Genomic DNA, 72,089 nt, shown 5'->3' on the forward strand with positions numbered 1-72,089 from the left:
TCTAGAATAGGTCCGTCAAAAATTCGAGGACAGCTAGCATGCGACATGATTGACATCACTAACCTTCAAAACGCAAACATTCCTCCGCATTTCAGCTTTATTTGACAGATTATTTTTACTTCCAGTGACTATTTTGAAGTCTGATGCTCTACATGTCACATGGTTATAAATGTAAGGCTTTTTTGACAAGACTTATTCGCCTGCAATTATCAGTGATGAAAAGAAAACGCCGATGCTCTCCCCAAACTTCAGTATCATGCCGAAATTTAGCTGGAAGACTTCAGTTTAACGCTTACCTAAATTTTTACAATCTTGCGCCACTCGGGCAGAAAACCTGGGCTCGTGGGAAAGAGCAAGTAATCCTTGTAGTTTATGAGCAACAACTCGCGGACCTCAAATAAAATTAAAGGGTTAACCTATGTTTATAGACACAATTCATACGAACGGTGATTAGAAAATATAATTGGGTACATTAAATGCCATAGGTCAGTAGATGTAACAACATTTTTTGGACTGGGTCAGTTTCTCAAAACACGCCATTCACACTACTTAGAACATTCAAAGTGAGAGCTCAGCAGGAAAATATCTACGGGACTCTCGTTTGTCTATTTAGTTGCAAATGGGTCTTCAGAAACAAATTAAAACAGGAGTAAACTAAATTAACTATAAGATGCACTAGTTGATTTGATAGCATGATAACTATATAAGATCTGTTTACATAATGAGGATTCATTATAGGAATCAGCCTATGTCAAAGCCTGCTCATTTAGTTCTCTATGTTGTTGAAACTGAGAATTCATTTCAGTTAAGAGTAAGTACCGTTACGCTATTCCTGTCTGGGGAATCACTAAGATCACCTACGCACGTTTTCAGATGTACATGTATACAACACTCCTCAAAGACACAACTTCATGAACGAGAATCAAGTGGTTACGTGCAATGCGGATGGCTGCGAGGCCCTGCTCCAACAATGAAAGTGCATTTTGAACGAGAGAACATGGCTTCTTTGCTTAACAATCGCCTATGTCGATTTTACAGTCTACGAATTCTTTTACTGGCATCGTATCATGGCCAATGGTTTTTTTCACCGCCTGTCTGAGCACATCGAACACTGTAGAAAATTCGAACACCGTAAACCTATTCAGAACTACATGAACTTAAACAGGTCCCACCTGTTTTTAAACTGGTAAACCCATTTACCAGTTCTTAAGCTATGAACTTTGTATACTTCAAGTGAGTGTGCTGTTCTTTAAGAACTAAGCTGGCCGTGCAATAACAAACAGAACAAGCTTCAGTGTATGTTTCATACTTTTGGTAGCTTAATAATAGTAAAATAAATAATAATAATATTAAAAGGATAACGCTGTAATTATGAAAATGATTTCACATTTATTTGAGATGATGCAAACAATTATGAAATTAAAACAATCAGTGGACAATTCATTTACCTCATTTAATAGACGATGCAGCGCAATAAATGAAAGTCTTACTGGCCGCATTCTCTACTTTATTTTTTTTGCATGCGGAAACCTCTTAAAAGCGATTTAATTATAAATATATGATAGTTACTTTCCGTTTGTTTTCTTCGTAATTCGCGCTTGTATAAACATTTCCGTGTAATTTTATGGCGGCTTCACGTTCTCATAGTTCGCCATAACTGATTCCGTTTGATGGAGTATGCAATTTCTGTGAAGCTAAAGTAGAGACTGATAACAGCATTACGCTATCTGGGATTGACGCCGCATTTCGAAGAGTTTCAACGTTAGTGCGCGGGATGGTATTGAGTGGTTGAACTTTGGGAACACATAGAAAGCGTGCAACGGCGGCCGTCACATTCGACGTAATGTATTATATTAATTGATATCTAGAAATCGGCGCTACAGTCATCTATCGGTGTTATGATCGTTGATATTATAACACTACAAACCAAAAAAGAATTGCAAAGACGAGACTTGCTATGAATATAATGACGTTGGCGCCTCGTCTCCTTAAACCATACGGCAGCAGAGGCCCGACCGCAGGATCAAGCATCTCATCGAAAGCTAAAAGCATACCCAAGCCGCATGCGCTAAAACCAGAAGTACGTAATGTCATATCCAGAGTTTTGTTGAAGTAATCTCCTGCTGAGGTTTTGTTTAAGTCAATGCTTTGGGTCTCGGCTCCTTCTGGCTCATTCCTTTCTACTGGCATTGGTGATGGCTGTATGACGCTTTCATGACTTTGAGCCTCATTTTGAATGACAAGTGGTTCTTCCTTAGAGGGTGAAACAGCGGGGTATTTTTGCTTTTCTTCTAAATCAGTCAAAATGCCAGCTCCGATGTTCGCTGAAATCTCTTGAACACTCTGGAAAGTATCATATTTCTGTTACTCATAATGCAGTGGTATTTCTTCCAATGACAATAAAACAAAGTGATTGGGCTTAGATAAAAACAGGAAATCCTTTAATAAAAGGATCTATTAGAACATTCGAATAACCTTAATATAAAGAGTTTTTACCAATGGCTGTCCCCAATCAAAATAATATCGCAAAGGGGTATTGCAATCACGTATATCAAGAACAATTATAGTTTTCCTATACCATGTCCTCCTCGAAGGATGTTATATTTTGAATGCAGGCGTCCTTGGAAGATAAACGTGCCCGGAATACATCTTCGTAACCGTCACCGAAAGTCATCAGAGGGGGCGAATCACTTCGAAACTCCGGAAGAGCCGGGAAATCCTTATGCGGATACTTCGTCGCGCGGGGTAATTCAAATGCCTAGAAATGGCGTTACAGAGAAAGAGGGGCCAAAATCAGACAGTAGCCATCGTTAGCAAAAACCAAAAACTTTGCATTGTATTATCACACCACATGAATAACGCAGGAATAACAACTATAATATAATAAGCAGAGAAAGCCAGAAATAGAGAGAGATGGGGGGGGAGGGAGAGAAAGAGAGAGAACATAATGGCAAACGATCAGGACAGAATTTGTAACGGAAAACGTACCAACAGGTTTTTTTCTTGTATAGCTCTGAATACAAAAAAGGATTATAAGCACTAGAAATCTTTCCGTTGTAATATATATAATGCTCAGAGATATATTTCAATCAATGGAGCAAGACGACGGGAAAAAAAGTGTAAATAAATATGTTTTGAATAAATATGAGACGACAAAAACAAGTGTTGAAAGGCGCGCAGTAGTCAACTGGCTAAAGACGCGAGGCTCGCTGCCAGGCTACTGCTAGTGTGTGATACAATATATATTGAGAAATAAAGTGGGGTATTATTATTATTTTAATCCAACTGAAAATACATAAAACTACAAATGTAAAACGAGCTGTACTATTCTTGATATGCAGAACTTATATAACGGTACATCGCACACTACAAACTTTTGTCTAAACTATAGATAGATAGCACTGACTATTAAGAGTATTTTGTAACGTACCGCGGGTTCCATCTCAGTTTGACTACGCTTGCGTGAAAGAAGATCCTTATCCTTTAGCTCGGCGATTATTCTAGCTTCCTTATCGTTATCGTGTTCAGAATTCTCCACTTCATTAAGGCGAGCTTGCTCCTCGATATCGGAGGCCATCGTTGCGTCTATTCGCAATTAAAATCGAAAAGAAGGTTCATATTACATAAGAAGTACTTACAGACTGGCGTGCGGACCCCATTTTCAAAATAGTCTATTGTAAATTATCTAATGGAAGACAGCTAAATTTAACAAACTTCGTTAAGTTTCACGAGCAGTCTTCCCAACATGTTTGCTTCTATACGCTACTGTTACATGGATATTCTAGTTACATAATCCCTGGACATCCAGGCGGATTGCTTTAATTAAAGACTTACTGCACAAGCATAAACAATCACAAATGCTAGAAATAAGCTAAATACAACAAAAACAACAAAGTACATGAAGGCAATGCCTCCTGTCAAAAAAACTAGGAAACAATTTGCTCCACTGCTTAGATCGGGCTTTTGGATAGAACACCCAACGGTTCCAATGAAATACAGGCGCACACTAGGACATTATAATATTCAATCAGATTTCAATCCTCCCATTGACCGCATTTCGGAACGTTTGAGAACTTACCCAAATAAACTACCCGATATGACCTCGTTTAGTTGAAACGTCAAAAGATGATCGACGGACTTCAAAACAGATACTTTCGATAACAGCTAACTTTCAAGTGATGAAAAAAATACAACTAACAACGGCGCCACAGCTGATTTCGTTACTTCGCGGGGAAAGATTTACACGAAGCGACATTGCCTCGAAAGCGGGCTCCGCACCGCCATCTAGATCCGAATCCAATACCAAAAAAGGGAAGGGTAAGTGGGCAAGAGCGCGCCTAGTATAAATGGGTTGAATAAAGTAGTTGAATAAATAGGGCACAAAGGAGAAATGAACGACGACAATACATAATGTTTCACGAGCATACATAAGAAGAGTTATAGTTGCTAGTTACTAATGCGATCAAGTAGCTGGCGTCACTCGATGAAAACAATTATACGCTGAATCTAAACGGATCTAGTTATTCAGCGTTTCCGGTTCTTTTCTTCCGCATTTTGTTATACTTCCACTGACTCTTATTTTAGTTTTACTAATCACTCTTCAGAAAGTCTTTCACAACAGTTTAACTAGAAAACTTAATTTCCATTCTTGTTTTCGCCAACGTTCTGTTTTAAATCGACCCCTTAATTAAGGGTTAAAATTTATGGATTAATCGAACAGTCGGTTAACAAAGACAGTCATACTTAGCAGCATGCTAAGATCTTCAGCACACAGTCCTGCGGTAGGTTACTGAGTGGTACGGAATTGTACCACACGTGTATATATTGGTTTTGTTTTACACAAGTTCTATCTGCAGGCAAAAATTGAATCTAAGTCGACATGTTGTCTTTTGGTGCCACACTCGTGTCCTCACAGTAATTTTTTTTTAATTTTAAGCAATAGATTAGTAAGTTTCTCTAAGCTTTCATTAAGTTAAGCCAATCCACCACTAACACTTTTTGAATTTGCATAAACAATTATATTTATGTATATAAAAATATTTATATATACATGCTTTGCTTCAAGGCTTTTGATTTTCGGGGCTTCAGTTAATACGAGAAAACGAAATTTATAAATCTTGCATTTGGCTGATGCCTTAGTACATTGCGTGCTTAATACAAATAACTATATACAGAAAAAAGAACAAATACAAGAAATAGATACGTACGTAAAATAGAATGCGACATCAGCGAGGATTTCAGATAACGAAAGTGTTATTCACCTGTCTGACGGAGGTGTGTCACAGTCACTTGAATATAATAAACAAAACGCCTACCATATTCCTGCATTTCGCATCGTCTAGGCTTACAGAACTGTAAGTATTTTTACGATCCTAATGTGAGCAGGAACAATATTTTTCAATGTTAGTTTCAATGTTGACGAAGGGCGAAAGCTATAAGAAAACTGCTAGAAGAAGCAAACAGGCAGTGCAAAATAGTAGTTGCTGCGTGCCAAGGAGTGAAAGACGCTACCGCGTGAAACTGCGGTCATAATGGCGGACAGAACCGACAAGCCCAGAGGAGAACTGACATAGTATTTGACCCACTGTTCCTAACAGGGTATCGAAGCCTCTATACTTGCACAAAGGCACCTTTGCCGATGTGTGCACTGCCACAGCGAAAACGAAGCTGACATTTTAGGACAATTCTGCGCTGAAACTGAGAAAGGGGCGGACTGCTGAATAATGGTACTAAAATTAAAAACCGGCAAAAATGAAAAGCAAATAATAAAAGAAAGCATATGCTTTTTTTATACTGCGAAGGAGCTATTTAAATGTACTAGGATTATTATCATGATGCTAAAAATCGGCTTTAAAATGGCAGTAAAGCATTACATAAATAATTTGAAAATTCAGCTGAAAAAACAATACTTTTAAAGAGCAAAGTACAGTATTAAAGATGACCGCGTAATGTGTGCTGGTGCATCCTCACCACGATATACGGACCTGTAATTAAATGAGCAAGTTGATAGAACCGAATTTCAGTCTGTCAACAAGAAGTTGTCCTTTACACTCACCCTGTTGAAGTTCGCTCAAGTTTATGTTTGATTGTTGACCGGTGGACATCTGCGATCCGTTGTGTTGAATGCACTTTGATACCAAGTCTCCGAGTGGTGGCACCACAACTGGAGATAAAAATCAATGAATAAGTTTTGACGCGTTTTATAGGTTACTATATATATTAGTTTTTCAGAAACGCTCACGCTCAGATACTAGTTCATGTCGTTATTACGCAACATTCGAACCGTTCACTGCTTTTGAACATAATATATTTTACACCGACCTTATTTCTCATTCCTTAATCGCAAGCGCCGTTGTTCAGTCTTGAAATAAATATTTATTTATATATTTAGAATTGATACCGTTAAACATCTCCCAATAACCTAGTAGAAGAACAAAAACGGGCTGTCACGTATGTCTATATATTTGTTAGCTCAATTTGTTCTCCCATTATGCATGCGCCCCACTCGAACTGTAATTAGGTGGAAAATTTGCCATTAAAAAAGTTGCCATTATTTTTGAAAGTAGGCAGCAGGTCTTAGAACAAATTTAAACATAAGCCACAAGGGTGGCGCAGAGTAATTGACTGCGAGGGCAAACTTACAGGTGTTATTGATCTTCAGTTCTAGTGACTCCTCCGAATCAGCGTCGGCTGCATGTGTCTCTATTACACGAAGTGGTTTTATTGGCGACGGTGCTCCTAAAATTTTCATATAGATAATTCATAGAGCATCAAAATCTTGTACGAATGGCATTATCATTCCGCTGTAGGCGCGATAATTTAAATACAATGCAGGCATCAATACAACGTAATTTTATAATTATGCAACTTGAAAAGTAGTACTAGAATAAGAATAAGTTTCAATTGAAAAAAAAGTGAACTTAATCTCTTTCTTGTCCGAATAGCGATACTATCAACGTTAAGTTGAAACCCAACATTAGGTAAGTAGACCTGGCATGTATCCGGAACTAGTTCAGGTATTTTTATTCGAGGTTATGTTTACTATGGGGCCAATAAAGAAACAACACGTCGACTATCAAATAATTTAATTGTTGGGTTATCGGAAAAACAAGTTTACAACAAACATGGTATATAAAAACTCAAATGATGATCGATATCTTAAATTCCCTTTTACTTATTCGCTTGAGAAGATAAATTCAGCGTAAGATAATACATTTGAAGGATTAATTGGTTCAAAACTAATACACAACCGGAAATCACATGTAACAACTAGATAAAAACATGTTTAGAAATTCTTAGCTAGAATGCAATAAAGTTGATACATTATTGGATCTCCATACGTATAGTATAATATTTGATGTTCTGATTGACAGCACGATTGACATGAACAGACTCATGAACACCGCTCTGGAGCATATACAACGGCTGTAAATGTGCTTGGGGTCTATACCTCTATACTGCAGTTGAATTCTCGGTGCTTTGCTGCTACGAAAATGGAAATTGTGATATCTTGGATATCCTACTTATATACGAAGCTTCGTATGCGATGCTACGCCATCACTGACTACTATTTCTTTACAGCTGATGCTTACTAGATAAATATATGTAGTGAAACGTGGGATGATCGATTCCCCATCATAAAGATGCACCTCATTAGATTTCGTACCTCCTCCACTTCTTTGCACTCTGTTCTGTGAACTGGTTTGAATTTACGAAATATTGTGGAAGTGCGACGAAAACGGCGAGAAAGAATTAACTTCCCAAGTGGACCTTATCTATATAAAGTCAATAAATTCGTTGCCTACCAGCTGCTCCGAAATGTTCAACGAAACGATCGACTTTAGACTTGATATGCGAAGGCAAATCCTTTACGATATTTTTCAGGTCCTCTTCGGCGATTTTGATGCTCTGCTGTTGAACATCATCATGGCTGGAGGTGTTTTCGTGTGCGCTATGGGCGGCCACTACTGGATTGTTATCAAGCTTCACCCGAGCTGCATTAGCAGCACGAGTTTCGCCTGCTATTGCTGGCTTATTCTGCGGCTCCTTACAGGTCTCTGTGTATACGTTCTTTTTAATTGTAGCTTCACTGACAGCGTCACCCCGTTCCTCGAGTTGCTTTTCCTTTTGCTCTTGAGTGTTGCATTGTTCCTGTTGTACTTTGTTAGTATCTTTCGAATCAAAAATCTTGTCTCCATCCCCGGCATCTTCCTGATGATCCGGAGATAGCCGCGTCGTTTCGTTGCTGACTAAGACTGTGAACAGAGAAATTGAATAACTTCACTTGGAATACAGTTAACTATTCACAAAAGTTCTACTGAGGAGAGAACTTGTGATTTATGGAAGGTTTGTACTGGGAAGTTTGCATGTTATATTGTTATCAGGGATAATATCGCTAATGTCTACACCTGCATCATACTACTGAAAAAACCGCAAATATATCTATCTAACGATATATATGTGGTTTCTCCTTACAGACTGAGACGAGAAGTCTGTTAAGAACGCAGAAAGGTCGGGGATTAACACATTAAACAAAACTCAAGCTATAACCCTGTAAAGGTTTATGGTTCAGCTGCCATTTTAAGTTAAGATGATGAAAAACAACATTATATCTAACTTGATGGAGCCTTCATTTTACTCGATGAAGCTTTTTTGTCACCATCATGTTTTACTTTTCCGACACATGTGTAGATTGTTTACATTCGTCTTGTATATAAAAGAAGAAGATGCTCTAGACAATGCTTAATTTTTCTATCTATTCAATCTAGTGAATATATTTCACGACGATGTCAACAATGACATGTGAGTACTTCTGGTGTTTTAAAAGAAATCGTTCCTTCTGGTCCTTCACGGGTTCGTTGACCATCGCCGGCATAAAATGAAATATCAAATCAGTAAATGTACTCTTGTACAATCATTTATGAATAAACGACGCCTAAAGAAAATAAAACGGATACTACATATACGGCTAAATATAAAACCTTGCGTGTATAAGTACCTACAAAAGATAGCGTAGCAAAAATAGTCTAGGTATCTGGTGCAAATTTCAGCGCATTCGTCCAATCAGATAGTCCTGAAATGTGTCTATAATTTGTGTATTTTATCACAGTGTGCTGCCTATCGAATGGAAGCTTATTCGATATGAATAAATCTGGCATGTTATTGTTATACAACAGGAAAGTGGCGATATACAGCCTGACTCCGATAACTATAACAGCAGTGATTTGCAAAGCGGAGTTCGAAATGTAGTTTCGTTCGGAAAGGGAGACAAGAAGGCTCGACGAAACAAAAATTGATTTTACCTTTTCACTAGTACCATAATAGCAACCCTGCTTCCCTAACACATTGCTGTCACTATTATTTGCCAACACCGCTCATGTGATAAGCAATTGTGTTTTCGATGGTCTTACACACGGATCATGCTCTTAAGTCAGCAACTGTTCTCTATTCGCGCTCATCCTATGACTTGGCACTAACCTGGTATTCAAACTGGTTCAGGTTCTTTCCCAATTTACGTGACCCTCTTAGCAAAGTATACAAAACACCACATGGTGCAATACCGCAGAGTTTTACCAATAAAATCTAGCTGTAAAAATGTCTTAAAATCTTCCCTCTTACCGGAATAGTACTTTGTATCTTCCATGATAATCTATGCGGACGTTCAACACACACAGAACCCGTTACTGTCACGACTGCAGTTCTTTTCAACCCAACGGCTTCTTGGCGTTTTCGTAAACGAATTGCGCATGCAAATGAGGTGGTGTATTTTCGTTAGAAAAAACAGCATAATCTTAAGAGAGCGAAAGAGAGAGAGAGAGAGGAGGGGGAGAGAGAGGGGGAAGGACAGAGAGGGGAGAGAGGGAGAAAGCCAAGAGGAGAGAGAAAAAGATGGTAGCGCCCTCTGGGCCAGAGGGCGCTGTAATGCTATCAGTACGTGGACATCATGATCATCATTAGAATTAGATTATGGTGAAAATCTTTCCTATGAGCGGGACCTATATTGAATTGTTTAAATAATAGGACCGACATAGGTGACTAGTATTCACATCGATGATGCTAATTCACATTGATGTTCAGGTAGGCTGAATCAACAGAATTACATGCGGGTCCGCTCTGGTCTGTACATGAGATTACGGTTGGAAGAATATAACGTTGAAGGTTCCGCATCCAGGATTACTTAAGCTTAGTATTTAAATTATAGGTTTCTTTTTGTTTTCTTTTAGGTCAGGTTGTTGCCAATAGTTCCCTATAAACTATTCGTGTCCGTTTGTCCTGAAAACGATTGGCCTATGCAAAGTTCATACATTCTAATTAAACTGCTTTTCAAAACGATACTCCAAGTTGATAGAAAGCTGTTCTGACAGGCTTATTTAACCCAGCTTATTACTAATTAGTAGCCTGAATTAAATAAGCGCAATAGAAAATGCGGTCATCTATACCTTATGTCATCTGTATTTTTCCAGCTAGCTGACGAGAAAATCACAAACAGTTTTGATAAAATGCTTATTGCGAAACAGCTTAAGCCTGAAAGAGCAAGAGATCCTCTTTACAATATTGCCAAGTTTGCTGCTTAGGGCTGAAACGGACTAATAAGTTTTGAAATCACTCACTCAAAAAGGCACCTATGGGAAATTCAAATGAGAACTGCAATGAAGGTTTCACCCAGTACTTTTTCAATGTATAATATTTTGATAAAAAATCCAGAGATAGTCTCATTAGCAAAAAAGAAATTAGTTACATTGAAAAATAACTTACTTCTTACGACTGTTTTAGTAATTTAAATCTCTGGTTCATAAAACCTATGTGAGACGATTGAAGCTACGCAGTCGAATGTTTTATTTACGAAATAGCAACATTAGTTTCCATCCGGCCAGGTAATATTGAATATAAGATTCTAATTAATCAAATGCCTGCTTGATAATAATCGCATAAATCCACATACTGCGCCTAACAGCTTCCCCAACCTAAGAGCGAGTTTGGCTGCCTGAGAAATCTAGGAACGATACAGAATAAGCGTTTTCAACAATTAAAATATCATATCATTCAAATTAGAATATTTTTACGGGTACGACATTAATTACAAGTACTTTTGAGTTTTAGAGTTTTGGTTAAGTAATATAGAGGTTTTCTCTCATAATATATCAATATCAATAAATCTAATAATATAATTATAAATAAATATAAAGAATAAATATAAATCAATAAGCTAAATAATTTTACGGTCTCTTTACAGAAGCATAGTTCAAGTCGTGTACTGCTGCGGCACCGACGGTGCAGCTAGTGTGATAGTTAAAGTGAAATTCATATACATACATTTAATATTATTTCTTGTTAATATGGTTATTTGTCAAGTCAATCGTCGGCTCAACACCTTATTTACGATTTTCATACAAACGATTTTAAGATCGGTTTGTTTCATAACATTGATCGTTATGCACATTCGCTTATAAATTGATTATAATATTGTGGCTTTTGCTTACGCCATTTTGTGTCTTACAACTCGGGAACAAAAATATAAAAATTGGAGGATAAAAAATACCTATTGTAATGAGGATGTATAGAGTAAACGATTATTCAGTGTATCGTTTGTCTTCGGTTGCTTGCTTGCTGGCCGTGCCACTATTCCTGAAGAAAGATTGTTTTTGTCATGGAAGAAAAAATTCAGAATTCTGCCGCGTACCCCAAATGTTCAAGTTAATTAATATTCATTGTTGATAAGCTTTCGACTGAATATACTTCCTTAAAGACCTAAGTAATTTTCAAGAGGAATCTTCCACATTGTCGTAGTATCGTAATCTATATACCGGCCGGATCTCATCTGATATCAGATGATACTATCTAGAGCTACTATGGTAATCTGGTAGCTTATTTCGATCTTACCTTTAACACTAGAAAACATTGAGCTACTAACACGCTTCTTTTTTGATTGATTTTGCACAATTGTCATGCTCCAGTTGAATGTTTTCACTGATTAATTAATTATCAGCGACCTTGACAAATGATATGTACTTAGCTGTCGTATGTGAGTTTAACTAGTAGAGGGTTAGCAAGGTTCGCTATTTATCAAAGCTTATTGTAGCTGGTCGTGGAGAACGGCAGTCATAGGTCGGTGGCATACGCAGTAAATGGCCATTCCAGCTATTGATCGCATGCAATCTCCTGAAATATTTCTGCACCGACGCTTGAGAATCTTACTGTCATTCTTATTGGCTGCCGTAGGTATCACCAACGAAATGGATTGACGCACGCAATTAGGACTGGATCATGACAAAGCATTTAGGGACTACAACATATTCTAGACCACCCGTACCTGTGTAAGGCGGAAAGCAGGAACAAACGCTTGCTTCTCCTTTTGTCAACAGCAGAAGGCGATTATGTTTTTATTATAACTTGGTAGAACGTTCACTCTGGGTGAAAAGTTTTTATTTATAGCATGCTGTCAGATGCAAAACTACTCCCTTTTACTAGTCAAGTTTAATCTCAGCCGCAGATAAACCTGTTAAATACAAGGAAAATTCATTGCAATGGCGTGCGCAATGGAAACAGTCAATAAAAGTCATTCGTCAAGCCAGTCTGAGATTGCCTAACCTTGTTAATTATTTTCAACGAGTACATTAAGGAAGACCTGAAACCCATTTATACACAGAGCTGGACAATTTTCCTGTTTTTAACGGCCTGTCACGAAAAAATCTAGTTGTATACTAACGCGACATTTGCTCTCCAAAATTGCTTTCATTTTCATCACCTATCATGCCTCTAGATGCTTGTCATTAAATTAGATAGATATACAGATGCATTGGGGGTACGCGCACCCCTGAAATTACGCTGAGAGTAGCGAAAACTGGAATGGTGAGCTGTGCCTAACTTGCCGTAATACAGAAAGAGAAGATGAGAGCCCAGGTAAAACTCACGTTCGCTGACAACTGCGTGGGGATCCAATTTGCTATATATTTGCCCATATTACTGTGATAATACGAGTAGGGGGACCTCGACCACGCTGAAATAATGTACCAGCCTATGCGGAGTACGGAATTCTGTTTATTGCGTGACGTGCTGATTGTGGAATGAGTGGACTCGGTAGTTCTCTGCTGAATGAAGCTATGGAATAGTGTAATAAATGGGTTTCACGATGTCTATGTTTAAATAAATGGGTCTACGATGTTTGCACGGCTGAAGCCAACTAAGTTAGCGGCCACGGGATGTGTGATTGCCACTCTGGCCTTCAGAGCCGTGCAAATAGGCCCAGCCCGAATATTGAATCGTGTTCAGCCGATCCGGCCTTGTCAACATTGGAAGCACGACTGTGTCAGTTAGCGTACAATGTATACGAGAGGATTGTATCAAATGAGAAAACAGCTTTTCAATATTGAAAGCTGTAGTAAATAGATTCGAGTTACAATTGGGAAAATTTAAGAAAAGATGTTGTTTTACAGTTCTTTGTATATTGCAAAGCGTGAACTTCGAAATTTATATTGTCATTCGGCTTTAGGGCCATATTCACCACCGCTGTCGTGGCTGTAATTATGTCGTCTCCCTCAAAAAGATACATTACTATTTCTCATACAACTGGATTTAGGCATTATAATGCACGTCCACTGGTCAGTGTGGTCCCGTATAGAAAATCGGTATTTACTTGTCTTGTATTTTCTAGATAGCTGACTTTAAGGTGACTCGTTTAAGTATTGTTTAAACGAGTGCAAGGCCAACATGTTCTCTAAGCCCTGGTTGCATCTCGTAGACAGCAAGCATTGTAAACACAAGTACTGGATTGAAGGGTGTACTCTATAGCCATTAAAATGGTTATTTCATCATACCCCTACTTACAGATCTATTCATTTGTCAACTGGATTTCCCTTTGTTAACGAACGTGTATTCGCCGCCTCTGAACTAGCCGGTTACCTACAGAGTAGTTTTACGTGTGTCCACATTATGATCAGACATTCATTTAGCAAACTAATCTGTATTGTCCTACTTATTTCATACATCATCATAATCATGCAAAAATTACAATAATACAAGATGAAATCGATCAGACAAACAGCTTGTTACTCCCGATACGGGTATAAGGCAAGAGACGCTAGCTTATAAGGCCGAAATGTGTCTCCACCTTTCTCTCCCTCTTATATCTCCCTGAATATAAATATACGCAAGGAGTTATCAAGTAGGTTGAAGGCCTTGTATTAAGTTGAGACCTCTGGTCGATTTAGGTTCTGCTTTTAGCGCTCGAGTCAAACAGCAAATGTATCTCGATAGCAGGCATTTTCTAGCAAATCTTACAAAGTGCTTTTTGTGAAGCAATGAATTTCTACTCGGAAAACATGGACATGACATATTTTGTTTATTTATGTCCTCGTCTTTTATTTAAAATAATTGATGTTCACGATACCGCCATATTTACTAGGAACTCGCATCAGACGGCGAGTAACGTTTAGTCCATTAAACACCGTTCGATTCGTGTTCGCATGCGCGGTAACGCACAATGCAAGCGGTACAACGAGGAAGTGTTTTCATGCAACGAAATGAATCTTTTGAAATGTCGAGTTTTGTTAAAATGCACATACTGTTATGAAATAACTCGATGGGCCTCATTCAAGAAAGCATATCCAAGCTGCCAAGCGTATACAATTGAAATAGAAGCACGGAAATACAATATCCATTAAGAAATAATAATTCTGGCTTTTGTCTTAAAAAAAATGCAGATATGATCGAATCGGAATGTCTCATCACCCAGCAACTATAAGTACTACAATCCAAAAAACTTCAGGGGTGGGCTGGCTCAGCCCCTCTTCGAGGGGCTGGGTGCGGATGGAACAGCTGCGACAGGAAGGATAAGTCATACCTTTCTATAGAAAGTATGCAGGCTACTAAAAAATGAAGCTGAACACATTATCTGTAAGTAAAGATCATTATTAGGTGCCTATTTTGAATTTGTGCATAGTAATTGTCCTACCTTTAAACAAAATAAAGATGACTTAAGTATCTGGAACCGATTATAATCTTTATTCCTTCGTCACCGGTCGATAAAATGCACTGTATCACCTAAACAATTAATCTATTAGCAAACAGATATAAGGGATATGTCTCGTAATTTGCCTACGAGTCATCCAAACGGTGCAAACTTGCATGGTACAATTTTTTTTTAATCTTTGTGTATTGTCAACCGGCACCGAATCCCGTTCTTGTAAAACGACTCTCATTTTAAAGCGGGAAATCTATAGGCTCTGCTTACATGGCGTCAGTGGACCGAAAGGACTAAACCTAGAGGGCTAGGATAAAACCTAGCCCCATAGGGAGACCCCTGTATGTAGAGTCGCATAATTTCGTTCCAGTTGTCCACAAACCTACCGGCCTAGACTAAGCACTATGAATATGGATACCAGTACAAAAGCGATCAGTGTATGGATATGTACAGGATAGGTTAACATACAATACAATAATATAAAACACTTTCTATGATTACGATAATTCAGTTTAGCTTTAATTCCGATACCCTACAAGGACCCATAGAAACCCTATTCTATGGTGTATGAAAACAAATCCAATCTTAACAGAAAGTAACCGCGAGCAACGTCGGCTAAATGCAGCGAACGAACTTTTCATGTTCGTCTAACTTCTTTAGAATACGTAAAATAAAACGATTTTCATCAGTGTTCCTGTCTAGACGTAATTTTAAACCGGGGCCACAGTCTGCGACAGGAGTATTGCCCGACTATCTGACCCGAAATGTCTAAAAAGCAATTTGAGGTAGAGATATTTTCTAAATTATCTTTCTTCAAAATTGGTTTAAGTTATCCATTCTGACAAGTTGAATTGTCTTTAAATGTGTCACGATTGTTCTCTAAGCGGCTTTAAATTTCAGCTGATAAGAATTCAATTATCTCACGTATTTTCTTTATCATATTTTATATAAGCGTTTCTGCGATTACAATGTTCACTGATGATGATCACAATGTTGTTCGTAATTAAAATCATCACGTAATTAAAAAAAAAAAAAAAAAGGACCTTTAAGCCAGTTTTCCAGCTTAATAAAGTTATGATTTCACACGTCATTCCCAATGAATCGTCTAGCTTGATTCTTTATTACTGGCTCGCTGTTTAGTTTTGTTGGAGTACTGCTAAATACCAAATATCGCTTCTGTCGAGCCACAGATAAGTGTGGGGCTTAATATTACACTCATTATAATAGGTAAGCTTCGGTTTTAATAGCAAATTATCCTCTATTATTTCTAATATTTTATACGAGTCGTGTACTGGCATTCTCAACCAATAGCAATTTTCTCTTACACCCGATTTTTTTCCCGTAAGGGTCGTGCACATCGAACGCCCCTTCGCTTAGGCACTTCTGTAGAAACTTAATAGAACTTGTAGTATGGATTATTGAATTACTAATATATATATAATAAAGCTGAAACGGTCAGCAATAATCTATGTTTAGGATGTTGCACCCTTTTAAACATCAACCTTGCGCTTGTGTCGAGACGGTTTATATTTTTGTCTGTGTATATATATATATATTCTCAAAAAGTCCACTAGCGATCGTTTTGATTAAAAAAAACGAAACAATAAGCAAAATTCTAAATTCTGTCTGCAGATTTGTCTCTATTGAACGGAGAAAACTCGAAAAATAAAACAACTGGTTTGTACCCCGAATAACAGTAAAACCCTCTGACTCGATCGAGTGGCACAGAAATGTCCCCCCACTTAAATTTTACGGCGAACCAAAGCAAACGGCCAAGTAGTTGGCTTCGACGGCAAATTGTCCGGAAAAGGCATCGGGTTTTAAAGCGTCAGAACCGTCGTCTTAGTGAAAGACGTTACAGCCAGCACTTGGGAGGGGGCGCTTTACCGGAATACTTCGTTGAGCCAGACGTCACTTTAAACCCAAGTGGATATCACTGGATAGTTTTAGCCTCTGCCTTCGTTCTCGCGACTATTGGAAAATTTGTGGGGCTTCAGTACATGCCTTAAGGCTAATCATAATACACTCACCCGGTCAACAATAAATCCGGGCCCTCCATAACCTGTCAGTAGTGTATTTGCTGCTATGTAGAGAGGCCTACTGCGTATTAGATAGGTTTAGTGTAGACCCGATTATCCTAGGCATACAGTAGGGGGCAGGGAAGTTATCAAGCTGTACAAAGTTAATAGCAAAATTTTTTCGGTAGCAGAGAGATATATATATATATATATATATATATATATATTATATATATATATATAGAGAGAAAGTATAATTGACTGAAGCTGCTATATTGAGCTTAAGCAAATTCACGTGACCTAGATCGATAGTGGTCCAGGTGCATGGCGTCCACAAACCTGACACCGAACCTCTAAGTCATTTACTTTGAATGGACCACGAGAAAAAAGCTGGCGCCTCGTAACTTTAATCAGCTCCTAATAACCTATTAAAGGAGACCTTGAACTCACGGATGCGGTCGAAAATGATTCATGAAGTATGCTGTCCTGCCGTAGGCTAGTCATCGTTTTACAACTTTCTCATTTTTTTGTTGCAACGGTTTATGTAGCCCACTTTTATTTCATAGTATAATAATTGCTTGATACGAACGTGTTTCAAATAAAACTTTATAAAAAAAATCCATCCCCCTCCCTCACTTGCAAATGACCCCCCACCCACCTTCCCCAGCGACGTATCCACTCTACAAATCACAACTTTGCCACTTTAAGTGTTCTATATCTCATACCTTTACATAGCTTATTCACGCGCTGTTCTTCTTCAATAACCTATAGAATTTGCTTGAGGAATAATGCTAAGCAATTTACACACAGGTCTAAAGTCAACGCCATGCTTTTTAATCGTTTGAGGCAAGTAAGCAAGGAAAATTGATCAGTGAACGACTTTTCTTGCTTACTCAAGACGTAAATGGTTAACCGATACTCTCACTATTGCAGCAAACTAGGTGACTGGTCAAATTCAGCAAAAATATAAAAGCAATGAAATCTTAAAGCCGAAGCTATCTGCACTTGTCAAAAAAAAGCGACGGTGTACTACTGTTAGTGTTTATGACTTGCTTCATTTCATCTTGCATACGATCTTTATAGATATCGATACTGAACTTTATGGCAACATCTTCTAATCTGTTCAATCAGAAATTTTCTTTAGTATAGTCGAGAAATGTTTCCAGTTAATTTATGTTTATTGTAGTGTTGTTGTGATGACTGTGCAGTGTTCAACATTATCACCGTAACTAATTTCATTAATGCAGGATTTCGTTGCCTTAAATCAGTTGGCCACTCAGTTGTCCTGATAGTTATTTACAATGTTGACCAACACAACAGTTCGCGTAGCGCATTGTTTCTTCCGGTTCTCGACCCCTTGGCATTTATGTGTTGGCTACGTTCATGACAAAAGCTGGTCAGCGAACGCGATAGGTTTGAGAATGGCGCTTAAACGAACATATACTTTTGCTCTATGAAATATTTACGGTTACTATATATTAGTAATTTCACAGTCAAGGTTTATGGATGAAACACTGCAAGAAAAACACTGGCATTACTTAATCGTTGTTGTTTCAAGACGTAGATAAATATTGAGCAACATGGAAAATGTAGACGCATTAAAAAAGCACTATAAGAACTTAATAGGTAATTTTGTGCGTACTCATACATCAAATTATATATTGCATAATTCTATTCCTAGCCACTCATATACTAGATGACATAAACTATAAAAACATGTATGATATAAATGTAGTAAATCGCATAAAAAACGAAGTCAGTTAAATTCCATTCGTGAGATTGATGAAACATTTTATGGTCTTAACAAGCAGATCAGCTACAGAGAAAGTGATATACTAACGGATTGGGGAATTGTAAAATGGTGCTAAGACGGAACAATGTTAGAAAAAAGTCACTGGTTAAGCGGCCCAGCAGTTGGCTCAAGCGCCAAAAAAGTCCCAGGCGTCGTTCACGACCTTCGAAGCTTGCTGGTGGAGATCCGGAAATGGCCCATCTACCCATAAAACGGGGCATCGATATGATTACAGACGACATACCAGAACTGACTATGCCGTTGCTAACCGATTTCGCCTTCGGAGTGCTATCGGCAACAGCACCATTCATTGTTCAGGCTGCTAGCAACATACTGTATTACATGCGTGATCCCTCTACCTTCAGCTAGTACGCGTTCTCAAGCTGAAAGCTCATATCTCCTGTGCTTCTACAATGCATTTATCTTGATAGCGTAGCACGCTTCAACAACAACATGTCGAGCTTTTGTAACAACGCGGGCTGTCGTGATAAATAATATTTATCGGCGCAAAATTATAAGTAAAAAATATTTCACCGTGGAAGGAAATTTAGTACCTATGTTTGTAGCGAAGTGGCAGGTAGATTACATGTAGCAGGGAATCTGTGGTGTGTGAATGTATGAAGTTTACAGGTGTTATTATTAAAAGCCTGTCTACATTTTTAGATTACACCTTTTTCATTCAGGATTTCTAATTTCACTGTGCTATGCTTCGTGGACTTCTAGTACATCTCATTCCCCTACCTTTATAGTTTATTATGGGTGTGACTCTCCTTTCACATGAGGTTTCCGTTCATGACCATAACGATTTTGTGCCGGTTAATAGAAGTTAATAGAGATTTTTCCTGTTAAACAGTAACGGTAAATGATACGCTTTTCCTGTTAAACAATAACGGTAAATGATATGCTTTTCCTGTTAAACAATAACGGTAAATGATACGCATATATGATGCATAATGCGGTAAATGATAATGATTTAACGGAGCTGATATGGTACCCTCTTGTTTTACTTTAACGTATTTACTAAAGCATGTAGGGTATCCAAAATAGTTGTACAATTAGCCCTGACCTATACGAAAAGATTTCTCGGAAAAGTTCTCTGGGCAGAATTTTTATGATTTTTTATGCGGCACAGCCTGTACTTCATCGTCATCCACTTAGAAAGAAGTGGATGACGATGAGGTAGCTGAAACGTGGCTTCTGGTAGGATTCTTTTTTTTTTTTATTTATTTAATTTAGCTCTAAAATGGACAAATCAATTACGACAAACGCCATCAGATACTGCGTACTACCCTTCAGTTCGCGAACGATCGCCGTTATCTCAGTTATCATTTGCTTAGTGGGAAAATGGCCAAAATAAGACAATATTATTGGTGATGAACTAGTTTAAGCGATGCACTGGTTTATTCTACGACAGGATTCGAGCCAAGTGTCAACACTGAAGAAAACGAAGAGCCTTTTACGTGCCACGTGTAAAATCAAACCACCTAAATTAAGCCTAAAAATGAATTTGTAGGAAACACTAAGAGTTCCAGACACTATTTTCCGATCGACTTTATATAATGTAATATTATTATTATGCCTGACAATTACGCTGCGCTTTTGATTACGCCGATCTCTTGTTTATACTATTTTCATCCATTTAATATAACCGGCACCGGTAAAGCAATCAAAACGTTTGGTAGCGTGACTTTGTTATTTCGCAATGATGAATCCCTTCGACATACGCAGCGGGTGTAACTTCACTTGACTCAGATGAATTTGCTGTTGAAGGTCGAGCGCCCACTTTCAAATATTTTCATTAGTCATGCGATTAGCTTTACTTCCTGCCTTTGCTATACGGTCTCTCTGTGTATCCGCTTCTCTGTATTCTACCAAGCACATGCTACTTGACAACTTTGTGACTGGTTCCGAGCAGAACTCAATGTTGAGTTGCGCTGGGTGCTGAGTGCTGATTATATAGCATGAGCGCCTTTCAACTTGCACCATCTCTATCTCGCGCTGTACGTTGGCTTTCTTTCTCACACTGTTGCCTGGAGCCCTGGTTTACCCTCGCTTCGGACGGCCCTCGCCTGGCCCCCTCTCGGGTCACCATGAACGCATGCGGCGATGACGATGTTTCGTTTTGGACTCACTCTCTTGTTCATTCTCACCGTCTTTCCTATTGTTCCACATTTGCTTGCTTTGTTCTCGCCCATGTTGTTCTATATTGTACAAATACGACCGCCATACTGATGGTGTCGACTGCTGTCGTTGACTCGCTCGCTGCTTGCTTCTGCCTGCTGAAGCTCTGTCGACTGCGGAATGGAGGAGTGTGACTAGTTATGCTACTACCGTGGCTCTATCGCCACCATAACCGCTGCCGCCGCCGCCGCCGCTGCTGGTGCTACCGACCGTCTCAGCAAAATGGCGAAGCAGTGCTGCCACTGCTACTGCTGGGTTTTGGCTGAGAAGAGGAGGTAGGCAGACGAGCCGTCACAGCACTGACTTTAGTGGCTTTAAAGGCGTGCTGATCGTAACAGTAGGAGCAAACGCCAATATTAATGGCTCGAACTGCTTCCTTATCTAAGATAAATATATAGGGATGCATGGCAAATGTCGGCAAGCTGAGTTGGTCTGGTGAATGATTCTTATGGCAAATTTTGACGGAACGTTCGCGCGTGCTGTGGTTAGTTGCCGTGGTGACAGTAAGGAGGACTGCACATTGACTCCTTTTACGCCTGCTGTTAGTGTTCGGGAGATAATATTCATATCGCCGTCAACTCTCAGAATAGCTACTGCCGAACGCTTGCTTGCGGAAAGATTTTGAGGATAGGAAGACAAGGACCTGCTAAATCGACCTGTATATCCCACTGCCTGTGAAATGAATGAAAAAACTGACTGGCGACAACTCCCGGCATAGAACTGGCCTCTGAGCCTCTGTGGTGAGGCTCAGAGTCGGCGCCACCGTCTTCGATCTATGCTGGTGCGTGTGTTACGAGTAAACGTGGAACGTCATTTGTGTGTACGTTTGGCTGACGCACATCCATGTGTTCAAAACCGTCCTCGTCGCACTAAACGGGAGCTGGATAGCGGCAAAAAAACGGTCGATAGGGTACAGTTCCTGTACGGTTAGCTGTCTTCGCCAATTTACAGGGGCACTATTCTGTAACAATAGCACAGCAGTGACTATAGCTTCTGTGGATAAGGGCCAGAAAAAAACCAGAACCAGTCAGAAAATCACACTCATGATGGAGGAGATAAGAACACGGATGCCACAGCTGATATTCATGTGAGCTTCAAAGCGATTTCTTACATTCAATCAATTGTCCGCGTCACGATCTGTGCCGGCATTGTTTGCTGTCGCAGAGCTTTGTTGCGAATGTCCAGTGTTCCGCGCTCGGCCTGATTGATAACTGATACTGAGGCTTGATTGAGGAAAGAGGCGGGAGAGAACACCGGCGCTAAATGCCGGGCCTAGTGTGCGATACCTGCTAAATAAAAATGTGAGGCATGCGTAGATACGTGTGGCCTATAGATGTGTCCCTGCCCAACAGGACACCGCATCAGAAATATCACAACAACGGCAGGATCCGAAAAGTGATCAGAATCGTCAGAGCAACATTATCGACGGGTCAAGCAATATTCCGAAGAAAGGGTCAGCTTGTAAGGTTTGTCCGTGTGTGCCCTTACTACTACACACAGCCGAAGCGATCCGTGCGAAACTCTATGCAGCCACCTGCAGAGTAAATGACCAAATAAGCAACTGGGGAACGTCGGCACCGATCTAAGGTGAACACCTCTCACAAAGTATCTATCTCGATGTTGATTTCGTAGAACGTAGTAACGTTCAAAATTGATGACCACTTAGACCGCAATGTCAAAGTTATCCCGCTCATGTGAGGGCTGCTGCCGGCAGGTAGTAGACTGTCGTCTGGTTCCCGCCGCTTTTCCCGGACCGAATCAATGGTTTCGACGGAACGGTTTCTCGCTCCCATTACATCCGTTTCAGCTGTTGGCTTGGTGTCTGTTGAGTGTGTTTGTGTTTCTTTACTATTCAGCGCTAATACCCAATGTCCAGGACGGTCCGAAGCGTCTATGGCTTACAGTTCTGATGTCGATTTCATTGGCGATTCATATTTTTTCGCATCTCATCTCATCGGCAATAAATCCCGCTGACTACAATGTTCTCGCGAAGAACTTTGCCGGTCGCGGCACATTCGACCGATCAAAACACAAACATGTTATCGAGAATCAGTACTGCTATATATGCGAGACAAAAGTTGGCGCCAAGAGCAAACACTGCTCGGCATGCAACAAGTGCATAGGTGAATTCGACCATCATTGTAAATGGCTTAACAACTGCGTCGGCGTTCGAAACTATCGATGGTTTGTCGTCTGTGTTACCTCTGCGCTGGCTTGTTCGTTGTTTATACTGGGCCTTGGGCTGCGACTGTTAATTGAACACTGCCGTTTACTGGCCGTCCTTAAAGAAGCCAAATTTCAGCAGGCAGCTTCTAACTGCACATCTGCGTACGGAAATGTCGGTATTGGGAGCAGCGATCGCGCAGGTCAGCTGTTATCATCATTGATTACGCCGCAGTTACAGGCGGAACGGGAGCAACAACAGTCTCGAGTTCTTTCTTTGCCGTCGGAGAATCCTTCTCCGAGCCTCGAGCAACTGCCCACTGTTGCGGTGCCTCTCGCTGTCAACTGTACGCTTGTGTCGTCCCTTGTGGAGCAGCGATACTTACTTCACATCAAGATAGACTATGGCCTTTACCTCTTTCTACTGGTGATCTGTATCGTGCTCGCGCTTCTGGCCGCAGCCCTTCTAGCCCATCTGCTTGCATTCCATATGTTTCTCTGGCGTAAAAAGATGTCGACGTACGAGTACATCGTGTCAAAGCGTGAGAGAGCGCAGCAGGAGCAGCTAGGCTACATGGAACGAACTGTGTGTTGCTGTTTCAAATGCAAGCAAAAAGTCAATCAAATTCGACCGTCTTCGTTGGCAAATGTCGAGGACACAATTCGGCCGGACTTGGCACCGGGTCAACAGCAGCAGCAATGCGACTTCGAAAAGGCCGACAAAGAGAACCTAGCTCGAAAAGTAAGTTCGAGCCATTCACAGGTCTCACGAATGGCAAGCAATAAATCACACACATCGTCCGTGATCACTCACGAAGACTTTAAACGAAAAGGTTCGTTCGCTGCCGGCGACGTGTACATAGGAACGCCGACGGTCGACAAGATCATGGCGGATGAGATGAGTAGGCGGAGTGCATCGCTCCACCGTCAGGAGTCTCTGGTCAGGCAGGATTCGCTGCCGCAAGATCCTCCAGAGGACGTCCGACCGGGCTCGTTAGATGGCAGTCGCTCAGGACGATCTGTTTCTCAGCAATCGCTTAACAAAGCGCCGCAACAGTTCCCGTCGACGGACAGCGTTCATCTACCAATCGAAGCGGATGTTGTCATTTGCCAACGTGATGGTGAAAGCGTCCACGAAGCACTCAACCGAGGTCACTCGATGATAAACCTCCTGCCGCAGAATTCGACGGATACGCTATTAGAGTACGACGAAGAGGTCTCGATGGTGGCCGGTGGAGGCGGTGACAGCACATTAACGGAGAAGTGGCGTAACCACGATTCAGGCTATTCAGAGAAGACGAAGAGAGGCTCGATGTCGGATGATCTCGATCTTGAAGTTGTCAACGTAAAAGCTGACCAACGAAGAGGTCCAAACCGCAGCGGCGAACAGGAGATAAACAGCCACGAGTGGCCAGACCCGGCAGAAGAAAATCAACAAAAGCAGCAACACGGGCAACAAGTACATGATGGAGAGTTGTTGGAAGCTGCTGCAAACGGTGCCAAGACTCCAAAGGAGCAAAAAGTTGATCCACTTATGCTCAAAGCTATGGAACAGGCAATTCTGCGACCTCAGTCTTTGCCGGTAAAGCTGTCGCCGTTAATTGGTAATAACCTTAGTCCTGTTAATGCTTGAGAGTATGTAGCGTCGTAATTGTTCCGTGACACAGCAACTGTTGCCCTTACATCGTTCAGGGCGTTATAACCAAGGAGATGTATACAAGATCATTTAATTACTATTGAGTTGACGCGATTGCCGCGGACACCGATTAATAAAAGAGCTTGTGTTGTATCGCACGTGTAGATTAACGCAGAAACGACAGGGTGGTATCGTAGCACTACACACGTCTGTAGTTTTGCAGCATGGATCGGTGTGTGATGGTGGCAAGCACGAGATGAGTGCCGATACTGAAATGAAATCGAACGACCAGTCATGTGTAAGGGAAGGATAACGATAACACCGGTATTTGAGAAAGATGCAACGTTTGACGGTTGAGTAGCCCGTAACCACAGGCAAGATTCTTTTACTCTGCAAGGAATACTCTTAAAGTTACAGGTCTCTTTGAGATTTTACTGTATGTGTATATCCATAGATTTCGATTATTATTATAACGATCCATTGCTATTATTAGGATGGTAGTACAATATGAGGAAATATATTTAAACAAGAATCTCTATAATGTCTGTTCCGGCGAGCAATCTACGTGGATCAAGAGGGTAAGCAAGAAACCTAGGCGTCTGTATGATCAGAAGTCTGCCATCGTCATGGACATAAGAAAGCAGGAAGGAAAAATACGAAGGAGTTGGACATACAAATGTAGATGGATTTTATAGTTCTGCACTAAAGATGAGTTTACATTTAAACTACAGTTAAATGTGAACTATGCATTATAAGGACAAGCGTGACTTTCGGTCATAGCTGATGTCCTCCTATTAGAACTTACTCTTTGGTAGAGGTCCTGCGCTCCTCACTGACCTCCGATCCAATCAATAGTGGAACAGACGGAAGCGTTGAAGATTATCGAAATGTAAGCCATCCACGCACTATCTACGATCGATTTTGGACGTGGGATGGTTCGTACATATAAGAAAAGGGTAGGAGAGTGGCCTCTTCGGTGAGCGTGAATGAGTGATTGCTGAGTAAGGCATGCCATTACGTGAGATGTATACATGCGTATGTAGGTGACCAAGATCTGTAGTAATAATGACATGAATCGCACACGCGGTGACATTATAAGCAGCCGTATACATCGTGGTAGGTGAGAACAGGCATATTAGGTGCAACCCAAACCAAATGGAACTTTGCAACGTTAAAATTCTATCATTTACATATAGAGTAGAGCTCGAGAGAAATACAGTCATTGATGTTGTACGATCACTGCTACCACAATGCCGCCAAAGCAATGATCTATTACTAGCTATTGACAATGTAGTTTGTGGCCTTCTCTTTGAGAGACGTTTAGGGAGTGGAAACGTTCTGATTGACAATAGAGAATTAATTGTACGAAGGGGATGAGCCCTATGAATGTAGACGGCACAGCAATGACAAGCACCTGCGTTGACTCTGGTCAGCTACGGAGGGAAAACTCGTCATTTTGGGTGATATAACAAGTGTCTGTAGGCGATAACAGAAACAAGGAGAAACTACGCTAGGGAATAGTGCAAGGAGTTCATAAGGATCGTATTGACGACGTCAAATGGCGACCTAAGACTAAAGCAGCTACGCATACGTAACAATAAGATATCAATATAGTTTTTCTACTACAGCTCTTATATATATATACTAAGAATCATAGAGTATATTAGTATTATAGCTACGAGATATTTTGAGAATAGGATAATAACAACAATACGAATGGTATTAATTACCGTAATGGTTAGACAAGGAGTGGATGAATAACACGAATGACAAGCACTAATTATTATGCTGGTGAAATAGTTCAGTAGTAACTTTGGCCACACACATTTACAGTATTGTAGGTAAATTACGTTAAAAATTAACAACATTCTAATAAACACAGTGACAACGTAACGACCTCGTAGAATATATCTGGACAAAGACTAGCTCCTACAGTCGCTGCATTTATCGTAGGAGGAAACATGCGACTTACTACATTCGAAACAATAGACGCGTGTTAAGCCAAAAATTTAGTTGTTTAATGCACAAAATCCTAAAGCATCTATTAGAGGTGATAAAATCATGTTTCTTGTTACTTCTTATTTATAGCCAGGAAAATAAAATGCTAGAACATTTTATATATATATGAACAACGTGATTTAACGTACTAAAAGTGGGTTGTCCTGTTTTCATTTTTGTCTCTTTACTTTTCGTCAATAAATTATAACAGAGTTAAGCTCTCCCGCGTATTTTCCGACAAATAAGCTTTGTAGACAATTTGCGGCACGTACAGCAATCAGTGGAAATCTTCAGCTAGGGAAATTAGGAGTTAACTATAATCCGGTGACGTGTTAGTAGTGAAGTGCAAGATGAACACGAAGACTCACTTTTAGGCTCTGTAGCAACTTATCCATGCACTCATTTAATCTCAATCATCTTTCTGCTACATCTACTACACCTCACTGCTGTACGTACATACGAACATTATATAGATGATACAATCGATTACAGTTCCATCTGTGAAAACGTCCAAAGCGATATCCGTCACTGCATAATGATCCTAAATAGTCGCTCTGTATATGTAGTTCGTACTGGAGGCAAGGAAAACGAATTGTCGACGTTTCTCTACACAACACTCTCCCTTGTATTTAGAAACATTAATAATAAATTATGTGGACAAATTGTCTACGATTAAGTAGATAGATACCTATTAAACATATATTATGCATAGAATTTTATTCATTTCATATTTTTGTATTCGACGATGTTTCGACATGGACATTGTTAAATACCTCCCTGTCTTTTTTTTTATGTATCCTATAGCGACCAATAAAAGGAAAAAAAAAAACTTTATTTATTCACCAAGGTTTATCTTGGGTTTTTTTTAATACCTCAAGACACAAACAGACTTTCACACATATGTAAAATATTCAGGATCGTCCCATTTCCGATAACGAACACATAGTCACGTGATATATAGTAAAGCTGAACTAGTTCTGATTGAGTTTCCATAAACTTCGCTAAGACCCTATGTAGCCCCCACACGAAAATTAGATTCTTGTTGACTATGCTTTTTGTGTCAGAACACCGTATTTTTTGGATTTTCTAAAATAATTATAAAAAATTCACTTTTGATAAATGGTGGAATTTAGTCCATCGAATGAATATATATTGGTTTCTTGTTGCTTTTAGCTTAAATTCAAATGTGATGAACTGAAGCATGCAAAGGTGAAACGTAATCTTTTTAGTAGAAAATACATCCAAAAGTAAGTGGTCTTTTATTGCAATCTTGAGTTTAAACCGAAGATGTTGATCTTACAAACTAGATAAAAAAAAAAAACTGGTTCATTGGCAATATGACAAACTAATATGTCATGAATGTCGTTCTTCCGTTGGTTAAACAATAAGCTGTTGTTAGGCTTGTCCTCATAACAAGAGTAAATGCTGATTTTAGCTAGTCCCTTTCAGGAAAGTCCATGAAATCTAACATTGTGCTTCTTGCGTCTGCTATAAGATTACCAATTTCGTTTTTAGTTAAAAATGACTAATTGGCGTAACTGTTTGTTGGTTAGCGGTTCATGCTCTTATTAACGCTAACCATCTTCTGCTTTAATCTTGTACATAATTGATTTACTCTATTGTTCTTTTTGTTTTTAGTGACCATAAAAACTAAAATTTCAGAACATGGAAACACTATGTAGTGCATTCATGGTAATGCCAGAGGCTTTTGGATCCGCTAACTTTCACCGTGAAATGGGGCGTGAGCATGACCTACCTACAGTTTACGTTTCCTCAGCATCTATTATGGGCCTATTTGTACACAGGGATAGATGTACCAGTTAGAGGAAATTAGGTAATGCCATTTATTTTTTTTTGCATTTTTCTATGCATTAAAACAATTCAAGAATGAATAAAGAATGCGTTTGTTAAGCATAAACCTACTTCAAGGCTTGTTACTTCGATGTTCATGTATTTCGACAATTTATATTGGTGCTTTATTTTAGTATATTGACTTGCGTGTATTAAGATTCGTAGTTTCTTGCTAAACTAAGCAAATAATCCTTAAGCAGTATGTCCTCCATTAAGCACATAAAATTTTCCTTTACAAACGCCCGCTAATGGTAAACGTCTAAGATGACTTTGAGAGTTTGTGTATTAGTAATGGGCCGGCTCATCCGACATTGTTCTTTACTTTTTTTTGGAGCTGGGCTTATTAGGCGATTGCTTATTTAAGCAAAACATGCTAAACCCTCATTACTCGTTGACAGGCTGTAGTGTCAGACCAAAATCAATGTTGTTCACTACTGCGTCGCCTTCAGAAACTTGACAACTCACTGTTGACTGACTGCTTCTGCTAGCTTTCATGTCAGGCCAAAAGAAACAGCGTCAGCAGCTCACATGGTAACCTGTAGCTCAGTAGGCGAGGCATGTAGGATGCAGATAGTATAAACAAAATTGTATTGGAACCTTTACGATTGTGCCTGACTTGTTTGCGAAATCTGCTTAGCCGGAGCTGTAGGCGCTTTTCTGTCCACAGCCTATGGATATAATGCACCCTGTCCCACTGAACAATGATTGAACAATTTTTCTGATAATACTATTGTTCTATGGCTGTCGAAGGCCTGTTCCACATTTCGCTGGCGGTGATGAAGATGAAGGCCGGGCCTATTGAAACTGCCAATTTGTTCTGCAAATTTACACATCTACGTACCACAAAACACGTTAGGACGGGAATACTGTATATCCGATCGCACAAGGGAAAGTCAAATTTGCACGAGGTTGTCACACTGCGTTAGTGTTAATCATTAAACGACCTATTTTAGACAATTTATTTTGCCCCTTGATTCTAATCGATTGAAAATTATACTGATATAATAGTAAACAAGCCAATGCACATAACAGTCAATGAGAGTAGCTAGATTTTTAACGTTGATTGCCACCCTACAGTTTTAGCATCATTGCACGGAACAGCTGCATCTGGCCTATAAGTCAACAAAGATACTTGAGCTGAGTCTTGCTGGCTAGGGTTTTTACTCGATCGATCGTTTTGAACAACATTAAACTACTCCACACTTTGTCGAGAGCTTAGTCTTGTATTATGATCGCTATCCTTTATTGCTACCCATTTTTTATTGATGGTAAAATCTAACAATGATTAGTTCATCGGTAAATGACTTTGCTTTTATGATGCGGAAAGCTATTGGCGTTGTTGTGTTATCTTGTCTTAGAACAGCACAATAGCTTTTTAACTTGTATGAGACCATGTCTTATAAACGGAGTCAAGCATCGTCAAAGAGGTCGCTTATACGAAGCCGAATAGATAAATTCGTATTTGGTGCACCGTCCTTGACAAAAAGCACTAGGCGACATTTGTCTATGAAGGCAAGCAACGATGAACTTAAAACAGTTGTCAACAAAAATGTCTATGGTAGTAGCTTTAGGTAAGCTTTACTTTAATACAGAATACGATTTCCGATACATACGTTAATTAAGATCTTTGCCAGAAAGAGGCACTTGCTAGTTTTTTCTTCAGAGTGACTATACATACAGTATCTAAATGCTAAGACGAAATGGTATATCACCATGATCGCCAGGTCGATATTTCTTACGATTGGAGCGTGATGGGGCCACGGTGACCTGCCGGCTTCAACGACAAGCCCAGACATTCTACTTAGTCCGGCGCTGTTATTTTGTACAGTAAATTTTTTTTCTATATAATTCTTGCTCATCCTTATTTTGTTAGTTTAGCTTGGGCTAGTGCAATATGGAATCTGTGTTTATTATAGTAGCTACCGGAGCATTCTACGAAGGCGTATGCTATTGCCTCGATTGCTATTACTGCCATTATTCAGCTAGGGCAACTGCTGTGTTGGTATGAGGATCTGATATGTACGTTGTTGATTAATATGAGGTCTCTTCGGAACATCGTGTATTTTCTAGTAAATGTAAGCTTGTTTATTTTTGTTGAGCGTTAAATATTGAATAGATGCATATCATCAGAAGCACCAGATTTTTATTAATCACTGGGTCTCGTCTAGTCCGCCGAGTTCAACGCAAACTCACATTCAACAAGCCTATACGCAATTGATGGCGAACATAAAACTGTTCATAGCTGCGGTCAATTGCTTTCGTTTATGCAAGCTCTACGTATATAAGCGCAGATTTCCTCTAGGGGCTCTATTCTTACGAACCCCGTTTTGCCTGTTCGTATTCGTGTGTTTAGGCAAAGCACCAACAAAATTGAGTAGACAGTATCTCCCCTTCGCCACGTTGCGAGGTGTTCAAATCTAATTGACCGTTAAGTGCTGAGTCCGTTCTACGGCTAAGCATCAAGACGTTTTGCCACCATTTAGCTTGCCAACGAGGTAGGGCCGTCTGGACGATTCTAGGCGTTATTTTTCCATGGTACAGAAAACTTCTGCTCGTCTCTACAAAGTATTTGATAGAACTAGTCTCTCCTACGTCAGGCAATCTTGGGAGAAAGCATATCGTCATAGTTGAACGAATTCATTATCTTGTTCAGTGAAATAGCTCGATCGAGTATTTGATTTGAAACCACTCAGAATGGTTCTATCCATGTTTTCCGTAAGAATCACTTGGAAGTGGTTGAGGCCCATTTCTAAGGGAGTATAATATTTTAAAACAAGCATCTGATAAAAAAACATGGAAGTTTTTATATCTTACTATAAAACAGTAAATTTCTGTAAATATACAATGACAACAAATTAGATAACGGAGCTTATTTCGAATATTAATAATATGTCATATTAATGAACATCATGATCGATAGTAGCGCGGACATCAAAACCGTCCACTTAATCTAAGCAGGCAATTCCATACGAACGCATAGTCTAACTGTAGATAGTAAATAACTGTTTACTGATACAACCGCGAACTCAGTCCATATCGGCAACTAATAAACGAACCGATATGAAACGCTGCAAACGTTGGAACACTTGGTATGCCCATGATAGCGATAACTTGGGCAATTTTAAACAGTGGTCAAGAACATTGCAATGTTCGATTAATTGGGAATTGACAAGCTGGCAGAAGAACCGTGCTACGGCTACGTATTATGATCAATTTTAAGTTTTTTTAATTTTATTTTAGGTTAGAGTGAGTTCACTTGTGAAGCCTTCTTGGCAACCAACGAGTCTGTTTTACAAATGCAGCTAGCGACATCTGGCGATGATACAAGGAGGAACGGGACCGCGCACTTAACACTAAATAGATTCTTTTGATGAACGTAAACGTGTGTAGATAGAATCATGAAAAAACGTTAACTAGCTACAATATTTAAGTAATAACTTATTGATATGAAATAAATACTTCGGTTAAGCAAGCGTCGTGCAGACATTCAGGAATATGATGAAGTGGTTTATGGACTGTGCTTTTACTAAAGATTTGCGTATGCGTAAGCAGAATTTGTCTAATGGGTACTATTGACAACGCATAGGCGCCGTGCTAAAAACTTCTCAGTCAACTGATGTATCATCTGGTATTTTTGTTAGCTTTTGTCTGTTTGTTTTTCTACGAAAACAAACACCATTAGATCAGTTAGGTACCGCCTTTGTTAGTTTGTGTATTTGCGCCGTCGAAGACCCTTTAGACCAAGAAGAAGGGTTATCAACACTTCAAGACGAAATCGATGAATTAACGAATACAAAATATACAAAATACAAGATCGCTTTCATGGCAAGGGAGCTATTAGTTCGTTGATATTATTGTCATGAGGGTGTTATGATATGCGAGAAAAAATACAAGATTTCTAACTCCATCTTGTTGGTTAGTTTAACCTTTAACTTTATGACCGTCTACTCCGAATACAAGTAGTCCAGAATAACACCGTTTGCCTTTGCCGGAGCGGGTGACATTTGCTTGAGGCTGACGCCAATCGATGCCGGGCAAAGGTCTTCTTAGTGGTTCTGAAGTGCGGGGCACGCATACTTAGAGCCAATACACAGTAAGGATATTAGCTAACACACGAAAGGATGTCGAAAATACACTTTGAGTATATGATATTTGTGAAGACTTTGTGGGTTTTATGAATGAGTTAGCTAATACAAAAGAAAAAACTATAGAAAAGGCCAATATTTGATTCGCCGGAAAGCCTTTATGGATGTTCTTTACATTTGTAAGAAAAATGGCTGAAATGATGCTAGCAGCTATTTCTAGTTCAATGAATCCGCATAGGAAATAGCTTTTATTGTAACTAATTAAGAATGAGAAGAAGGCACTATTTAATCCGTACATATTACTTACGTATTCCTTGTTTGGTACTGTATCGGAATTCTAAATAGATTTTGACACTTCATGGGTCAGATTCTGCCGTAGACAGATGTGCTAAGGTTATTCAGTCAGTGTCAGTTAGAAAAGTTGTATGCCTTCATTATGGACGTAAGTGCAATATGGACGTAAGCGGCAGAAGTGTGGGAATGCTCCACATTTCATAGAACGATTAGTGCTTTGAGTTAGACGATGAATTAGTACCAGACGAAAAATATCGGTATGCGCCATTTTTTTTTCTAGTCATACATAAGCTCAATGCATATATGCTAGACTCAGGGGATACAGCCTTATAGGCTAAACAGTTTCTAAGAATATCTCTTCTTATAATAGTAAAGTATATACAATAAAAAAAAATAGCCATTGAATACCAAGCCTGTACAAAAAACCTACCGCAAAATACACCTTCATAGGGTACTCACTGCGTAGAGGCCCAAAACGCTTAGTTACACCAGAGACAAACGGACGTTCTATTCGAATGATAATAACTCAAAATTTGATATAACTTGACCTCCCCTCGCCCGCTTTTCCTCGCAATAGCAGTAATCAATATTTATTAACACATACGAACGTACATATAACATCCAGCATTCCTATTATCGTAGCAGTTATGTTAAGGTGATATCGCACGAATTTTACTGTTATTATTATTGCTCTTTCGACCTGTTGGTGTTCCGAACGACGGCACATGGATGCATTGATAACGCTATTGTTATTATCATTTATCGATTGCCAGAACTTAGCTAGACGACTGCTGACTATGGAAAAACGGCAAGACACATATATATGTAGTGATTACTGAGTATTACGGCTGCGACGATCATCACAGGTTATGAGCAAGGAGGGAAATGTGGCGATACTTTACAGGCAAATGGAAAGCAAACTTGCTGTTTGCCTCTACATACATAGAGGTTTTCGGCAACACGGTGCTAATTCGGACACCGGTGCCATGAAGATCGAGGGCAAAGGATATCCGGTGAAAACGAAAGCAGTACAACAAGTGACGGATTTGTTCTGGACGCTTTGTATAGTATTTCCATGATGATGATGAGGACGTTATGATGAGACGGACACGAGAGATCAGCAGGAAGTCATTAACATATCCTTAACATATCTAGGGGGAGCGTAGGAGAACAGCGATTAACAAATGAGTTGATACGTCTATTTCGGAAATATAGTGCCAAATCAGTGAGTTAATGGGGGATCAATGAATGAGTAACCTGTGTAAGTAAAGGGTCGTCCACATTACCCAGTGGTACATTAACAATACATGTACAGTATGCTTAGGGCAATATTAAACAATTATATTGAGAACATAGTCACTAGTAACTAGCTTAACTGTAGCAAATATATTCATAAAGAACCGTAAACAAATGGTTCATAGAAGTATCTTCAAAGCCAAAAAAAAAGTATTTAAGTAAAATAGATATTAGCATGAACTAAAATAGGTGTCCTTCGCATTTATGATACTGTGAAACAGGTTGTTCAGTTTGCACATAATTTACTTAAAGGTGTGTATAAGGGTCAAATTCTCTAACCTATTTTACCGATTATTTTCACTCGTTTGATTGCATATATTGTTCCAAATAGAAGAGTTTGTTGCCAATAATTATTATTGGCAACAAACTCTTCTATTTGGATTATTAATATTAATATATATAAATTGTAGGATGAGTTAAATTATTTCTAATGCGCTAACGAGATCTACCTAAATATCGAATGTGAATAAGTGTTGCACACCTGGTATAGCATTTTTGTGCACGATTTTCATCAGAGTCATTTCAACACAATATAACTGATTTGGTCATAGACTTAGTATAAATCCTTTCGAATGATTCCTTGATTTTCAAATATTGTTGTTCAATTAATCACAACCAATAGGAATCACAAGAGTCGACTAGTAAACATATATGAAATGGCCTTTATCTTGCAAACGATATATCCACGAAGTAAATTATTAATATGGTTCGATTGACTTCAAGCAACTTTTGGCAATATTCGAAATTCTCTGAACGTAACGAAACACCTATAGAAGATGTTGGAGTAAACACTTGAATAGGTTTAGTGAGCATGTTAGATCATTCTTCGTTTGGTTGGCAGACTATTTAAAGCATTGACTTGGGTGAAGATGTTAAGATAAGCAGCCTTTCTTTATTTGTTGTGTAATTTAATACACTTTTTTAATGTTTATTAGACAAAGCGAAGTCTTCCTCTACTTCTTAGTGTATTTTGTCAATCATAGCCTATTGCCTTGACAATTTTTAAGAGAAGCAGTGGAAGTGATCTCTTAGGAAAATTTTGTAACGCTGATTTTTTCTAAGAAAGCTAGAGACAGCCTTCATAGCGAACGTTTTACGTTTCAATTACACTCATTCAATACACCCCGTTTGCCGAAATATGCTAAATCCACCAATGACCATACGATGAAATTTAGTTCCTCTACCATAGACGACACGCAAGTCAGTTGTTCTACCTGTATATATCGATGAAAGACTAATTTCTGAAAACCCAATAAAAAAGCATTAAAATGTGATGATATAAGGTTTAAGCAGAGAGGGTAAAAAAGGGTTCGTCAGTCATTAATCAGTCACTAACAATTTTAATAAACCGAAGTCACTTATTTTCATAGGCCCCCAGAAAACTTTCAGAACTCTATTTAAACACATACAAATAAGTGTTACATTTTTACGGTATGCACGACGCGAATCATATCGTACTTTGCCTTTTTTCTGTATGGGAATATTCTAACGTGATCGGGTTTTCTGTCGCGCTACATTTTATCAACGGCATCATTCATTTCTGCGACGCAGCCGTGCGATGTGTTTTAACAACTTGAAAAATTACATTAGCAACGATGGCTAAACCTGTAAATGTGAGGTTTCTAAGCGACTACTGATAGAGTGCATAAGCACGACTAACTTGATACCTATTACAAGTATAGTACATAATTAGACAAGGGAACATGAAGAAAATTCTTTCCCAGATTTCTAGTTGCATCAGGATAAGTGATAGTAGTCATTTAATAATACAAACATTTATTGTTATTATTATTACCTTTAATTTGAGTATTAGCTATAGTCAAATGATGCAATGATTCAAGATATATATATATATATATATGGTAATTTTCATAAACTGTCTCAGTTGTCGAGAATTGTGGGACAAATACGTATCTGTCTTCGCGTGATTTCGTTAGATAACCAAGCATCTTAACAAGCCCGAGAATTACTAATTCCAATCTGTTCACACCTGCTTATGTAAATATATTGAAATGTTGTTGTACAATAGTTTTTATAATTTATAAAGTGAATAACATTGAACATTAGAATATAACAAATAAATAATGTGGGTGCTTAAGTGCTATTTCTGATTATAGTTACTACGTAGTAACTAAATAATAATATGTCTCAATAATACCATCTAAATACGAAACTGATTGGTGATATATAGATTAGTACTATAACCATTAGACTAAACGTCAACCTTAGAGAGTAAAAAGAGAGCTACATAAATAAATATGTGTTGTTGCGAAAGTGCGAATCTACGGCACGCTTGGCATTGCCAGTCACAGAAATGATTAATGCACTACTTTAGGTTAAGAATTAATACAGTTAGTAATAGGTTAGGAAAAGTACGTTCGAAGCTGAACCCAATAGTATGCTGGTAAAATCCGACTTCTTCCTCAACTGTTCTAATTGAGCTCTATTTTATGTGAATTTTGTCTTCCTTTTTCCTGTCGTACTTATATATGGCCGACTTGCTTCGAACGCATGAATGAATTAGTTGTTTTGGAACGTTTGCCATTCTCAACAGCTCCGATTATAAATAATATAAAACAATCGCTCCATGCGGTATTTTGATGCCAACTACTATTGGTTGTAATGTTATAATTTACAAACAGTTGGGCACGGAGTACATAAACGCAACGCCGCCAGTACCTACCCCGCTCATGTCCTGAGTCAATAAATTGCTGAGTGTTTCATCACGACAGAACGTCGACACGTGAAAAAACTACGTTGGCATTGCTGGCGCTACCGTTTCACTGTTTTAGCAAGCCTGACTTTACCGGTCGCACCTTTTAATCGTCTGGCTCGCTCTTTTTTTTTAACAAAGTGTAGAACTAACCAGCATGGAATTTGGCCATTATTATTAGCACATCATGATGGCCGTATGAGGACTACACAGGCAGGCGACGAGAGGACGAAAACCCGATAGACACATCCGCACAATCATATGTTATCTGAGTATTTCGGACTTCTGCATTTGATTTTCGACAGAACGAGTGGGCGGCCACTCCTTAGCAGGTGCATTCGCCGTCAATGGCCCTCGCTCGGGAGTTCGTTCAGCCATATAAAAAAAGTAAACGATGGTTCACCATCGTTTCGCCTCGACTTTCTCCTTGATTAACATCTTGCTCCTGGACCGGTGTACAAAAATTTTGTATAGACAACAACACAGAAGTGCAATGACTGCTGCTACTGTACCATACACTATAATAGAATGATGTACTTCTGTCTTGTAATGGTTAAAATGAAATTTAAATGATAGTTAACAAGACTGAAGAAGTTTTCACATGGAGTATTGAAGAATAGGAAGAATCTAACAATCAGCATAAGCAGCAAAAAAATAAAAGGGAAATGAGCAGTACACCCTTTTAGTGTGATTATGTTCCTCTTCATATAAAATGACAGTTTGCGTGAGGGCGCCTAATTTGAAACACCCGGGTATATTGAAAGCTTCTAATAGGCACCAGTTGAACCATAGCAGATACCTCATAGGGTCAGTTTAATGGTCCACTCACCATGTACAATCAGTAATGCTATTTCACTGATAATTATGCATTGCGTATATACACGTAGTCAACGGTCACTTCTTTGGTATAAGTAGGTAAAGTTCATGCAATACACTAAGCCATTCCTGTTAAGTTGTATCCTTTTAGGAGAAGAGAATTATGCTAGAAATATAGACGTTTATATTAGAACAACGACATACATCAAAAAAATCAAAACGAGGGACACTAAAGCAGCCACATTTACGACGAGGTCTCAATATACATTGCTTCGTATTTCTCACCCTATAGCATATTTGAACTAAATTACTGTGAAAAAGAAAAGTCGTTTATGTCCGTTTATATAACCGCTCTTAGTCCACCTTGGCACATTAGAAGCTCTCCCAGAATTTTTCATATCAGATGTAAGTATTAGTTTGGTACAATTCTAGTACTGAACCAGTTGTTGTGGTCACTGTAAACCTGACGTATCGTGTGGGAATAGGCAGCCTACGCGGATATATATGTACCAGAAACGCGGTTTATATAATTTTACAGTTTAGCCCAACAGTGAGTCACTTCTATACGCAATAATTTAGGTATAATTTCAAATGCACACTTACACATACGGTAGTAACTTTGTGCATTTTTTGAAAACCAATTTTATTAGGTTTGTGCTTTTTTGACCTGGCTCAACGCGTCTCTTTTCAGACTGAGGTGTAAGATATATTTTTTTTCGCTCTCTACGAGTCTTCTGAGGGCTCTTTGTGAGCTCCACTTGCTGTACAAACTTTATTGGCGACGCCGGTATTAGTTAGTTAAATTTTTATATATATTTTTAATAATTAATTAATAAAATCATGTTTGTTACAAGATCTATTAAAAGATGTTCTCAAGTATCTCTCATCTAATGCATAGCTCAATGGCGCTATTATACTTACAGTGGTTTGATAGTCGCAGCCTTAACGTAATTTTTGTTTCGTGAAACTTTTTATAAAACGTTTTTTGAAACGTTTTTTATTTGGCTTTATTCATGTCATTTATTCATCGATTTAACTCAAGGCGATTAAACTAAGGGAACGTGTTCCGTAATTGCCTAGGGATAGCTTGACGGCTATGGAACTCAAAATTCTGTTTCATGGCGTCGTGATACGATGGCTAATCTATTTTATGATGTCGTAAGTGCCTGCACCTATTGTCTAATTTATCCAATTTAAACTACACAGATCATACCAACCGATTTTCACCCCGACATACTCAAGTGTTTCTTGAAAGTAACTGGGGTCGAACCACCCACATTTTCATGTTTGGCAAGAAACGGCCTTTCTGACTATCGGCTATGCCCAAGCCGATACTAATTTATTTAAGCTTCTGTGAAGCCTTACTTAGGAGCCACGACACGTGCATATTCAAACACATTCCTCCCTATGCTAAACATAAATGTTTTTTTTAAAATAACCAATATTATCACATGTTTACATACAGGGAATTACTTCCTTTCAAATTTATCAAGGTTTTCAAAGAGCACTTTTCGAGACGAACGCTCTTTTGTACTCGTAGGTCAAAACCTCTAGAGGACCAAACTGTAGCAATTCGATTCTATTTCTAGATATTTAATATTTTACTGTCAATTCTCTTAAGCAATCAATAGGGTTTGAATTGCATACAACGTGTAGTGACTATCATTTTTTCAACCATAATTTAAAATCAAGTCATATTTATGATCTAAGATAATTTTATATCAAATATACTGAATCAAATAAAAAGCTAGAAAGTAATTCAGAATACAGAAAAAAAAAGTACAGCACCAAGCGTTCTGTTCGTAACTAACTTTTGCATGGTTTTCTAACTATAGCTAAAATAGCTTCAAATATCTTGAGAGTGTTTATTTTGATGACTGCTCAATTCAATCAATCAAATATTAATATATATATAATTAATAATAATTGATATATATATAATTATAAACAACCAACGGACTCATTTAATAGGAATCTCCTTTTCTACTTTTACGCAAATTAGCTTTTACTATGTTAATTTTAAGGCAAGCAACACTAATAAATGTAATTAAATAATACTCTTGAACGACATTTTGCATGCTCTAAACAAAATAATCTTATCTTCGTCAGCGCTTCGTATAATCACAGAGACGACACAACAAGGATAATAACCACGAACAAAATCACGTGTTTTTGCTTACGTGAATTATTCCCTTTTATTATAGGTAGCTCATTCGGTTTCAGTTGAGTCAATGAATCGACGGTAAATTAGTCATACACTCACGGGATGTTTGTTGACTTCGACGTTTATCTCTTTCTCTGATCGTTTTACGGAACCACAGTCTCTCTAAGATTCGCGGATTAATGACTTTTTGTTATTTTATAATCGTGCCAATCACACGGAACAAACCATATAACACCTCTCTATAATTGTTTATACTTTTCTTTTTTCTATATCCTTTTTATATAATAGACTCACATTCGTATTAGCGGTCAAGCGCAGTCATACCGTCTAAAAAATATACACATTGGACGCATTAGCTCTTTTGTGGTTGGATAGTGTATTCTCTTAAACAGCGGTCCATACATGACTCCGACTTCACGCATCCGCCTGACAGTCGTAACAAGATTTCATACAAAATTAAGCGCCGATCATACCTCAACAGTCACTCAGGGGGAACCAACGAAAAGAACCGGACCAGGCAGGCTGACATAGGAAAACACTGGGATTATCAATCAGTACCTTGTTGTATTTACCAGTTTAAGCTTTCACCATACCACAAAACAACGGTTAACAGTAAGTTGCCCAAAAATGCGTTGCACCGGCTTTGAGCACGCAAATTACAATAACATAATATTATAATAACAACAATGATGGCAAAAGTTGACACACTTTAATTTAGTAACTACATAGTGATTATCAAACAATTATGTAGATATTAGCGAACGGACTAGTGTATACGCGGATTAGCTATTAGTATGTGATTATCGGAATAAATATTTAGGTGTCTTTCAATTGACAGTTTTCCGCAGAAGCATATTAATCGTATTTTCACAGATGTGTTTTAAACACAAACAGCTTCCTATTCACTTCAGGATCGAACTGACAACGACCAATGCGTAAAACGTTTTTCAAAAAAAATTTCAACCTCTATCTTCATGGGCCATCGCATGTAAAATCACTTCCAACCATCGTTTTTTGCATATCTTTTTCACATACATTACTGCCGTATGTAGCCACCTACTTTTATATTTCAACACGAAAGACACAGATGAACAATGCAAAATATCGATATCATGTTTTAGAAAAATGCTTAAATAGGTCTGAACAAGGTTGCGGTTTTTTAACGAGAAAGGAACGAACATAGTGATGGTCAAAATGTTCGCTATTTCTCATGCAAAAAGGGGAGCACCTTCAGTAATGGCATCTAGTCAGCTTTGCTAATTAATTATTGAAAAGTTACTTTGGTCCATCTACACTCATTTTGTCTCCCCCTGGCGATCTCGCTTATTAAACTCTTGTGCTCCATCTCTGGTTGCATTTCACACATCACATTTAAAGTTTACCGTAAACCTATATATATATATATATATATATATATATATATATATATATATCCCATCATAGAAAAGGAAGGAGTATCGCGACGATGAGGGGTGGCGGAAGGAGTATGAAAACACGAGTTCCCAGTGCTATGTTTTGGGAAGTGCAGGAAGCGCCGAGAAAGAAAAATGATTATATGAAATCGATGAAGTGTTAGTGCGTATGACATTTTATCGAAATCGTGTATTCGATTTCCCCCCTCGACGCTTTTTGTATTTGCCGGAAACTCGTGTTTTCATACTCCTTCCGCCATCCCTCATCGCCGCGATACTCCTTCCTTCTCTAAGATGGTGATTTGTGTCTATATGCTGAGAACTGAGAACCGCAATCCTACTTTTTGCCCGCTGCGGCAGCTTTTGCCTCGGCGAGTCGTTTTTCTTCAGCTTTCTTGCGTGCCTGCTCTTCCCGCTGTTTTCGTATGATCGCCAAGCGAGCCAAGTCAGCGCGAGCCTAGACAAGAGACAAGTAAATTTTTACGTCAAGCGTTGGTGATGACGGCGATAGATAAAAACAAAGGGCAGCATAGCTAATCGTCTAACAGCACGTAAGAAATTCCTCGTACCAAGATAGAAGAGATAGAACTTGTAAGTCTACCAAACCTAACTAAATGCGTCCTCCTAGTCTCAAGCGCTGCAAACCTATTTTTTTGCGCTATAGTTAACCCGGGTTCGCTAAGTGGCTTGTGTAATTATCGCTTGAGCCTCAAAACAACGACGGCATCCTACGTGCTACATAAATGTGAATTTCGCAACGCTTTACCTGTTCAGTGAGACCGGCAGCGTGGAGCTTTTCGTAATGTGCCTTATTGCGTTGTTTTTCAATTTCCTCACGCTCTCGGCGGCTGAGCTGAGCTGGCTGATCCTGATCCGTAACAGCCGATACTTTCTTCACTTTCCTGACAACTCGGTTAGGGTTGTCGATCTCGATCAAACCTTCAACGCCCTTCTTCTTAGTTTCTTCTTCTTCTTCCTCGCTAGATTCCTCTGATGATCTGTGCATAAGGAAACATTTCAAAGTATCTAATGAACTGGTGAATATCTAGAAGACAAATTAAGTTATTGAGCGTTTCGCGCCGATTTTATAAATGCGTATCCGTCTACTGTAAAAGATACAATATACAAAAACAACCGAGGTAGATGTTAACGTGTTATAAACAAATGTTCCATTGGGAATTATAATTCAAACAACAATTTCGGACGAATCGACTTCAGAGCGAATGTTTTTGCCTCTAAAATATGATTGTGAGAAGATGATGACGCTCGACACAGTAAGGTTGCAGGTGTATATATGCCATGATGATGAAAACTGGCATAAAAATGGCCACCTCATAACTTAAATAATTGGATTACTCAGATACGGGGAGCGAAGGGAATCCCTGTAGTAGCAATGAACGTATCGCGATATTAATAAGGTAATCAGTCTTTGAAAGTATTAGATTGTTACTTAGTATTAGATTGACTTTGAAATTTAATAATTTCTGAATTTTGTGTCGAACTAGAAGAAATCTGACTGGTAAACCCTTTAATTTTTTTGGACTTTTTTTCAGGCGAAATGAGTTCAGGAAGGAAAACATCCTCTAATTTCGAAAATCTACATTTAGCAAATGATCCAAACATTTAATAGTGATCGGACTGTTGAAGTCCAGTAAGGAGGTAATCAGGTTCAGTTGCCCGAATGCATCGCCGCAATCAAAACGGCTTTTCCAGATATATTCCACGAGCAGTTTTCAGAACTTTACTCAATAAAAAACACGCTTGGAACATACGGTCGCCATAGACGATATATGGTTCAATCTCTACCGCCAGTCGGATAGGGACCAGGTGAGAGACTGGAGTAGCTTTAGAAAAAAATTGAGTTCGTTGGCAGTTTGGACAAAATTTGAATGTAATCTTATTGTAGTGCTTGCAGTGGACATCGAGGGCATTTGCTACTATAAGATAGTGGCTGAAAAAGAAACAATGAATGCAGCCCGTTATCTCGAGTCATGCGAAAGACATGGACAGTCAGAAGGATCCAGTCCGGTTACTTAATGATAACGTTGGAACTCATCACTATGCCTCAATTTCTTTCTAGGCTAAGCAAAGGAATACCTAAAGTTGGCTTCAATCCGATTGTCCTCTTGATATAAGCTCGTGTTATGGGGCTTTCCGTTCCCTAAAAAGTATCAATTCACTATGTCACTAATGCCATAGATGGAAAAGTTACATATAGAAATGCGAACGCAAATCCATGGCTGTCCAGAAGCTGCCGGAATTGTGGGACAAATGTGAAAAATATATAAGTACAACAATACATCTTGAAAGTTCATTCTAGTTACACTAGTCCAAAGGTTATTCATATACCAATAAACAGATATATAATAGATAAAACAACAAGCAGTTATTCACAACTAAACATCCTCGTTTCTCTTTTCTGCAATCTAAGGTTTTTAGCAGACTAATTTGTACCGTGCAAATACGAAGTCTTTAACTATACGCTATATATGATAGTAAGTCATAATTACAGCAAATTTCATTCCTATGAATATGTATTTGTTTAAGAATAATTACTCAATTATTGACTGTTAATTCGTTCATGTTGTACATGCGAGGTCTTTTTGACATTGTTTGATATTGGAAGATATTTTTCTATGGTTCTCTCCTTGATGCTTCACTAGTCAGATGAGCTAAACCTTATTACGTGATTTGCTAAACTATGGTTCTAATATTTATCGCGACACGATTATTTACAATGATATCTATTAACCGTTCGATCAGTCTATAGACATAGTTTTTCTGAGAATCCTTTACTTATTTGATCTGTGAACTCAATTGGCAGTCCAGTAATTTCAATACACCATAACCCGTCATATTTGGCATAACGATGCGTTTAAGGTTTGTATTCAAACAGAGCTGATGCGGATTGCTCGTAGCGATGGGACTCCGGATATTATTAAAACTTACATAACAACATGCCCTCATATAACAAAGTAAAAACTTACATAGCCGATCTCGTATTATATGATTGACAAATTGTATAATACGGAATGGAATACGAGCACAAAAAATTGGGAAATTTAAAAAATAGCTCATCTTGAGTTCTATCGATTGGAATAAGTAGAATATTTTAATGTGATAGGTATTCTTGCATGAATCGCTGCATTGGCTTCTAGCTTGCTATCTAGAAATTGCGAATAGAGTTGAAACAGTTTAGAGGAACAGTGCCATGAAAAAAAAACGTGGCAATCGATATGAACTTGAATTCGCCCCTCTAATTGGTTTGAAAATTGCCCTTTCGTGTCGCTAGTATTTGTGTTGACAAAAAATAAGTGCAAATATACCCTGTTTATAACTAATAAGAGAATAAACAATACAGGCAGCATATCACTACTTTCCCGGAAAGCAGTATGAAGTGTTGAACCCTGCAATGGTCAGATAAGTAATTTCCCCGCATATTAACGATTATAGCTAGATTATTTTGTTTCATGTATTACGTACTCTTTTTCGGAGCCAGATGCACTTTCGTCATCGTCATCTCCGGCATCGTTTCTTCGTTGTCTCCACTGGCGCTCCTTTTCTTCTTTCTCCTGTTGGGCTGCAACCTCCTCTGGGGTAGTGAAGTGTCGGGGTTGACCCTTATGACCACCTCCCCCGCGGCCTATGAACAAGAAGCGGTTTAAAAGCGGATAAAAAAGACATGAACATTAGATTTACCATGTTTAAAATAATTAACCAGTACAACTTTACAGTATAAAAGTACCGTTACAGCCAAGCGAAAATAAATAAACCATTAAGTACAGTACGTAATTTCTTAACATGACGGACTTAGTAATCAAATACATCTTACCTCTTTAAATTTATGCTTAAGACTAAATGTTGATGGTATCCTGATCGCTAAATAACAAATCAGATTCAAAAATTCTTTAGAGACAGAAAAGAACTGCTTTATATTAAGGAGACTGGCCTCTGCAAAATTGTATTAACAGGGTAGCCAACTGTACATGAATCAGCAGCTATCACCCGGCACTACCTAGTATGTGGTACTGTTTATGCAACATAAACATGTTAGAGCAGTTTGACATTTTATGACTTCTGTACAACAATGTTAGGTTTGACATTAATAACAAACTTGTTTATATGGCTCGCTCAATTTTTGGTATTAAGCACGTACAGTCCATCTTTTACTTAGTTAGCCGTGTTGTCCCCTAGCGGCCCCAGGCCATCTGTATCGATATAGGCTCACCCAGCCAGGCGCATGGACACACAGCTAACAGCAGTACAGCAATTGTTAACAATGTACACACACAAACACCTTTATGGAGTATAAGGCCTGTTTGCCATATCGATTGCTGACTTAGTTTCGAAAACGAGCTTAAACATCGATCGGCAGCCACCTTACACTTACCCTTTCCTTTCGGAGGCATTCTGATGAAAAGTTCTAAGTTGAAAAACTGACGTAGTCAATAAGTATTTGGCAGCAACGCTAGCGATGGTTAGTGACAAAGCTCCGACAGCAGGCGGCTGAATAAACGCATTGTTGGGCTAGAACCCGCTTAATGAACGGGCGGTCTGCAATTTTCTATCGGTTCGAAAACAGCCTGTATAAAAAGAGTCCACAACAAGCAATATTACGTGCCACACCCAAGTTCACTAGTTGCGCATCCGCCTCGCATAATTATTGGCATAAATCAATTGAGATTCCTTCAGTTATAGGTAGTTTAACTTTTGCCAGTGCGTCATACGAATGCTGCCCGAATTGTCATTTGACCCAATGTGCGCGAGTCGTTTTGGCGCGCCAACTGGTGGTCTTTAACGCAGTCGCTCATTAAAGTGGAGAGATCGCAATCAGCTGCTTAGTCATAATAATGAGATGTCATCACCGTGGTTCACCGCAATCAGATTCCTTCAGGACTCATTACGGAACGTGCAGAGACTAATGCCGGTTAGGGTAGAGTTGGTTGCCAAAAGTGCTCGTTCATCTTCAGTAATGCCTTGCTTTTGATTTATTTTGCACCTCTGCTGAATGAGAAGAGAAATCAAAGTGCGTCATTCGTGTTACGTGGCCATAGCCGCTACTTAAGCAGATCACTACGTTCTAAGTGTTTCCTCTAGTACTTGTAGGCGGTGTCGGGAAGCAGAAGAGCAGCTTTCTGAAAAAACTGGCAACAGCCAGCGGCCCAGTTATGGCAGGATACATTGCTATACCACTTAAAAAGACCTCGGAGGTTGACCTAATCAAACCATTAACACAGGTATTTTCGAGTTTATATACAGGCAAAGATGAGCAGCAAGAGTATCAGGCGGCCCTCCAAACCTTAAATTCGATGCGTAAAAATGCAACATGGAGAACACTCGACAAACATCAGTCGTCCGTGGATGCCATGTCGACCTACTACGATCAGTTGGTGTCACTTGAATCGAAAGTTCCCGCACACGACGTACAAATTCCATTCAAGTGGAAGGATGCCTTTGATAAAGGAGGGTTTTTCGGAAGTTCGAGTAGTTTGACGCTAATGTGCCTAGGCTATGAGAAAAGCTGCATCCTGTTTAATTACGGCGCAATGCTGAGCCAGATCGCGGCCAGTCAAGGAGCCGATACGACAGATGATGAGTGTCTGAAGACGTCTACAAAATATTTTCAGATGGCTGCTGGTGTCTATCACTATCTTAGGTCATCAGCCCAGACAATCACCCAAGACAGCCTGACAGCAGATCTTCATCCTGATACCCTAACTGTGCTTTACACTTTGTGTGTCGCTCAAGCGCAGGAATGCTTCTACCATAAAGCAGCTAAGGATGGTAAAAGGGACGTGCTCTTAGCTCAAATTGCAAGTCAGTGTGAAGAGCTTTATACGGATGCGAACAAGTTGATGAGCAGGGAGCAGCTTCGTGGCCTGTGGGATCGAGAGTGGTTCACGATCGTACAGCTTAAAGAAGCTGCTTTTCGGGCGGTCACTCAGTATCACAAGGCAATGAGTGCTCGTGCGGAAAAAGAAGTAGGCGAAGAGCTTGCACGACTGCAAGTTGCGCTCGACAACTTCAAGATCGTCCAGACGAAAAAGGGCCAAATGACGTCGATACAAATCGGTGACCATTTCCTTGACATTCAACGGCGAGCAAATCGCTACTACGAAGAAACGAAGAAAGATAACGATTTCATCTACCATGCCCGTATTCCTGAAGTTAAGCAGCTCTGTACAATCAAACCGGCCGTTTTGGCCAAAGCAATCGCACTCAGTTCACCTCTGACGCAGGGTGACAAGCGTGAAGATCTGTTCGAGTCTCTACTTCCGGTATCCGTCTCACAGGGATGTCAGAAGGTAGAGGCAAAGAAAAGCGAGGTAGTAAACGAAGAGATTGGTCGACTAAAACAAGCCACGCAGCTACTAAACGGAGTCCTCGCCTCACTTAACCTGCCTGCGGCCATCGAAGATGTGCCCGGTGGAGCGCAGCTGCCACCCAGTATTCAGCAAAAGGCGCAAGAGATTCGCAGTAAGGGTGGTATCAAGGCTCTGGAAGACAAGATGAATGAGTTAGGTCCGCAGCTTCAACGGAACCGGGAGATCATCGACGAATCGCAAAGAATGCTCGACGATGAGGAACAGTCAGATACAATAATGAAAAATCAGTTCAAGGAAAAATGGACACGCCTGCCGTCTTCTAAGCTTAATCAGACCATGCGCGAGACTGTGAACAAATACCGTAGTGTTATCGACAAAGCGGTAGTAGCCGATCAGGTCGTGCAAGAGAAATTTCAAAAGTTCCGCTACTCAATCGTACTGCTTGGAGGATCGGAAAACGAATTGAGCGGTAACATACCTCAAGGCAGCACCGGTACTGCATGCACAACCGCGCCAGAGGTAACGACCCTGCGCAAACTTATGCGAGAGGTTGACCGACTGACCAGCGAGCGGGAAGTTATCGAATTTGAGCTAAAATCAGCAACGGTCAATATAAAGCAACAGTTTTTGCAAGCAATGCAAGCAGACGGCGCTATTAACGAGGCGGCAATGACAGCCGAAGCACTTGGCCAGGCTTTAGGTGCGCTACAGCAGCGGGTTCGAGAGTCTCTATCCACACAAGAGTCGCTGATTTCTCAGATTCAAAGTGCTCATCAAGAATTCACTCGACGCATAGGCGGCGGTGGAGATAAGCGTGAAGATATGCTCAAGAATCTGGCCGCCGCCCATAGCGCCTTTAACGAGATCATGGGCAATCTCGACGAGGGCCTTAAGTTTTACGGGGAACTCACGAACCTGCTGTTGAACCACCAGACCAAGGTCAACGACTTTTGCTTCGCCCGCAAGACGGAGAAGGAGGAGTTGGTCAAAGATCTGACGAAGACCCTGGCTGAGGCAGCTTCGCTGCCTGCAGGTTCACTGCCACCGACGCAGCCGGTCTATCAGGCATCGCAGACACCTAAGCTAGCCCCAACTAGTTCTGCACCGGCGTCCTCCCCCACTACAGCGCCACTGCCTTATCCTAACCAGCCAACGGGTATGCCCCAACCAGCTTATACTTATCCATATCCAGCGGGTTATCCCATGTACCAGGTGCCTATGCCAACGGGCTACAATCCGTACAGTATGCCGCCTGGATATCAGCCGCCACAACCGCCTCAAAATTATGCCGCGTTTGTTCAGCAATATCCGACGGAAGCGTACAAACAGCCGCCTCCACCTCAATAGGTCACTTCGCTTATGGGTTGGGTGATTTGTACGTTGTCAAAACAAAGCTAGAATACATAAGAAAAGCCATGTCATGAAGTCATGCAACGAGTATTGACCGCTACGCAAGCTCTAAACATGACCAGTGACATGTATGCATACACAGTTAAAATACAAATATATATTTAAAGATCTATACATATACGAACACTGAGTCCTAAAATTATTATAATTATCTTATCATAATTATCGAAGTGCGTGGGAAGTGCTTTGCGTATGCCAATGACATATATAGACAAATTATCAAAATTGTCTGAGTGTTAAAATGAGATGAAGGTACAAAGAGGAGTTCAGTCAATCGATGAAACCCCTACAACGGGAACTAAAACAATAATAGTAACCAGCACTCCGACAGCTAAAACTATCAATAGCCAAAACTAAAAGTTTTTAACTAACGAAGTTGCAGAATTTTCGCACGGCGGAAGCAACTAATACGATGGAAGGAGGCTACAAATTTTCATAATCTAGAAATTTCCTAAAATATATTCCTATTTTTTAGCTGAAGATGACCGTGATATAGAACTGGTCAATATTTACGGTTAAAACTTTACATTTTGCTTCTCGTAAAGGTGTTAATTGAATGTCATTAAATTTACTCCAATAAAATATGTGTTTTCCTTTGTAGTCTACACTAATCATTAAAATGAAACTTATATCCCAGTGCCAATCATATTTGTAAACCAAAGCATTCGGAATTTGAACTTGCTTAGAAACATAAAGCTTTGCTGAGTTGTCGATTGATGCCTCAAAGAATCCTATATAGCCGGGAGTAGAAACCTGTAATCTTTTCAACCTGTGCAAATGGAAATCCAGCAATTGCAACTAGCCTACACTCATGTAGAGTTAAGTATTAAATTTAGCAGCAACGTGTACCATATTATTTTATGACCTTAATTTAGTAATATACTTGAAAATAGTTTCGACCAATATCGAATGTTGATATCACCATAAAATACTTTCATCTGCATTTAACTTCAGTGTTTTTGACAGTCAACAGCCGCTGGTATGTGGTAAATTTTAGTTTTGATAATCATCTGAAACTCTACCAGCGGCGAAGATATAATAAAATGAAAAAAAATTTCACTATCTAAGAGGTTGACAACGAGGCTACCGATATAGTGCTATTTCATGTTAAGTTCAGTTTCCCTGTGTGAAGAGACGAATCTATCAATTAGTATTTACCGTGCCACGAGTACATTCATATATTGTCGAAGGGCGGAGCCTTTGAATAACAACGACGCTCACCAATTAATACCTCACGCGATGTTTAACCTATTCTAGCGTTCCTTCTAGGAAAGTTTCTTGACTGATTTACTTATTCAAAATAAAATTTTGAAGGAGTATGCTATGTTTTAGAGAACTGCAAATCGAATAATTTGTTAATATACCTCAAAGAACCTTAAAAATTTCTCTCATTTCATATTTTTGATACCTGTAATAAAGTAACTAGCGGAACTTATTTTGATAATTTTTCGTAAGGTATGGCAGGGCTACCTAAGCAAAAATTTAGATAAATAATGGACAACCTTTATTTTTTTTATTTATAGATTTATGTTATTTAGTCTACTGTGCCGTATGAAGTCTTGGTCATGAATGGCTCGAATACTGGCATATGCAAGCGCCGTATTTTGTTCGAAAATTGAGAGAAATTTAATCAAAGTGGGCCCTGAAGCAGAGTGTTTGCGCTGAGGCCTATGTAACTACGGTGGCTGTCCATTATTATAAGGAATATCACATACATAAAAACCGTGACGGTACTCTAATATAACAATGTGTATGGCTTAAGGTACTTTTGTCTGGTGTTATTCTCCCTTCTCTATTTCTCTCACGAGAACTTTCGATCTTAGCAAACATACAAATACGCTGCAATCATGGTCAAACACAATACGTTGCACTTTAAATCAATAAATCTGCGAAGGTGTCGTATGAAACAACCCATAAGCCGATTTGCAATTCTAACTGATAACCAAATGTAAATACGTAGTAAATGGTATTTGGTTTCGTTATCTTCCATTCTACTACATTCGGTAGACAAAACATTCATCATAGGATTTTTCGGCAAGCGCTATTTGTGTTAAGTCTATCAGTGTTAGGGATTTATATGTAATATACACAGTATATACCGTTGATAAACAAACAAATATATTCAATACACTTTTTTTCTAAAACCATTTGTTAACATTATAATAAATATAATCATTTGTTTATACTACTTAGGAACCAGCCAATCGGCAATAACACTGGCACGGTGTGACTGAAATTATCCATCATTTCTATTTTCTGTTTACTTATTGCTAGGATGTTATCGTAGCACCTAGCATAAACGAAACACAGCATGGAATATACAGTATCAAAGCTCATATAATAAAAAAAATCAAAATTGTTGTATCTGGTATGTAAAAACATTTTGACGGAACTTATTCACTGTTTACTTTTTTTGAGGCGAATTGGACAGTCATACGCCGTTGCTGTCTAGGCTAGGTGTAACACAACCAGTGAAGACTGGCTTTAGCGAAAGAAATGTCGAACGGGCCTCTCTAACAGCAAACTAACTTACTATAGAAATTAGAATGCTATCACTACGGTAGCACAGAAACTATCCGTGCAGTGCTCACATTATGTAAATTTCCCGTAAGTTCAAACTGTATATCTCATCTAAGCTTAAGGGAAGCCTCGCAGAACTAGCCAAGAGTGCTTAGTTTCGCTCATGAGTAGTAGACTATACTAAAACTAACTTATTTGTAGTTTGAAAAACTGCGAGTAATAACTTTTTAGCTTTTGGTTTGGCCTAAATATAGTTTTGAAAAAACAGCAGACCGGTAAAAAAACGTACACAAATATTCATTAGTATTTCCATGTTTGTGCAAAGTAACTGCTAATATCATGTTGTCCAGTAGTACCGTGTTCAATTACAGTCTCAATATGTGACCATCGTTAGGTAAGCTGAAATGTTCAGATTCATTAAGCATTAAGTAATAAGCATTAATCAAAGCATTATGATAATCTTAATTATATTTATCAAATAAACTCAAAAATCATATCGGTGGAAAGAGCAATTTAAAGCAGAAACAACAAACACAAAGCAAGTCACCTTGGAAAATATCATATGACTCGTTAACATTTCAAAACCTGCAAGACTGTAGACACGTGACTGGTTATACTTGAACTTCATAGCTCCACTTGTACGATTACATAGTAATATTTTCATCGTCGGTAGATACCACAACCTTTAAAGTACCCATTTCTCGTATATCATTCCTTATACTTCGACTTAGAGCTTGAGTAAGCCGAATTGACACATGCTAACCGAGTGCCTCTTCCTTTATGACAATTAAATCTGCTGCATCACATTTAATCTACCTATGTTTTGCCCTTAAAAAACGGTTCGTCGCTAATAAACGGTTTTAATTACGCGGAAGTTCTGATTTGGAGACCCATTTATGGATATTTGTCACAACTATATAATTCTGCGGCATAACGCAGGAATAAATCTGTACCAGTGCTGCTTTCAGAGTCATTTTTACGCAGATAGTTTTGGAGCATTTATGCCCAATCGATGTAAATGCTTAGCATCCTGTCAGACGTTTCATTCTTCCCAGTTAGTTGTGCATGAGTAAAGTTGTCATCAACATGCACGTTCTTATATATGACTCTCATAAATAATTAGAACAAATAATTAAATGCTCTTTAGAAAGATGCCCATCAATACATGTTAGCACAAATGTATTGAATCACAGTAATGCTAAGAACACCAAGGCTATATTGTAATTAGCCGTTACCTGGTCGGCAATACCGAGTTTCGTATACAACCTAAAGAATGTATGCATGTTTAGCTTTGAACAGGAAGTATCTTTACCAGTTAGCTTTAAGTAAGGCGCAGCTACTTCTAATAACGTTGTGTTCATGACGTTGGTCTATATATTATTGGCTAGATAGCCAAACGAGTGATTTAAAATGCCATTCAATTTGATTTTCAAATTTCATTTTGAAAAAATGAAATTTGAAATTTTGAAAAAAAATTTGAAGAAATAACTTCTACCCACGAATAGCTGTTGACCTCAAGCTCACACAATGCGTATACAATGCGCAACGAAGTCGCCCTTCATTGAATACCTTGGAATTCCTCGTAGCAGCTAATGGTGTTTGTAACTAACTAGCACTTATTTTCATCACTCTGTGCCAACAACCGCAATGTGTGAGTCACCGTCGTAGGCCAAAACAAAATAAAAGGTTTAATTTCTCTGACACTTATAAAACCGGGTAGTACATATAAATATAAGCATTGTTACCATGCCAGTCGACTGCGTTGTACTCATTCAGTTCGTATGAACTATGCACGGATGACTTTAGCTATAATAGGGAAAGGAGAAACTTAGAAATGGGGAGGTTAATCCGGGAGCCAAGGGAAAGCTAGTGAAATAATTCGCTCGTAACAGTCCTATCTATTTTAAAATAGCTCGGATATGGAGGTTTTGGAAAAGAGTTTCAAATTAAAGATTATCCTTTTACAATTGGGATCTATGATCGAAAATATGCAGCAAATAATTAATTCGACTCCCGAAAACGTAGCTTTTTCGTCCTCATACGTACTAACGTTTATGTAAATTTACTGTTGTCATTTCATTTCAAGTAGCTGATCAAACAAGTTGTTTCTATTTCCTTCATTGTTAATGGCTATAGAGCTTAACAAGCAGTGCTGCAGTGGTGTTTGCGGTCCCCAAAATCACGGCTTACAAAAAGGTTTTACGTAAGTCTTCCTTCGAGTTTGTTGTAGGTGTTATTTATTAATTTCAATGCATCGGCACGCACATTCACATAACATTCATGAATAAAGAAAAATTTTCGTATTTATCAATTTTTTCGGTCGTAAGTTTTTATTCAAAGTAGGCTAGCTGCTATTATAATTTATTTCGTTCGCAACAATAGCCTCATACTATTTACGGTACGGATGGACATCCATTATTTGTGAGTAAACGCTAATGGTAGGAACAATGATCGATAAACACTTGCAAACAACCCATGAGTTATTGTGCAGCGGTAACGCGTCCATTATCGAAAAAAAGAGCATTCGGAATGTGGATTACGACCATTCTGTACATTGTATTTTAACCATGATTGTAATGCGTTATGATGTACATATTTAACATGTATATATTTATATAATAGCTGCCTTATTTTTGATTAATTATCAAAACAAGATAAAATCACTAAAACGTGCATTACACTTAGAATGACCATGCTTATGAATCATAATTAACCATAGATATTCCATAATACTATGAAGCTGCTAAAGATTTTAGTGTAGTCCAACTGGTTGTGAAGAACGATGCGCACATCCCGCATACCCGCACTGCTCCCCGCAACTTCTTAAACAAGACACAACCTACCGATAAGCCTTAGTACACGCATGGTGACTGTTAACTCAGCTAGCTGAATGATTATAAAACATCGTCTTGCCTAGCCAAGTTTACAGGTGTTCTACAGGGTTCCAAACAATCTTACCTGTTATCCGAAGCCTAATGCATTAGATCACCTGATATCGATGGAGAATGCATTAACTTAAGCTGAAAAATACACGCACTTATTCTCGCAAAAAATTGATTCGTATGCTGTAGCCTGTTCGGCCGAAGTATTGTAATGTAATTATAAATAACGATGCTGAACGAAAACGTTTCCCGGTAATCTCAAAGCAGCAGTAAACTATACGACACCGAAATGGTCATATAATAAAACTAAATATATTCGGAATTCTAGAAATAATTCAAATTTAATCTTTTCTAAAAACATGTGTGAGATTCTTTCAAAAATTAAGAAGAATTATTGCGAGATCTCTTCCTAGAAAAATCCCTCTTCCTAGACCCATGAAAGACGATATCATGGGTCGTAAATTTTTTAAGGGTTAATTAAGTCTGGGAAACCTTAGTAATATTGCAAATTTCTTCACTGTTTATGCCATGGTAAGAAACATTTTCGATCATCTATGTTAAGTGGTAGGTAGCATGCCTTTATTTTTGAAGACGGACGCTTCCGTTTCCAGGCTTACTGTAAAATCTGCATTAGCCGAACTAGTTTATCAAAAACCGCTAGCCCAGGCTTATAACGCTTTTAGAAACGCTACGGCAGTAAAGACACTTGAAACAGGTGCAGACATTTACAGGCCTATTTTTGTTTTGGACATGAATGTAGACCACATTGTAGGTATCACAGCTGCAAAAGTCACATCGAAGTCGAAGCAAATCAGTGAATATCACAGAGTGGTACGTTTATGCCACACCGTTAGCTCACAATGTTGTCGAACTTACGCTAAAGAGATCTACAATGGCTACCCTATAGAATAGAGAATTTCATACATAAAGTTAGGTATATTTTATATATTTTTTATGTTAGGTAGATATATTTTGTATTATAAAGCGATACCTCGATGACAAATTGTTGGGTCTGAATACCAAATATTAAAGAAAAAAACGCGTTCACATGGCTAACACACGTTACAAACGCATTCTTGCTATATTCTCCTGTTGTATATTGGACTAAACGTTGTATAGTGCAGAGAAGTAGCAGCCTTAAAATATGATGCAAACGCGCAGGCTTATTATTTGCGTTTTATCCAAACTCGCAGTTTACCCAAATATAGCTTATAATACCACCTGCGCTAACGTTTTATCTATCACCGGTTTGCCATTGTTGTTTCCCTTACAACACAATTGCCAATGGTCAATAACTTAAGACGCATTGTATTATACATGAGGCTCTTTAGTCACCCCAAATAATCATTGGAATACAAGTGTAAAAACGAGGCAGAAAATTTAAAATATTCCGACACCAGGAATCGAACCCGGGCCTCGTGGGTAAGAGCAACGTATCCTAGCCACGTATCATAACCACTAGACCATGCCGGACGTCGTGATACGCCATTAAGCCATCGGCAATGGGAGGTTATCCAACACATTTCATAACATCCACGTGCCGCCTATTATTGGCACGTGGCAGCTCATCTTTTAATTAGGGACGACAAATAATTTAGAAATTATGCTATCAGATCACGCCGGGCGCGCAAATTTGCACCAATGCTAAAATTGTTTTATCCTCTCTCACTTTCTTTTTTTCATTCTCGACGTAACAAATTTTGAGCGGGAAATTCGAAAAAATTACCTCTAATAATACACTGCCGCATCTAGTTTCCAAGATTGTTAGCCTCAAATATACATTCAATGGAAGAATAACGAGTGTAATAAGTTTATTGGCAGTGAAATAGCATTATAATAAAAATGTTGGTGTAAAGATTAACAAGTTATATTGTGATATAATTAGTTGAGATCGGTAAAAATCAGTAAACTTGTTAAATCAGAGTCTATATGTTTACGAAATTGTAGTATGACCTTATAATTCATGAAGCTGTGTTTTAACATGACGTCGTAACAGTGAATCTTGAGGCAATTTTTCTAAATATGGGGAGCACTGGTCGGAGTCATTTTGAATGTTACGTACTTCTTTGATACTTACAACAACTGGTTGTATATTTTAATAACTCTATTAGAGACTGGACTAATTACTTGATTTATTGGATTAAGAAAGTGACAAACCAACAGTTCATTAAATTATTTAGCGGATTTACTCTAAACACCACCGTTTTTGGGAACCCGATATTAATTATAATATTCGTTATTGACAACTCGTTCATCGGTCACGTTTTTAAATTGAAAAGTAATTCCCTCTAAGATGTTCTTCAAGTGTAATTCTTGGTCTTGTTTTTATCAATTTTTACTTTTTTTTGCTTATATTTAACTATTATCATATCAAGTGTACTCACGGAGCAACATTCAGTACGTCTATCTTTGAAATCTCTTCGGGTAGTCGACGCAAGCATTTTTTTACTCTGATCATAGCAGCGCGTATCAAATAATCCATTAATGTTTTGAGTTGCCCAGTTAATAAAAAAAAATAGGCTTCATTAATTTGATCTCTCGTCATAATTTTCAACGTTTACGAAGATTCCAGAAGAATTACTGGTAAACTGAGCGAGACTTCGGAACAAATTTCGAAGATTTTTTTCATGGGCCTTACGGGATTTTTTGTGAACAGTTAAATATGCAATTAACAAATAAGGTAAAATAATAGAACAAGCCTTTTCTCAAAGGCAAACTTGAAAATAAATGTGGAAAATTCTATGCAAGTGTCCTCTGATAGTTTTAGTGTTAAGTCATAAAAATTCGAGTGGATTAGCGTTTAAAATTTCTAGGCAAACAGAATTATTGTTCTTTTTTTTAATTTTTGTAAGCCACACGAAAATGGTCCCGTAATTATCGTTCCGAAGTCATATATTTTATTCACGTATAAGCAATAAATTTCTAGGCGATCGAAAAGAAGGCCTTAAAACCTTTTTTCAGAAATTTTTACTCTCAGAGCCGGGCAGCATTAAAGACCCGTAAAACCGCGCGAGACAGGCAGCAACGCCTTCTTTCCTTCTCCGATAATGTAATATCGTTAGCATAATGCTAGAAGTACTATGGAGTCTTCTTACGCGTAGACATTCATTTGTACTGAGTAACATTTGTATTGAAAAAAAACAACCGCCCGTAGGTAGAACACGTTTCAGAAAATATGATCAGATCTGGTTTGTATAAGACAAATATCTTGACAGCTAAGTTTACTTGTACATGTAATAAGCTGATGTATTTGCTCGTGTGTTATAGGTTGTATATGATTTTCGTTGCAGACGATTTACTGTGAATTAAAACTTTACAGGTACTGTATGCCTTTTGCTTTCGTATATATTTTATTAGTACAATTTTTTTAGCCAACACCTTGTTTGGCGACCGTATTGCTGCTGCTGTCGGCTAACCGAATTACTGAAGCAGAAGGAAGAGTCAATATTAGAAATATCGTGGTATTTATTTCTAATAGGTACGGCCATACTTCATCGAACGTATTATCATATTGCACCTGCACTTCGCTATCTCATTTGCAAACGCATGCTAGTCCGTATCAATCATATATATATATATGTAATTTTTAAATAGTTATTATATTATTAAATATTTACTTGTCAATTTATTGGGCCGTATCTACTTTCAGGAAACAGATAGCAACTCCCTGATCGCACATTAGCCCGGAGGCCAGTTAAGCATACGTCCTCCGAGAACGTGCACGTGTAAGTGGTAGACACTCTGGCATCCCTCAACGCCGTCGTTGATCACCATGCGGAACCCTTTAACCAGGTTTTGCTGCTTGGCCACCTACATAATTTCATATAAAGGACACACGTAGAAATATCAAAAATTACCCAAACTGTACGTTTTTGATAGTCAGCTATTAGTATTCGTAAAAATCACGTTATAACTAACTTCTAGATAAATAGATAGTGTTTTTTTATTGCTCTTAACAATGATTTTTGATCAAGGAAGCACATATTCTGTAAATATATGCTACCCTGATAACAATGAAACACTAAGACAACGGCACACCTTTTGCGCGACGAAGAGCAGGTGCCCAAGGAGCGCTTCGTCTTCTTCCTCAGCCAACGAAAGTTGAGCAATCGCCTTACGGGGGATCACCAAAAAATGAACGGGCGCTTGAGGGTTGATGTCATGAAACGCCACACACTGTAACAGATCAAATAGACGTTTTGTAAGTTTGTGCATTACTCCTAATGGGCACAAGCTATCGACTAAGCAATGCGCTCGACTAAACAAAAATGTTTGATGCGAATGAATATATTGAATTTGACAGTCGATGAATAGATTGAATTAAACATCCCACTGGATTGCTGGTTCAAGTTGTTTTGGAGTTTCAAAAATTGAGTAGCGCCTTAAGTCATAATAATAATGACATAGCGGACATCTAATGAGACCTACCTTGTCATCTTCGTAGATGAACTTCGAGGGGATTTCGCCGCGAAGAATCTTCCCGAAAATCGTGTCTCCACCGGGGGTTGCAGTTTTAGCCTTTTCCACTTCGCTCGCCATCTATGAAAAATTATAATATATTATTAAAAAAATATCAGAAAAATAATATTGTTATAATAATGTTAAACAATGTTATTCAATCATTACACTACTTAGAAACAACACTGCAACCTTCATTTCGCCTATTACTACACGTATAAAACGCGTTATAATGAAAAATTCGTTGTAAACTTTTTTATACTGATGAGGCAAGGCGTAAGTACTTTTTTCATGTAGATAGTTTCAAGACATACGTGAAACCTAAAGAAGTATCGCGCCACGAAATAGTTCTTACTGTATAACTCAATGCACTAAAGCAGTCTCTATTAACAACGCTATACGTATTACTTAAATGAATTATTTTCAAATACAAAGCTTTGAGCTGGTGACCCGTCCACAATGCTGTTGTAAAACCGACTAAACCGAACGAAAGTGTCAAGACACACAAATAAATGTAACGGAACATAACAAGGTCGAACTCATCAAATCGAGTGACGCTTACGGCCTGTTTCTTTCATACTTTTTCAAAACTATTTAGGTATCGACGTAATCGAAAATACAAGCTAGTATATTTGAAGCAGAATATATTGGCGGATATATGTATATGCGGTAAAAACAGCTGTAAAGAAATATTACCTGACGTAAGCTACATTATGGCTACTAACGCATAAAGAATAACAAAGCCGTTCCCAAGCTGCCAAGCTTTCCAGCACGGATATCGTTTATGGACAGTGCTACAGGAACTCTCTAGGTTCACACACGGCCTCGCAGCCAATCCTTATTCTCGAAAATTTTCATTATAGTCAGGCTCTGGATGATAATTTAATAAAACTCTATTGCAGCGTCTGAGAGTCCTAAGCGTTTCATGTGATTGTTCAGTACGCAATATAAGTTCAGCATTCTATCCGTGTTTAAAGAATACCCATACTACTTTCTATCGCAGTCTCGGAACCGCTTTTGTTTGCCATCGCACGATAATCCAAAAACATACGAATTTTTTTTATGACACTAATTAGGCAACGTTTTTACTGTTAGTTGCTTTGAATAAAAGTAGAATCATGCCACGATTTTGAATTCTGTCGCGCACGCCCCTATTAATAAAGCTCAGTCATGTTTATTCATGTATCTATATATAAAAACAGATGAAAGTGACACTATAAAATACGTAAAAACTGTTAGCTACATATAATTTAATAACAAAAACATTTTTAATTGTAGGATTCAAATATTAGCTTGTTAGCTTACCCCTGACGCTAGAAACACAGTCGGCTCAATGTGATGACATCGTGTGTTGTATACCCTAGTAGCAGACGCGCCATAATAACCCAAATGATCACAATCAGGATTTCCGTCTTTTATCAACCATAACAACAACACAAAAAAAATCCGGAAAGACTGCGCGGTAGAATAATATTGCCTATACGTTTTTCTGAGCTTGTCGTGACAACAGGCAACTTTAGTACGAAGAATTTCTTCTTTACAGAAATCGGTTGTCTAATAAAGGAAGATAAACTATAAACTGAGGAAAATTTTTGTCAAACCTGAAAGAAACTGATTTTAAACTATGTAATCAAAGTTGCTGAATTTGCCGCACTTCGCCTCTTATTTAATGTTGAAATAACAATCTTTAAATAAACCCTTGTTCTTGACATTGATCTTAAGAACAACAAGATCAAAAAGAAGTTATTTTCTTATTTATTCAGTAATTTTCTTCTTAATTATTAATATAATCTTAATTATTCAGTAAAATAAATGCAGGAAGATTTAAATACAATATTCGGTATAGAATGAATTATGATGACATGAAATTTTTCTCGCTTAGATGCTATCAAATTTTTTGATAAACGAGGTTATTTTTGTCAAGGACGGGAGACTATAATAACGCGGTAACTACTAGTAAATCTGGCTGTTGAATGATCATTTTGACTGTTTTATGCATTTGACCGTAATATTTTTCAATCGTTGTGTTAACTCTATTACGCGTGCATATTCCGTCATGCAACACACCAATAAATGTTCTTTTATTTTTGTCCTATTGATATCTATACCAATTAATTTACAAGCGTGAAATAATAATTTATTATTTCCCAGTTGTTAATAAATAAAGCGATTTGTTAGTATTTTTCCTGTCAAAGTTGTAGGCAAACTTTACATTGAAATATTTATAGCATACGCTCTTTTGTAACACACATACGGTTCGAGAGATGACAGTGGACTAGTACCGATTATTTCAGCGCTTCTATACAAACAGAATTACGGAGGTACACGTCAAGAATTGTTTCTATATAACAAAGCGTTCGATGTCAGCCAAAAATTTTAGACATCTAATTTTTATTCTAAATTCCAATTTCTAAAAGAAATCTAAGACCGTTCTGGAGCGAAACAAGTTTTGTAAGCTAAAAAAAGGGTACCCTATAATCGATGTACTTTGTAATATAATTACAATCGACGTTTGTGTTACTTAAATGTGTACAGCAATAAAAATTAGACCTGAAGCAGTTGAGGCTGATAATGAAACAGATTTGCGGTTGATAGTCCTCATCACAAAGATCCATTTAGCTCAGTAGTGTGATACTATTGTAATCGCATGTTGCTACGGCACACTTGGCATCACTGATAGTTTTCATAGTTTTTTTTGAGGATATTTGAAATAACGATGCAAACTGGTTCGCATTTTAGCAATTGTCGACAATATAGACATGTATTGTTAAAAATGTCCATGTATGCTAGTTAAAAAAATATTTGAAAATATTGGAAAAAAGCTACGCAATTATTTTAAACTAAAAACTATGACTTTTTGGAAAAATACATTCCATGTAAAAAGTTATTCTGTCACCATTCATTGTTCATAATATGCTAGATAAGTTGCCAGTGGCTGCCTAAGACGAACGCCGTAGACATTCTCTGATCTTATGCCGCAGCCTACGGTGCGGCTTAAGGCATCGATTGCGTCTAACATATATGGTTGGAGAGGTGTGATGAATAAGGGTGTTAGTTCTAGCCGCGAACGTTTTAAGAGGTAATAGTAAAAGGGCAAATTGCATCTATTAGCAATTAGTCCGCAGGGATATGCTAACAAAGTACAGTTAATATGTAGTCAGAGACATTAGCCTACCATATCAGTTAGCCCACAACTGACGGATTGGTCATATGCAATGGTGGACGTACAAAAACAGCTGGGTCGGAACGTTGGCCTACCCAAAAACTCCTGGCCACTACTCTCACCTAAGATAATGGTCTATCCACTGTTAATAACATTTTTGACGTTACGAATGACAAGTATAAACCTCGTGATCTACTAAAGGCTGTTTCATACCTGAGCTACGCTGTAGCCTGCCGGAGATATCTACCGATTAAGTGCAGTAGAAACATATTCTCGATACCTCGAGTTTTCTCAAAACTTGACGACCAGAAATTGCAAGATGATGATTTTCTTGGAAAGCTTATATTTTTTTTCGGCCATTGAACGATCTTTTATTCGAGAAAGAAGATCACAATCCTAACAATTCTGGCCCAGTACCTGTAGGCAGCAGCTAAGAATGTTTTAGTTGAGGTACTGCTAGACAATGATTTTATAGAACAACTCATGTGAGTGTTGAAAAGGATTTTGTGGATGAACGTTAATCTGGAAACTGTATGATGTGCCTGGCATGAATGCATAATTCCCTAATGCAGTCGACAATGATGAGGATGATTTATGATTTTGTATTACGCGTACTTAACTTTGATGCATATATAGTAAACGTACGTTTAACTTTCCACATGTTGATAAGTTATTTTTTAATAATTCTGGGAAATTCTATGCTAAACACTTATATATAAGGCCTGAAAGGCTCAAACCTTGTCTCACTTGATTTTAACAAGCGTTTTGTAGTTTTATACTTCTAGAAAAGTGAGCAACGTTTACATGTCTGAGCCAGCTGTTTAGCCAATCATGGGTGCACCTATAAGTTCGGCCATTCAAAACAAGTATCGGAAGAAACTTGTGTTGGAAACTCGACCGGTAAAATTTGCGTTACCTAGTTCACAATGCTCGCAGCTTCCTGAATTCTATTCCCATCATTATGTTTTTATTTTAACCCGAAACCTATAATACAAATAATCTGAATTTTGAGACATCAAATTGTATCAGGTCATAAACGGAAACCTTGGTTTTTTTGCTAACTATAAACTTATTTTTACTTAAGATCGATCTCAATGATCTAACCGCCTTTTAAATGGAAAGTTGCCCTCTATGTTTGACCAAACTCGCAAGAGACCGATACATATATATATATATATATATATATATATTTGGATACCTTTTAGAAAGTCATTAACTTATTCTTAATTTGGGTAGGTAAGAAAAAACCGAAGACCGAGGCAAGTTCATACTGGAAAATGGCCGCAAACAGGATGTATTTCTTCCGGTACGCGATGAATTATCGACCAGTCCTACAGCATTTATCAAATGGCTTTGCCCAAGTTGGGCTGGATTTTAAAAGAATATAATTTTCTGTTACTAGATATGCCTTAGTTTTAATGGAGGTAATTAGAAATACCTTAAATGGACGTATTTTCTTTCCTTCCTGATAGATCCATAGCCTTTGTTAGCCGAAGTATCAGGTGAGGTAGGGCATATCGCGGGCATTCTTACCAGAACGCTTATTTATCTATCTCAATTGCGAGTTCCAGTCAATATGGGGATTCCTTTACAAATCAGAGCATGTTGGTTCTTTCCGTATGGTTCCTGTGCAGATCGTCACGTACCGTCGACCTCGATGTCTTGCGGATTACAAGCCTATCATCGCACAGAGAAAATTATCGTATTCTATTAATCGATCAGCTTTCGTCCAGTTAAGTTTAGCCAACTAGGTAACCGAATTGTTTTTTCTTAGCAACCCCTTACGTACATACTCTATTGCATCGTGCATTTCATTAGCATCGTGTTTAACTTAGAATGTCGTGTCTATCACGTGGTTGTAATTCTATCTATCTAGGTAGTATCTGAAGTAGCAAAAATCTTGTAGATTTTGGGTAGAATTTTGATTTACTTAATGACCCAAACATATATCTGGGAAGTGCAAAAGTTGTACGAACATAGCGTTGAGAGGACTTGAGCAGGAACAATCTCTTCCAACCAAAGGCTCTAGCCGATGCAAAGCAGCTATTCTCTGGCAAAAATACTAAGCACATCCAAAACGAGAGTCTAGTTTGGCTCGAGCATTTCACTTCCCAACTGTTGTCTTAACGCAACTGATTAGCCACTGATCTGCAGCTACTTTGGTTATCATTTATTAATCTACAAATATCCTTTGTTTCTGAATTGGGCTCGGGTTGCGGCATCGGCTTGATACAAATGTTTTCTATGAACATGTGTCAGCTACTATATTTCTATCTCATTATATCAAAACATGCGTAGAAGCAATTTTATCAGCGCAGAACTTAGAGAAGCGACCAGTTTTCATACTGGACTTCAAAGTGGAATATTGTTTTTGTTTACCAATATGGGTACTCCAAGAACATGAAGTATGGAACGTTCTGCTCACAGCTCGAAGTTCTGTTTCAGTTCGCGTAAATAAATTATTGTTGCTTATTGCTGAGAATGGCGGATGCACATGTTGGCTGCATTTCACCAGTGCTGCTTTCACTTTATAATAGCTCGCGACTATGACAAAATGTAACGGTCTAAATATATATAGCCCAGTTATCAGCCTAAAGTGCGCCATAACTTTCGACTCTGAATTCTTTCTGGGCACGATTACGCGAGCCATACGGTGTGCGTGCACCACGCCACCTTCATATATGTCATTTTTCGCTTTTTTTTTTTTCCATCATCCTTTTACTGTGTAAATACTTTTTCGTAAGAGAAACATCTTTATCAGAATACTTCGCGCGTATGTTCGAATCCGAACACATAACTTGTGCAATTATCGTCTCGGCCATCGCCCGGGAGACGTAACAGTCTGGCACTGTTAAGGCGATCCAAGGCTAGAGAAACTGTCAAACACCGATCACGGGTTCTTCAAATGCCGCTCGGTGGGTTTGCATTAAGTCTAACTTCTTATAGGGTTCAGGAGCCTCAAACCTATTTAAAAATGCTGTATTCTTTTCATGGTGTTTCTCTGCATCTCTCTTATTGATAAAGCCGTCGACTATAGACACCATCATAGCCGAAAGATCACCGAATAGCTTTGTCATAATCTATGATGTGATGCTTGGTCCAACCAACTCGAGACCATCTCTGCTTGGTGCTTTTGTAGTGTCGGATGCTTGCCAGTGATGAGTAAACACACCTATTTATATGTCGATGTAGTACTGAATTGTTACTTAGCATGAAATCCTGTAGCCTATTTTCGACAATCTCTTTCACCTCCTTAGCCGTTAGTCAACGAGTCTAGTCTCCTTATGAGCTTTCAGGTCTGATAGGTCTACCTACCGAGAATTGACATATCTAAAGTGGTAGCGCTTCAAGGGATATAAGAAGAAGTTCAATTTCGCATTTATTCGATAAAGTGAAGACACATATCCGTAAAGGCTTTTTTCTTTCTGGTTAGCCAGAAAAGCATATGGATTTCGTGGCGTTACACAAACATAAACTACCAGTAAGTTAAGTACAACGAACTCATTATCACTCACCCTTCGTTGATTAGCGCGACAGGGGTCAATGTTGCCTGTGAACGGCGTTAAATACTAGACATGTCCTTTCAGCTTTAAAGCTATTTCTCATGACCGCCGAAGGAAAAGTGGTACCAAATAAATATGTGCGTATATCGGGTATTTCAAGAAACTGTATACACAATTTGTACGATTATCACTTCAGTTTGATTTACACAAAATGTATAACTTCTTTTCCACAGATGTACGAAATAATTGCTGTTCCGGTCGATTCAGTACCGGCAATAGTAAGCTATTGATTCACAAATTTCAGCAAACACCTTATACGGCATCGCGACACATTTGTATTCAATTGTAGCTCCGAAATTATTTAGCGTCGTCGGCTCTCTGGCAAAGGCCTTTTTCTCCATAGCAAAATGATCCGTTAGTATCCGATCAGCGAAACGGGCGGGATATTTTATAAGATCCCCAAGCTATTTGTTTAAACGATTCTTATCAGGATATTTCTTGCATCACAATGACAGTGCACAGGTGGCCCATCCTGTCGAAAGTGACATACATACGCAATCTTCATCGAGGTCTTCCTACAGGCGTAATAAAACAGACTTTTGTAGTAAATTAGACCAGTTGACACCAGTCGCCATACTAGTAAATAAAAAAAAAAAAAGGTCTGAATAAATCTCTGTTTGAGATGCCGCACCGTACTGTGAGTTTTTACAATTATAATTATGTCGATTAATTATATATTAGTATAAGCTTGGTTTTATTGCTCCGAACTGTTTTTATCAAAAACTCTACGTTCTATTCACGTTTACTCTTTAAAATTGGCAATAATATTTTCTTCAGTCCGAATCCTCTTAATTGCGGGTACCATTTGCAACATTTTAAATTGCGATGCACATCTAAGTTGCTGATGTGAAGCTTATGATTGAGTATCCCTAAAAATACCAAGATATGTTACTATAATTTTTCAGTACAGAAGCTCGTTAATGTTTGTCGTCGTCTGGAATCCTGTCCGCGAGCATCTTAAATAATTCTATCCGTTTAAAAGTTATCTTTTATCTAATTAATTGTAAGTCGTGTATTTTCAGGAAACTTCCTGCAATATTATCGTTGTGCTCCTAATACATTGTTATACCTCGAATAGCATTTAAAAATAAACCTTCTTGCGGTTGACTTATTATTTCTAACTAACTATAGTCTGGCTGGAAAAACAATCAGGGAATACTGGCTTGCTAAACATTATATACTTTGTTTGGGACACGCTGTAGAATCGACACATTAACGGGGTCTATTAGGGGAAGCGTAATTTTGAATGTTGCATGCGACAACAGGTGTACCTGCTAGCACGAATTCTGCTGATTTGTTAAGTATGATTTTTTTTAACTGTTATATGTAAAAAATTATTCTAAAATAACAAAAATGAGGGATAAAAAGATTTCAACAACGAAAACTAACTTCTTGAATGACGTTACTTTCATTCCAACCCGGAACGAGCCGAATTCAGAGCATGCATACATATCTTATTGAAATGTAAAACGGAGTGAGTTACCAAGAAAAAAAGCTTTTTTCAGTTACAGACACCACACAGCACATACCGGCCACGATTTAATTGTACCTAATTACCACAGAGCGCTAAACTAAGATTCCTTATACTAATCTAAATGATATACAATGTGATGTGTGTGTGTTAGCTAAGTTCTTATTTAAGCATCAATTTACTTGTAATGTTTTTAATAACAATATAGGTATTTGTGGTTAGTTCTACCCGTCGCCAATTGTTCTCAATATGTCAACAAAAAACGTGTTAATCAATTCATACAAAAAAATCAGGCTTCCAAAAACGAATGAAGATGTCGGAACTCAAATGATTATCGCCTCCTGTAGAATCGTTCTAGCAACCTCAGTAGGACAGAAAGGTTCGATATTTACTCCCTAATGCCGATAAAGGAAATGGTACAATAATACTTCTAAATATAACTTCTCCACGCTATAGATAACCATTGTCGATTAGTATAGCCTAGAACTTTGAAATAGAATAAAATATTAACTATACAGTATATATAGGTCATTTGTTCAAAATCAAGAAATATATGTATATACATATATATGTATATATCTGTAAATGTCAGCGCTATTGTGTAACATTTTATCGTTCCTAATTTAAAGAAAATTCGTGTCTTATGTTATTCGGATATTCTGTTATTGAAGTTTTGTTAAAATACTTAGATATTAAGCAGAAAATTTAATTTCTAAACGTCTAAGGAATTATCCGCAGTCGATTCCACCTAGTATGTATAAACGAACGTATATATACTTAACTAATACAACTCTGTATTCCTGCGTAGGCTAATGTTGTTGTATCCGCTTTTATAGATTTTAGCAGATATTTTTTTGTTTTGCTACGTCTGTAACAATCTAAAGTTATACGACGCATCGTATAACGTCAACATTACACGGTGCATCAACGCTCAGCAACAAAAGAAGCGTTTTACAGTGACTGGTAGAAGCCATACGGAGTAACAATGGTATATTAATTGTTTAATTGAGTTTCCTTCTGTGTAAAAAAATTGCCTATTATAATGTGTGAATGATATGTTTTCCAGTATGAGATCACTGATGATTATGAAAATTAAAAAAACGTGAAAAAAGACTATGTTTCTGATCTTGGTAAACATTCTGTTATAATATGTAGCTGTTCATAACGTCTAATTTATAACGTAGTCATTTGTAGTTTTAGGAATAAAGGTGAGAGATTTACATAATCGGTTAACAGAACTGAGGGATTTAACCACAAATGTCTCAAGTCTCAGCAGGGGACACAAGCAATCTCGTCTATGAATGTCGGTGTGATGCGATGCTGAATACAATATACTCATTTGCTACCCGGAGACCATCAAGTCCACAAGGATCGACGAGTTAATCGATAATTATTCAGCACTTATCAAAGTGACGGTCGCGATGGTGGAGATCCGCGTGCAGCTGGACGGAAGTTACAACCTATGCCGAAGCATTCAGTATCCATCATTATTTATCAGGGCAGCGGGTCCTCTACGGGTGGCATTTTCGGCTTTACTTGCGGCAGCAATTATCGTGGCCTTTATTATACGTGAACAATGTCAGATTTCGATAAAATTTCAGGAAGATAAGGAAAGGAGTGCGCACTTGAGTTATTCGAAGATATGCCGACGATTTTTGCCTGCTCTTTGCGAAGGAAGACCTGTTGTTAGCGGAAGGATTTTCGAAAAACTTGACTGTACAAAAGTGCGAAATAACAGGTACTTCCAAGAACGTAAGTGTTTTCACGGCTACCCACAGTTCTTGCTTTCGCCTGAAAAAGCCGCTGACCTTATGAATCTAGTACGATTTGTTAGTACGTTCAAAGATCGTGACCAAGCCGCTGGGCCGCGAATAGCAGTGCGTGTCCTGCACAGCACGCTTATAAAACAAATAGTCTGCTTACTTAAACGTTCCGTGTGGATCAGTGCCAAATTGGAAACGGTAAGAAGCAGGAAGGAAACAGAGATTATGTTCCATTATGCTTTGCACACGCGAACTTGTTGTATTTTTTCATAGTTGCTTTAGTAGATATACGAAAAATGAGCCCGTAAATAGTTAAAGCGTTGGATGTTGAAGGTTAGACCTCAAATATTGAACGGCGATTCGGAAATGTGAAAAAAGCTTCGAAGTTCGCTTTAAACATCTTATGCCTACCGCTACTCATATCAAATAAACGTATTTCATTGTGGCCTATTGAATCATATGTTTGACCCAAGTAGTGCCCGTTGTTGTTACTTCAATGTTTGTTTTAGCATATTCTTTATCTTAAATGGGCATAGTTCGTTCCAGTTGATGCCAGCATTTCAGTTATTACATCTCATTTTTGTGTAGAGCAAAGGCAAGTCTGGTTTGATCAGTTCATATTATTTAAGTATATGTGCCTCCTGAAGGTCTACAATCGTATTGGCGGTGGCGGATGTAAGTTCGTGTCACGTCAGCTTCTCGACGGCCTCGAATACTTAATTTCCGCAATACCAAAGCGTGACAAAGAAGAATCTCCGGATGAGGTAAATATCCCTCTCAAAACTTATTCTTAGAATTAGCAAATTACATGCGTGTCCGAATGAGGTACGATCAAGCCACTTCATATCAGGAAAATGCATCAAGTAAGCACTGTATAAGTCGACAGTTTTATCAGGATTGCACTCTGCACGGGTATTATTAAAATACCCAAGCAGATGAAAACCGGGCAAGGTAATAACAGTGACAATGGGAGAATCTTCTTATAGTAGTTCTTTCTTACTTGGAAATTCGTTAAAAGAAGTAAAGCAACATTGTGGTGCTCTTTTTAGCTTTCTTCACAAACCTTGATTATGTATTCATACATTTTCTTTTATAATAAATAATATGATACGAAAAAATTAATACAACCGTTTAGTATATTTAAGACTTACAAAAAAACTAGGCTTATAGTTGCGAATGCATATGGAATCCACCGAACACATGTAAAACAATAATAGGTATTCTCGAAGTAACTTACAATAATTGCCGCAATAAAATTGTAACTGTATTCGTATAAAGATTCAAAGTTTTTCGACTAATAACTTGATTTCAACTATTCTATTCCTCATAGTTTTGAGCTTTTTTAGAGAGCTACATCGTATCTGGTTGTGATTTTTTCATATTATTATCACTAACGTATGTATTACAGAATGTCGTTGCTGCTGTCAGATTCCTAATCGGCTCGATCCCGCTTGTGGCCGAATGTTCGCAGCTCGTCGATCAGGATTATGTTAATCAGTTCATAGAAGAGTTAAAACTTGTAAGGACAAAAGAAGACATTGAACTGTATCATTTACCCCCGCGGATGAATTCGAAGAAATAACTTTGAATCACTATGATATTGGGACTCGATTAATATCCAAGCCTGGTTACCAAGATTACCAAAACCGTTTTCTCTGCGATTAAAATAACTAACACGTTTTAACTTAACTGAACGTATCATCCCATGATATATATATATATCATGGGATACATATATATATATATATCATGGGATCTTAGATTTCAAATAAAAAAGAACAGTTGAGCGAGATCAATCTTTCATATAATACGTAACGTTTCCGAGCGAAAAATTTAAATAATTACTTTCCAATAAACCTGTAACTTAGTTTGTTTGACGATGAAAGGCTTTCTGATTTCGGACGGACAATTTTATTTCAACAGTTTCATTTAATATATAGATAACTAAAAGAAAACATGCAGGGCGATGTAAAAAAAGTTGGCTGGAATAAAGCACACGTTACACTGATACACCCAACTTAAAATACGCTAGTTTAGCAGTTTTACTGTTGCTAAATTAGTTACGTTTACAAAAATGAAAATGACGTTTCATTTATTAGCTAAAAGTAATGTAATCATAGCAATATTTATTTAGGCTAATTTAATTTATTTAACAACCTTAATTTAAGACAGGAGGCTGGGTCGAAACCAAAAAGAAGGCTTTAGGCAAATGTAGTTCTACAAACATATCAGTTATGCAGGTACAGTCGCGACGATCGTATTTTATTGAAAAATTTCGACAAGAATTACGGAAAGTTTTACGAGAGCCGGAAGGCTTTATGTGTAAAAGCTAAATACATCGCCTAAAAGACCTAAATTAAATCCGTCAGCTAAATAATTTATTTCTAATAATTCAAAGATCAGTGCGGTCTATGCGTACCTGATCTTACTTAATACATTTCATTTCACATAATAAACTGTTTAGATTATATCTATTCGTGCTGCCTGTTTGATACCTTTAGCTAAACTATAGTTTTCATGCTGCCCATCAAAATCGAACAAGTGCTTCGTCTTTAAATGCTCCCTAAACCTAAAAGGTTTGATAAAGTAAACCTAACCTCGTCGTCTTGTACGAGGCTATAGTCGGCTGAATCGTGTACCCTTATCTATTTATTTTTTATGATACGGCAAGCTTATTTCTTCAATAGTCACGTACCTGGCTGACTACCTCTTATATACATACTTGTGATAAACGGCCAATATACTTATTTTCTGTGCATACATTTTGTTGCTTAATTGCGTTGGACAATCTGTGCTTCACAATACAGAACTATATGTTACCAAGTGAAGTATATTGATGCGTTTATCGAACCAAACGGGTGCAGGGTCACTTCCACAGTGATACATAGGGCTAATGCTATGGCTAATGATACTTTTAACACCAAGAAGTCGAAACAGAGGAGTCTTTGGAGTGGGTTCTGCATTTGCTGATACATGAATGGTTCTATTCTGCAGTGAGCTCGGCAGATGGCAGGAGATTGACTGCTTATATCGCTCAAATTAGAGGCGGAACATTACAGTAAGCCGTATAAGCTAGGAGTATACTTGAGCATGCAATGTATAGCTACGAAATGAAGGCACCATTACTTGCGTGCATCAGTGTTGCTTTAGTCCTG

General features: G+C 38.3%; 7 protein-coding genes, 1 long non-coding RNA gene and 1 other non-coding gene across 13 annotated transcripts in view; 4 read left to right on the forward strand and 5 right to left on the reverse strand.

The window, feature by feature from the left end:
* Positions 1–1,657, forward strand: part of LOC111259960 (uncharacterized) — a 3,263-nt gene extending 1,606 nt beyond the window's left edge. The window contains exon 2 of the long non-coding RNA XR_002679962.2: positions 874–1,657. This is a non-coding gene — a long non-coding RNA (uncharacterized LOC111259960). The remainder of the gene's footprint in view (positions 1–873) is intronic.
* LOC111259958 (uncharacterized) lies at positions 1,370–9,769 on the reverse strand. Its single transcript, XM_022832369.2, has 7 exons — positions 9,619–9,769; positions 7,806–8,255; positions 6,643–6,738; positions 6,056–6,163; positions 3,431–3,585; positions 2,579–2,758; positions 1,370–2,343 (listed from the first exon to the last, which is right to left on the reverse strand). The coding sequence occupies exons 1-7, from the start codon at positions 9,641–9,643 to the stop codon at positions 1,912–1,914; spliced, it is 1,446 nt and encodes a 481-aa protein (XP_022688104.1). The 5' UTR covers positions 9,644–9,769; the 3' UTR covers positions 1,370–1,911.
* Positions 9,770–18,046: 8,277 nt separating this feature from the next.
* On the forward strand, positions 18,047–44,836 carry LOC111259985 (uncharacterized). The gene is made up of 2 exons (XM_022832402.2): positions 18,047–24,717; positions 42,932–44,836. Exons 1-2 carry the CDS (start codon positions 22,623–22,625, stop codon positions 43,003–43,005), a joined length of 2,169 nt encoding a protein of 722 aa, XP_022688137.1. The 5' UTR covers positions 18,047–22,622; the 3' UTR covers positions 43,006–44,836.
* On the reverse strand, positions 39,945–45,906 carry LOC111259986 (uncharacterized). Of its 2 annotated transcripts, none has more exons than XM_022832404.2 (4): positions 45,769–45,906; positions 44,862–45,021; positions 42,145–42,376; positions 39,945–41,835 (listed from the first exon to the last, which is right to left on the reverse strand). In XM_022832404.2, exons 1-4 carry the CDS (start codon positions 45,785–45,787, stop codon positions 41,716–41,718), a joined length of 531 nt encoding a protein of 176 aa, XP_022688139.1. In that variant the 5' UTR covers positions 45,788–45,906; the 3' UTR covers positions 39,945–41,715. The 2 variants fall into 2 exon arrangements, with proteins under 2 accessions (XP_022688139.1, XP_022688140.1); XM_022832405.1 differs by lacking the exon at positions 45,769–45,906 and adding an exon at positions 45,535–45,558.
* Positions 45,907–46,205: 299 nt separating this feature from the next.
* Positions 46,206–49,696, forward strand: ALiX (programmed cell death 6-interacting protein-like protein AliX). Its single transcript, XM_022832401.2, has one exon. The coding sequence runs from the start codon at positions 46,547–46,549 to the stop codon at positions 49,049–49,051; it is 2,505 nt and encodes an 834-aa protein (XP_022688136.1). The 5' UTR covers positions 46,206–46,546; the 3' UTR covers positions 49,052–49,696.
* A 6,208-nt stretch (positions 49,697–55,904) lies between these two features.
* Positions 55,905–55,989, reverse strand: TRNAP-AGG (transfer RNA proline (anticodon AGG)). Its single transcript is given in 2 exon segments — positions 55,905–55,939; positions 55,953–55,989. It is a non-coding gene; the product is annotated as a tRNA-Pro (tRNA).
* Positions 55,990–57,963: 1,974 nt separating this feature from the next.
* HINT1 (histidine triad nucleotide binding protein 1) lies at positions 57,964–60,392 on the reverse strand. The gene is made up of 4 exons (XM_022832406.2): positions 60,280–60,392; positions 58,945–59,055; positions 58,555–58,692; positions 57,964–58,326 (listed from the first exon to the last, which is right to left on the reverse strand). The coding sequence occupies exons 2-4, from the start codon at positions 59,053–59,055 to the stop codon at positions 58,195–58,197; spliced, it is 381 nt and encodes a 126-aa protein (XP_022688141.1). The 5' UTR covers positions 60,280–60,392; the 3' UTR covers positions 57,964–58,194.
* An 8,070-nt stretch (positions 60,393–68,462) lies between these two features.
* LOC111259972 (uncharacterized) overlaps positions 68,463–72,089 on the forward strand; it is a 5,119-nt gene continuing 1,492 nt past the window's right edge. Inside the window, exons 1-3 of the mRNA XM_022832390.2 lie at positions 68,463–69,132; positions 69,582–69,698; positions 70,343–72,089. The exon at positions 70,343–72,089 is cut by the window's right edge and continues 1,492 nt beyond it. Of these exons, the coding sequence (XP_022688125.1) occupies positions 68,593–69,132; positions 69,582–69,698; positions 70,343–70,516 (831 nt within the window). The 5' untranslated portion in view covers positions 68,463–68,592 and the 3' untranslated portion in view covers positions 70,517–72,089. The remainder of the gene's footprint in view (positions 69,133–69,581; positions 69,699–70,342) is intronic.
* LOC111259969 (glycine receptor subunit alpha-2) overlaps positions 72,061–72,089 on the reverse strand; it is a 122,554-nt gene continuing 122,525 nt past the window's right edge. For all 4 annotated transcript variants that reach the window (XM_022832385.2, XM_022832383.2, XM_022832387.2 and 1 more), the window contains one exon: positions 72,061–72,089. This exon is cut by the window's right edge and continues 8,870 nt beyond it. The gene's annotated coding sequence lies outside the window, so the exon portion shown is untranslated.

The sequence above is a fragment of the Varroa jacobsoni genome, unplaced genomic scaffold, assembly GCF_002532875.2.
Source record: "Varroa jacobsoni isolate VJ856 unplaced genomic scaffold, vjacob_1.0 scaffold_389, whole genome shotgun sequence".
NCBI classification, from domain to species: Eukaryota; Metazoa; Arthropoda; class Arachnida; order Mesostigmata; family Varroidae; genus Varroa; species Varroa jacobsoni.

Bases quoted from the DNA above. Each gene is read 5' to 3' on its own strand.
- LOC111259985 (XM_022832402.2), top strand. From the start codon at position 22,623: ATGTCAAAGTTATCCCGCTCATGTGAGGGCTGCTGCCGGCAGGTAGTA. The intron at 24,718-42,931 runs GTAATAACCTTA...ACTTTTTTTCAG, and splicing joins AAAGCTGTCGCCGTTAATTG to GCGAAATGAGTTCAGGAAGG.
- ALiX (XM_022832401.2), top strand. From the start codon at position 46,547: ATGGCAGGATACATTGCTATACCACTTAAAAAGACCTCGGAGGTTGAC.
- LOC111259986 (XM_022832404.2), bottom strand. The intron at 42,377-44,861 runs GTACGTAATACA...CCTTATGCACAG, and splicing joins GCATCTGGCTCCGAAAAAGA to ATCATCAGAGGAATCTAGCG. The intron at 41,836-42,144 runs GTAAAGCGTTGC...TCTCTTGTCTAG, and splicing joins CTGCCGGTCTCACTGAACAG to GCTCGCGCTGACTTGGCTCG.
- HINT1 (XM_022832406.2), bottom strand. From the start codon at position 59,055: ATGGCGAGCGAAGTGGAAAAGGCTAAAACTGCAACCCCCGGTGGAGAC. The intron at 58,693-58,944 runs GTAGGTCTCATT...GATCTGTTACAG, and splicing joins TCATCTACGAAGATGACAAG to TGTGTGGCGTTTCATGACAT. The intron at 58,327-58,554 runs GTGTGCCGTTGT...GAAATTATGTAG, and splicing joins TGCTCTTCGTCGCGCAAAAG to GTGGCCAAGCAGCAAAACCT.
- LOC111259958 (XM_022832369.2), bottom strand. From the start codon at position 9,643: ATGGAAGATACAAAGTACTATTCCG. The intron at 6,739-7,805 runs GTAGGCAACGAA...TGAAAATTTTAG, and splicing joins TGAACATTTCGGAGCAGCTG to GAGCACCGTCGCCAATAAAA. The intron at 6,164-6,642 runs GTAAGTTTGCCC...TTTTATCTCCAG, and splicing joins ACTGAAGATCAATAACACCT to TTGTGGTGCCACCACTCGGA.